This window comes from Haliotis cracherodii, unplaced genomic scaffold (genome assembly GCF_022045235.1).
Source record: "Haliotis cracherodii isolate W230 unplaced genomic scaffold, xgHalCrac1.p SCAF_4, whole genome shotgun sequence".
In the NCBI taxonomy this organism is placed as follows: domain Eukaryota; kingdom Metazoa; phylum Mollusca; class Gastropoda; order Lepetellida; family Haliotidae; genus Haliotis; species Haliotis cracherodii.
Genome location: NW_027266297.1, coordinates 32,951,675 through 33,023,763, shown reverse-complemented (window position 1 = coordinate 33,023,763; position 72,089 = coordinate 32,951,675). Strand labels below are relative to the sequence as shown.

Below are 72,089 nucleotides of genomic sequence, written 5' to 3'. Positions count from 1 at the left end.
TTAAATCATTAAACTTTCTATATCTAGTCCGTATGCACATGATTTAATTGAAGCGTACAGTCATGTGGTTAATTCAGAGAGCAACCTACCATATGTTTTGTAGAATCGATACCTCTCAATTTGAATACAAGCGCGGAATTCCATTAATAGTTTGTAAGTCACTCTCTGACACCAAGTACTTTAAGGCTATTACAATCTTCAAGTCACTTAGCTTTGCCAGTAGACTACTCTGAAGATGGCTGACTGCATTAAACACTTATCTTGTGCCTAGGCCGTCTTTTGAAAGTACAGTAAACTACAGATATAACGAACTCAAAGGGACCACTAATTTTAGTTCGTTATAACCGTAGTTCGTTATAAGCATATATACAACATAACTACAGCAATTAGTCGGGACAAAAACGTAAGTTCGCTATATCCGTCAGCTCGTTATAAGCGTGTTCGTTATAAACTTAGTTTACTGTACAGTGAAACATCATTAAAGTGGACAAATTCCTCCTTCACGAATCACAAGAAGTTGTAGAAGGCATATTGATCATCACGACACTTGTCAATTGTCTATGAGATATACCATGATGTAAAGTTTTCCAGCGTGTCAGATGCGAACTTCTATTTTCGCAATAATTATATAGTAAACAGAATACGTCCGCTCATCCCGTTAATAGACATTTTTCTTGTCAAAGGCAGAGCTTGTTTCACTAAGATTAATGTGATATTTCCATTATCAAAACCACCTATCATCCATAATCCATATATCATGCTAAACAAAACATGCTGAACATTTGGAGGTGAATATATATCTCTGCCGTTACTGTGTCTCCGATTACAGTCATAACGCGACAGGTTGGTGTCATATTGAACAAAACGATCAATTTATTTTACAAGTACAAACATTATATTGATTAGGAATTAATCACATATGGTCTAATGATTTATGCAGATGTATATTTTCATATGTGTATCATACATATCATTACTATTTTTCACATAAATATCCAAGAACATATTTTTTTTTATACTTCATAATGTACAAATATGCGTACATCTGTTGACGTAACATAATGTACATATGAGAATTCGCTCTTTTTAATCCCCAATCGTTGTGCGCCTGGTTCAACATGCATTTGGGACTTGTCGATAAATCCAATTTGAAAACGGCTGGCAGCGAAATCTGAGATGAGTACATATATGTGACAAACAGACATGCCTCAGAAGATGGATACAAGAATTTCATGCAGTCAGTGTACGTGGAATAGGTTTTTGCCTCTGTGTAACTTTCTTTTATTGTTCTGTGTGATGTTCTTATAATACACGATAATATTTATAGTAGCATGACATTTTTGAATATTACATTTTTTGTCTCAGAATATGGATGTTGCTGACCGAACATCCTCAACATAAGACTTACTTTGTTTTTTGTTGACAATTTTTTATATGGACATGCTCTAAAACATCGACGACATTAGACACTGTAAAAATGTTTGTCTTGTGTTTGGCACGAATATGTATTTGATAGACAGTTTTATAAATGACATTGCCCACGACAAACATGTAAATATGTTAATGACGTTCTTGGTGGTACCGATAGAGCAGGACACACTCGATGTCATCACTGAGATTCAGTGACAATTCTTATAATTTCATTATTTATTGCCTTATACGCCATTAGAATCTGTTTCGGCAGGTGGTTTAGACTGTTTGAATTCTGGCGTTGACGTTTTATATTTACAACTTCGTAGTTATTAGATAAAATTATTGTTATTATAAGCAAAAGGATGAAATTGTTCTGAAGTAACTCTTACATAGCAAAACATCATTAGGCTTTAAATGATGCTGATCACATCCTCCTATACTTCATTTCGTATTGTTTTTATGGGCTTGTTCGTGATTTTAATACGTCCTATTTAAATGTCTTTTTAATCAACAACAACAGAATAACACAGTTAGTGAACAACCTTCTTGGGACAGGATGACAGTTCTAAACATCATATCACTTTAAACTACGAACATTCAAACTCTGACACATGTAATATCCAATAAAGTGTACAAAAAGGGTACAAAAGAGAAAATGAAGCGTTGAGAACATGAGCCGAAAAATGTTTTTTTTGTGGTTTATTTGTTGTTTAACGCCGCACTTAGCAATATTCCAGCAATATGACAGTGGTCTGTAAATAATCGAGTAAGGACCAGACAATCCAGTGATTGACATCCTGAGCATTGATCCACGCAATTGGGATACGACGACATGCACCAACCAGGTCAGCGAGCCTGACCACCCGATCCCGTTTGTCGCCTCTTACGACAAGCATAGCCGCCATTTACGGCAAGCGTGGGTTGCTGAAGACCTATTTTACCCCGGATCTTCACGGGTGAGCTGAAAAATGGCTGAACATGACATTGATTTTCATCGAAACCTGTGGAATACGACGAAAACAACATTTGATCTGTTTAATGTCCACATATACATGCATATACTTTTTACTAACATTCAAGTCACACAAATTAAGTTAAAAGCTGGCGGGTCAAAGAAATAATACCAAATGTTGGAAAGTCGAAACTTTCAACTAAAAGCTGCAAACTATAATTTAATATGTTGCAACTAAACGCATGAAAAAAGTTAATTTGTTCGCTAAAATACGTACGGAATGACATTAGACGATAAAAAAATATATATTGAAAGTGCAGAACGATGCTCCAAACGGTATTAAAGCACTGTAACATCGATATATAGCATCGGAATTTACAAAAATCATAACAATGATGCAAAGATTATCACCTTAGTAAAGAGATGAGGGCCATCAGTATGATACATGAGGGGGCCACCAACAGCCATGTGGCAACAATGTTTGACTGCACACGTATCACAATCACCAGACTGATGACTCGTTGCCGCCAAACTGGCCAGGCCAGCTACTTTCGGGCTTTGCACCTCATACACATATTCTTGACAGTGACGCCATCAGCTGCAACGACCCTTTGTCGTACAGCCAGCAGGATAGTGTTTAGGAGATTGGGACTGCATGGTTATTCGGGCCAATGGCGCAGCCCAAAGACGCCAACATTGACGTAAGAGACTGAGATGTGCATGCGCCATACGTCGGTGGCAGAACATAATCTGGCAAATAGTTATCTTTTCTGATAAGAATCGTTTCCAACTCAGAACTGGTGGGATAATCAGAGTACATCGCCGATGGGGGGTACGAGGGATGCACGTTGTTGAGTTCAGGAGGTCGTGACGTATGATAGAGGTAGCGTTATGGGATGAATCAGTGGTGAAGTGATATGGTCGCTTTTGATGCCAACGCTGCATTGACGAAGTACCAAGTCCAAACATCCAGAATTCAAACACTTTGTTCCAAAAAGACTGAGCCCGACCGCACAGGATTACGACCAACTTTTTGCAAGCTAAACGAGGCAAAATTTCCCGTCATGTCCACTACAGAGCATATGTGGGCCATTAGGGATCGCCGGATCAGAGAACGACCAGTTCTTCCTGTTAGAAGACATGGCTTGCTCAGGCAATGGTTGAGGAACGGCGCTGGATTCATTCAGCCCCCAGACGTCTGACGTTCTCAGTTTGGCGTGGAGTTATAGCATGTTTCCGTGCCAATGGACATAGACGGCTTGACTGATCTGTGTGATTTCAAGATGACTTTATTGTGCATGGGAACACTGACTAGTTGCTCGAAAAGTGAACACTTGACCCTTCCGTCATAACTGTGCCCGTGGTGAAATTACAAATATGTGCAACATTGTGTGCATCAGAGAGTACAACAAAGAGAGAATATAGATTGTTTTAGATGTTGTAGCAGCTGAGAGACGAGAATATATTCAGGACAACGAACTTGGCTTTCACGAATCCTATCCGTGATAGATGACACATTTTACAAACCATTTCTTCAACATGGGTGACTTTTACTTTGTATATATTATCACCATTTGATAATGATTCATAAACACATGTCATGATATAGTCGGAATCGTACAATCGACTCTGCTTTTAGCGGAGATTTCTTGTGAATGTGGGAAGTGTCACTTTGTCGGTGAACCTTTAAACAAAGGTATGGACTAGAATCCTTTTCGATAGAAGGCTTAATATGAGGAATGACGTCTCTTTCTTTGTCTGCAGCACCACTTTCCTGGAACTAACTATTACCGACTGGCGGTTAGAGACAATGGCCAGCACAAACATGACCTACTCAGACATTTTGTCACCATTACTTAGCAACGTTTCGTGTTTTCTGCCGTTTCGTGATTGAATTACTTATACTTAAGTGCACACTTGTTGTAATACGTTGAACAAACATGACTGTAAATCCAATTAGTTATTGCACTTGTTTTCGAGAGTGTTTAGTTTTATGTAACTTTTTTTATTCATTTTTTCTAGCCAAAGTCACAATGTGTGAGGTTGGGGGGGGGGGGGGTGGGTTACACAATGTAACCATTTCAGACATAGGCCTCAGCATGAATAGTCTAAGAGTCAACACCACATGGCTACCCAAATGAGCATCGTTGAATAATTATAGTTGGTATACTTGACATTGCTCTTGTGTGAGATGAAGATGTTTGGGGGATACTGGACTTGTGATCAGCATTTATATTTTCTTTGTTTCATATTTTGTTTAACGCCGCACTCCAGTTGTAAGATGGAGGCCCGCAAGGTGTCGAGACTGGATCAGACAAATCATATAAAGAGCAACATCTCACACCGCCTAGGTAGGGTGTGACGTCATCAACCAGCCTGACCACCAGAAGCATTTACACGCCCCCTAAAAGCATATTTTAGGTTGTTTGGAACCCATAATTCTTACATGGCGTTCCCACAGCCTACAGGACACAGACACAAATATACCAGTGAAACAACTTTCCTTGTCTTGCTGAGTTCGATGGTGCTTATATTCAATAATTACCAAATATGGATTAACACAGCTGCAGCTTGAAAACCGTGTCTGCCAGTTCCACGGTAAAACAACAATGAATGCCAGGACATAGACCCTTGTGAGCACCGCACGACCCATACCCAAAAAGCCCTCCAGGCAACATGGACAGCAAATTGGCATCATAGAATAGCAATCTATATTTGCAATTAGAGGAAACGGGGAAAAAGGTTATCCTAAGATGACCCCAGGTCCCTGCTTAATAGGTTCTCCTCTGTCGAAAGTTGTCTAGGAAATCGACACGGGCACAACACATCTGGAATAGATAGGTCAAGCGGCCGTCGGTTGGGGTGTCCGTGGACTGTGTGGTCAGGCGAGTCAGTTGACATCTTTGTTGTCTCGTTTGTCATCGAGACCGTCTGGGCGTGCACTGTCAGGCCAACGAACGATAATGGCTTTGAAGGTTGGAGAGAGAAAATATAGGCTTTGTATCTGCTCACTGAAGACTAAGAGACTATGAAGAGATCCGGAGCATTCAGTCTGTGCTTAATTATGAAACCCTCGGCATCTGATAAAGAACCTAGTCATTTTAAAGGGGCCGTGCGTTGCCCTCTATCAGACCTTGAGAACTCTCAGTTATATCGAGCAGATATAATTACGCACTCCTCATAACAGATGGCACTTGGTTAACAGCACCGTATAATATCCTGACACACTGAAGATGTCGTAACCATACTATATCCATTAATAAGACATGCCATCCTATGGAATCCGAGAAGGGACATTGTCGCGTTGTCGCATTATCACCCTAACAAAGACGTGCAGAAAGTGTCAAAATTAACCAAAACGCGACAATATCCCTAGTAGGATTCCATACTCACCCGATTCGTGAACATACTCTTGACATCAGTGTTCATTCATGTTCATGAAATAAGTGAAACATCGTTAATCCGGAGAGTCCCAATCTTCCGGATAAAGCATGTTTACGGTTAAACGAGTCTTAGGCTAACATTAATGTCCTATAATAATAAAACGGTGAATCCAACAGTAAACGTAACGGTAAAAGAGAGATTGCTGGTTTGTAAATGAGTATTTGATGCCCGGAAATTTTATCAATTGAAACCTAACGTTAACGTTCATCTCCTAATTCAAGTATGGCATCCGAACAAGCACTGACTGTAAGCACTAAGTTGCCATTTTTCTCAATATGACACCAAGTTGTTAATGTGGGTAAAAGGAACCTTTATATCTTAAAGCCTTGTAAATCCGGAAATGATCAAGTCTTATCCTATTATTACACAGACTGTCTAGTGGTCTGAACGCGACAAATATATCTAATTATCGGTACAGACGTAAACTAACAACTCATGACTCACACCAACATCCTATATAAAGGTACTCCAAATTGAAACCATGGATAATACGGGTATTCCTTGAACCAAAGGACGAAACAAACTGACATTATGAACATCAATCCACGCAATTGGGATACAATGACATGCATCAACCAAGTCAGCGAGCCTGACCGCCCGATCCTGTTAGTCGCCTCTTACGACAAGCATAGTCCCTTTTTACGGCAAGCATGAACTGATGAATTAAGACCTAGTCTCATCCGGATCTTCACTGGGTCTTTTAGCTGCCCGAATTTAATAAGTACTCCCTTCTGTTATATGCAAAGATCAAAAAGGTTTTATAAAAGGTAGATCCATTGGCGAAGGTACGAGACTAGCATTCGACCTAATGGATTAAACAGAATAAATGAACATACCGGATTATTGATATTAATCGGTTTCGAAAAAGCATTTGACTCTTTAGAATGGAAGTTTACAGATAAGTGTCTTGACATCTTTATTTTTAGACCGTCTATCAACAAACGGCTTAAGACCTGGTATGGCGATATTACGTCAGATGTTCTTGTAAATTGATTTGCTCCAGAATTCTTCCACATGACACGAACATATAGACATCGCTCTTCATACATTTTTCTCGTATGTGCAGAACAGTTTTGCACATGTAACACGTAAAAGACCAGAAAAATTAGAACAATGCTTGATACTGAACCCAATTTGCAGATGATACAACGGTTGTGTTATGTAATGATCAGAAATTTCTTTCCAAACATCTATGAACATAATTGAATTTGTTTGCATCTTTTGGGGGACTCAAATTGAACATTGAAACAATCCAAAATATAATTGATAAGAAGTTGCACCAAAAACACAATACTCAAAAAGGGAATTGATTGATTATTCCAAATGATATTTTACATCCAACAAAGATAAAAGATATTTAAAAAATAGAATTTTACATCAAATATCCTACAGAAGATTTATGGATAACATCAAACTAAAATGGTTTCAATGCCGTGTGATCCATAGAACTCTCACAACTAATAAATATTTATACATCTATAAAATAAAACAAATACGATATTGTACTTTTTGCAATGTTCAGGTTGAATCTGTTATATTATTGTACATATATAAAACCATTGTGGCAGAGCTAGATGAAATTGGAGGAAAACGATACTGGCACAAAATTCGAAATAAATAAGCAAAATGGCATATATTGAAAAACGAAATAACGTACTCAAGTTGACGTATATTTCACCTGAGCTATACACATAAAAAAACCCACAAATGCACGAGTCGCGGTAACAATACTTATCTATCGCCAGTGGTTCAGTTTAATTTGTCAAAAATGAAAGAAAATGTCATCTGAAATTTACTGAGAAAACAATATGTGAAATGCATATAAATCGGAATTTCTGCTCGGATTGGCTAAGTCAAGACAAAGCAAGTTTATCTTGCGATATATCAAAGATCTGATATCGTTCAAAAACGGTAAACAGTAAATCCCTTTTCACCGGTGGAACCGTCTTGTTTGTTTCATATTAAGGCCTATGCATAAAGATTCAGAGTAACGAAACACTTTCTACAAGACTATGACAAGAGGGATGACTTCCACTTTCACCGTTCCCTTTATGTCAAGCAATAATCCAGCAGCTCCAACCTTTGGTGACCACATTTCACATCTTTTGAGGTACAATTGAGCATTGACTTTCACTTTGTGTGTGTTCATTGAAGTGAACCGTCTAGTGTGAGGGTGAGCTTGCGACGAGGTTCATGCAATGTTTGGCTCTCACACTATGAAGGTAATGAACTGACACATTGTGAAAGTCAATTCTTATATTTTTATATCACTATTGTTACTATTTTTTTAAGGATGTGCACAATTTTATTCAAAGCGGTACATGTTTACACTGATAGTCACACAAGAACCACTTGTATCGCGGAATAAAATAGTTCCTCAAAAAGAGGTGACATCTGCGTGTATATGCTAAACTTGCTTTACAAGAACATCTGTTAAAGTTTTTTCACGAGAAATGTCTTCATATAATATCAGCACTGGATGAGAAAGTTCTGTTTAGAACTACCTCTGTAAGTCAGTCACAACGACAGCGCGTCGTAATACATTAACATCAAGCACAAGACGTCAAAATGGCCAACACGATAAACGTGACGGGAGAGATTTCCGAAGGTTTTAATGAACCTGTAGCGGTTACATGTGTCAATCATCATTGATCAAAATTTGCCGATCATTGAAAGGTGGTCATAAAGATGTGTGAAATAGATACTTTTATAAAAGCACAGATTGTTGTAGACTGTGACTGTCAAGACACGGATCGAGTCGACACTACGATAGTTTGGATGTGCATGTCTTCGTTTCGTGCACTACGATTGGCGAGGATATTTGTAAACGATCATGCAGTCAGACTCTCTGACGTTTCTCAATGTATGCTAAAACGCTAAGTTACAAATTAAAGGGTCTAAACAGATAATGATCAGAAACAACGCTTCCGTGTGGATTCGTGCTTGGGAATTCCCACGTGTCTCCTCAGGAATGTTTACTTGTCCGTCAGTGTTTACGTCATTTCAAGAATAAAGTCTCATGAAAAACGCATGAACGTCAAATTCATACAATTTTGAACTTCAGTTTCGCGGTCATGTGACCGACCTCTCGTCCTTTAAAAAGCCGCATATTATGTGAAAACTCACATTAAAAAACTATTGGACCATGCTCTTTCTATCAAGATATCAAAAAGGGTTATACGAATCTTGCTCTGACATCTTCCGATCAATGTTGCAACATTCAAGGTCTCAGTAAAGCTTACAAAACGCTTTATGTAAGGCATGCGGATGACACTTCGAAATTGGACGCATCTGTGACAATAAATAATATCCGTTGCAATCAATTCCCGTGGGTTTTTTCAGGTGAACGATTGCATGTGTTTGTGACGGGTGCCACTTGCGAAGCAGGATAAGATCACCTTTTGGCGAACACCTGGTATCACTATTTGGTCGTGATTCATAAACACATGCTGATGACATTGCTGGTTTCAATTAAGTCTGCTTTTATCAGAGATTTCTTCACACAAAGGAAAGGCAGCATCACCATGTTAATCATGATATAACGACTTCGCTTTCGGAATGTTCTGAAATCAATTTGGCGAGACACATCACTCCAACAAAGTGACATATTCTAACTATTCATTTGTCTTTCCCCAGCCATATGTCTGAAACTGCGTCCCACATCGTATAGTTATGCGTGCAAAGCCGTTTACCACATGGAGTGCTCGAGACAGGGAATGACGCTGGGTTCATTGCTGTTAACACCAACATACTATAAAAATTGAGCTTCAGAAAATAATCAGTCTCGGTCATCTGCCGAAAAAGATTCCATTGAGCTCAAAAGGTGAGGTGAAATAGGATTTAACGTCGCGTCCAAGATTATTGCAACGTGCATGCACGTGTGTGTGTGGCTGCTTGTACTAGTCCGGACTGATGCCGATTTATAGTGCTAGGCACACTGAGATGCCGCAGTTTAACATGAATACCTCACTCAGACACAGTATACTGACACCGAGCCGACCAGTCCTTGTTTTAGCCCCTTAATGCCGTGCGCTAGACAGGATAACAACAAGTACCATCTTTTAACGTATTTTGGTATGACGCGGACGGGGATCGAACACCGGACCTTACGCTCTCCGGGCGGACGCTTTACCACTAGACCACGGAGGCTCAAAAGGCCAACCAGTTATGTAGCCGGGTGCCTGCAAAAAGGGCAAGCACCTCCCACCCTACCGGCAGCACCCACCACCCGCACAATCCCCACAAAAAAGCAAGTGTTCTTTAGGCCACACTTTTTTTACTTGCTTAACGGATTGTTTTACAGGAAACTATAAACCTATAGGCTGGTATAAAAAAATAGAAATGGTTTATTTAGGGAGGAGAGCCTACAACACAGTTGTTGCTTTAAGCATTGCAAACCTGACAAATCAAGCGGGATTACTGCTGTGCATATATGCATCCTTTCAATTTCAGAAGAGAACAAACATCAAATTGATTGCCATGTTTAATATATGTCAACTTCATTGAGTCTTGTTTAGAAAATATTATTTGGGTGCAATATTCTATCACTTTATCGGCGGGATAACAAAGCGCAAATTCTGATATATTTGTGTCCCCATTTAAAAGAATGTTTACAGTGGGCGGATCCACAAAGAAAGTTTAAAAACCAAGTCTGGTCTGCCTGACGCCGCACAGCAGTGTTCCTCCCACACGATCGCGGCCTGCAAGCAATCGAGTCTGGACCAAATTGATATTGATGGACCAGAAAATCCAGTGACACGATCGCTCAATTTCCTCTTTGTTTTAACTAGAAACGATGTGCTAGGTCTACTGTGTTCTACTGCTTATAAGTAAAGTAAAACATTAATCTCATTCATGGATAACTGAAAACGATTTTATTTGAGTGATATTCCATCACAATCACTACAAGCCGCATCAAGTGCCGTCTTCACTCAGTGTGTCAATATTGGGAATCGAACTGAATCACTTATACTTCATTCATAATGTTTACACCTCTGCTGCTCATACAAATTGTTATTATTTTCAGAGAATTGGGAACTTAGTTTCACAGGAGACCAAGGTATAGGCATAATCAAGCTTTTTTTTTTTTTGGGGGGGGGGGGGTAAACTATATTTGGTAAATCGATATACTGACCAATCAATTTCAACATCGATGCATCATTTAGTCCTTTACAAAGTATATTTCAGGTATAAATGTTCCTCGCCGTCTCTCCCCAAGGCGTCCATTTACACAAGTCATCCTCTCACACCTATACCCTTTGACACACACCACCCACTCAGACTTTGAACTCATACCAATACCCATATAAACAACAGGCCACTTCACCCACACCGACACCCCCACCTCTTTTGGTCCGAGTTTGAAGATGTTTTTCTCCCACCAACACCATCACCAATACCCCCGCACGCACAAACCAAGACCCGCTAACACAGTCACGTCTATATTTAAAAGGTTTTACGCCATTTCCTTAACTGATTACACAAGTGAACATATGGCGAAAGAGCCCATTCTCTCAATCTGCAATTCATATCTTTATAATATGTAATTTCCGTAACAGTTGCCATCGGCAAGAAAATGACCACAAAAAATGTAACATAAATTGTTTTCGTGAGTTTCATGTATGGACTTTCCCCAAAGGATACAACTGCTTATACTTTTCTGCTATAGTTATTGTGTCAAACCAAATGTGTAGTACATGTAACGTAGTGTGCAATATGTTGACGAGTATATTCATCCGACGCCTTCAAGAAAAACAATGTACTGTATTAACGACTTCATGTGTCTAACAACATGAAACGAGGACATGCGTTGCGTAGACGTATGATCGTGTCTGATGCCCACAAGTAATGCCATGCACCATGTTCGTGACTTCACACGTCTGACATCTTCAAGTAACGCCATGCACCATGATCACGACTTTTCACGTCTGACATCCCCAATTAAACAAAGCGACAAAACCCTTTCCATATCCAATAGAAATCGCTGTATAACAATTCCGCCTATATCATGAGCATATGTTTATGAATCACTATCAAATAGTACTGACACCAGCTGTTCGCGAATAGGTGATCATATCCTGCCCCATTGGTGACACCCGTCACAAACACATGCAAAGACTAGTCAATTGTTCACCTGAAAAAAAACCATGGGTACATATGGTACAAGTCAAAATAGGGAATTGCATCAGACATAATTTTTGTCACTGATCATGCGTCAAATTTGGAAATGTCCTTTCACATATCTGCCATAAAACCTTTTGAAAGTTTTAGTGAGGCCTTTCTTTAATGTTGTTACCTTGATCAAACAATATCTGAGCAAGAGTCGTATGAAATCTTGGTAGAAGGAGCATGCTCGATAGTATCTCAAAAGTTGCGAAATGTAAACACCAAAGGCTGGAGCTGCTGGAATATTGAAGAGAAAGTTGACAATTGGAAAGTTGATGTCATCCCCCTTGTTATTTAGTCTTGTGGAGAGTGTTTTGTCGCCATGCACTATGTTCACGACTTTACGCGTCTGATGCCCACAAGTAACGGTATGCACTATGTTCACGACTTTACACGTCTGATGCCTTCAAGTAACGCCATGCACTATGTTCACGACTTTACAAGTCTGATGCCTTCAAATAACGCCATGCACCATGCTGACGACTTTACACGTCTGATGCCTTCAAGTAAGGCCATGCACCATGTTCACGACTTTACACATCAAGCACCTTCACGTAAAGACATGAACTATGTTCACGACTTTACACACCTGGCGCCTTCAAGTAACACCACTTTACACGTCCGATGCCTTCAAGTAAGGCTATGCACTATGTTCACGACTTTACTCATCTAGCGCCTTCAAGTAAGGCCATGCACTATGTCACGACTTTACTCATCAAGCGCCTTCAAGTAACGCCATACACTATGTCACGACTTTACACATCTAGCGCCTTCAAGTAACTCCATGCACTATGTCACGACTTTACTCAAGCGCCTTCAAGTGACGCCATGCACTATGTCACGACTTTACACATCTAGCGCCTTCAAGTAACGCCATGCACTATGTCACGACTTTACACATCTAGCGCCTTCAAGTGACGCCATGCACTATGTCACGACTTTACACGTCTGATATCTTCAAGTAAGGCCATGCACTATGTCACGACTTTACACATCTAGAGCCTTCAAGTAACGCCATGCACTATGTCACGACTTTACTCATCAAGCGCCTTCAAGTAACGCCATGCACTATATCACGACTTTACTCATCTAGCGCCTTCAAGTAACGCCATGCACTATGTCACGACTTAAAATATCTAGTGCCTTCGAAACGCCATGCACTTTGTCACGACTTTACTCAAGCGCCTTCAAGTGACGCCATGCACTATGTCACGACTTTACACATCTAGTGCCTTCAAGTAACGCCATACACTATGTCACGACTTTACACATCTAGCGCCTTCAAGTGACGCCATGCACTATGTCACGACTTTACACGTCTGATATTTTCAAGTGACGCCATGCACTATGTCACGACTTTACTCATCTAGCGCCTTCAAGTAACGCCATGCACTATGTCACGACTTTACACATCTAGCGCCTTCAAGTGACGCCATGCACTATGTCACGACTTTACACGTCTGATATCTTCAAGTGACGCCATGCACTATGTCACGACTTTACTCATCTAGCGCCTTCAAGTAACGCCATGCACTATGTCACGACTTTACACATCTAGCGCCTTCAAGTGACGCCATGCACTATGTCACGACTTTACACGTCTGATATCTTCAAGTGACGCCATGCACTATGTCACGACTTTACACATCTAGCGCCTTCAAGTGACGCCATGCACTATGTCACGACTTTACACGTCTGATATCTTCAAGTAACGCCATGCACTATGTCACGACTTTACACATCTAGCGCCTTCAAGTGACGCCATGCACTATGTCACGACTTTACTCATCAAGCGCCTTCAAGTAACGCCATGCACTATGTCACAACTTTACACATCTAGCACCTTCAAGTGACGCCATGCACTATGTCACGACATTACACGTCTGATATCTTCAAGTGACGCCATGCACTATGTCACGACTTTACTCATCTAGCGCCTTCAAGTAACGCCATCCACAATGTCACGACTTTACACATCTAGTGCCTTCAAGTAACGCCATGCACTATGTCACGACTTTACACATCTAGCGCCTTCAAGTGACGCCATGCACTATGTCACGACTTTACACATCTAGCGCCTTCAAGTGACGCCATGCACTATGTCACGACTTTACACATCTAGCGCCTTCAAGTAACGCCATGCACTATGTCACGACTTTACACATCTAGCGCCTTCAAGTGACGCCATGCACTATGTCACGACTTTACACATCTAGCGCCTTCAAGTAAGGCCATGCACTATGTCACGACTTTACACATCTAGTGCCATCAAGTAACGCCATGCACTATGTCACGACTTTACACATCTAGCGCCTTCAAGTAAGGCCATGCACTATGTTCAAGACTTTACACGTCTGACGTCTTCAAGTAAATGCATGTACCATGTTCAAGACTTTACACGTCTGACATCTTCAAGTAACGGCATGCACCATGTTCAAGACTTTACACGTCTGACATCTTCAAGTAACGGCATGCACCATGATGACGACTTAACACGTCTGACATCTTCAAGTAACGGCATGCACCATGATGACGACTTAACACGTCTGACATCTTCAAGTAATGCCATACACGCTTTGACTACACATTTGGCGTCTTCTTACAACAAGCTGATCACCAATACTTACCCGTATCTTCATGGGATACAGTCGTATGAATAACTTAGACAAATGCAATTGTTCTTGTACTTCATGACTACACAGATGATTTAACCGATATAATTACATGAGAGGCAGAGCGGTAGTCCTGTGCTTTTAGTGATCGTTAGTCACGCTAAAGACTCCAGAGTATGTCAGTAGAAACAATTTCAATAAATAAGAAGTCACCTGCATGCAATATCATACTCTTTTGAGGTTTCACAAACATTTCTTGTGACATTTTGACCCAGTAGCAGGAGAAACCGAATCTAAGAGGCCCTTTGTCATACTTTCATTTTCTTTGAGTATGTTGTTTTTATTTGTTTGTGTGTTGACGGCGGTCTAAATGATCGAGTCTGGACCAGATAATCCTGTGCTTGACGGTATGAGAATCGATCTACGCAATTGGGATGGGATGACATGTATCAACAACACGTCCCATTTTCTATCCTGGAAACCCAGTCTCGGTCATAGGTATTTACAAAATTAAACATGCTGTTTTCATGGGAACATACCGAGGAAGAAAAGATGAAAAAAAAAATGTTCAAAAACTCAATATTTATGCTATGCCCATGGGCGAGATATTTCAATATCGCTATAAAATAGTTGAATTAAGTTAAAATGAGTTAAATTTTGTGTCATGACACTTGAATGAATACATTTAATGTATTTGCGAAACAAAAACATGAGTTTTAAGTAAAGGAACATATTCTCGCCCATGGGCCTGCCCATGGGCCTACCCATGGGCCAGTCTTCGCGACATAGTGTAAATATTGAGTTTTTGAACAATATTTTTTTCATTTTGTCTTCCTTGGTATGTTCCCATGAAAACAGCATGTTTAATGTTTGAAATACCTTTGACCGAGACTTGGCAAAGACCGTAGACTTTTGGGTTTCCAGAATTAAAATGGGACGTGTTCAACCAAGTCGGCGAACCTGACCACCCGATCCTGTTAGTCGCCTCTTACGACATGCATAGTCGCCTTTTACGGCATGCAGGATGTTCACGGATGAAAGGACGCATCATTCTGTGACAGCCAGGCCTGCACGTGACTCTTTGTTCGTGAAGTTGATTTGATTTGTTTGTTTAACACCGGACTTAGCAATATTCCAGCTATATGAAGCGGTCTGTAATTGACGGTCCAGTGATTGCCATCATGAGCATTGATCCACACAATTGGGATACAATGACATGCATCAACCAAGTCAGAAAGCCTGGCCACCCGACCCCGTTAGTCGCCTCTCACGACAGCATAGTCGTTTTTTTACGGCAAGCATGGGTTGCTGAAGACCTTTTCTACCCCGAACCTTCACCTCTGGGTGGTTGGAGGTAAGGAGAAATGAATCCCAGCTTTCCCTAGACCCATATGACCCATACAAGGAGGGAGAAGAGGAGGGGAACATCTTCTGAATCGTCATATTAAGGAACATGACAGATATGGTGGTATCGTCATGGCTGGTAAAACAGATCTGCACGTTCTAAGTCGGGCTAGATTAACAATAGTGCGGTACAGTTGGTTGGTTGGTTGGTGTGTTGTTTAACGCCGCACTCAGCAGTATTCCACCTATATGACGGCGGTCTGTAATTAATGGAGTCTGGACCAGACAATTCAGTGATTAATATCATGAGCATCGATCCACGCAATTGGGATCGATGACATGCATCAACCAAGTCAGCGAGCCTGACCACCCGATCCCGTTAGTCGCCTTTTACGACAAGCGTAGTCACCTTTAACGGCAAGCATGGGTTGCTGAACACCTATTTTACCCCGGAATCTTCACGGGTCAGTACGGTACAGAGATAAGCTAGCTGAATCTATTGTTAGACACTTTGCAATAGCTATTGGCGATGAACTCACTTCAATGAAGGATAATGCACGATCTCGTCGTGTCATGGACGTTACACAGTACAGTGAGGGCTATTTTACAGACCGATCCTGGATCCTGATCTACATCAAAATTGCTATGAATTAAATTCATTTCCTTTTATAAAACGTTAATAATGAGGCATTAGTACGTTAAAGTTGCTTTTTTAGTGTCACGGAAAACGAACAACATCAGTATTTGTCAATTAAAAGTGATATGCGACAGATCCAACAAAACCAACTGTAAAAAAACATCAATGCGTAGTGAACAGAAGCATACTCAATTACATATAGTGTACTCATTACAACGATCAAAGCCATCTGGAGAACACGTGTTACTTCTCTCTACTAAACATCAATGTAATTTCCCAAATGAAAAAGTGGCAGTCAAAAGAAAGACAATATAGTTTATGCCCTCGTCGCCTAATCCGATTCTCTTTCAGTTCATGGCAACCTGGTTCATCAATCACCCCAGCACCCAGTGAGCGTCCTTGGTGACCAAGGGGATCACAGCAACACGATAGGGACCAAAGACGGCAATTTGAGAGCCATTTCCTTGTCCTCTCACGTCTTTGGATGGAATTACACACGCCTTCTTCAAGCCATGTTATTCACCCCTTACCAATCACAAGCAAATAGGGAGGTAGTTAATAACATTCAAGTTCTATTTAGATCTAACTAGATGTGTGGGAGGCCGTGGAAGTAGGGATTGAGGGTATATGAAGGTTTAATGACATGAAGATACATTCCCAAATAGTTCACATCTTGACTGTTGTGTATCTCGACGGTGTGTATGGTTCAGTGTAAGTATGTTATATATAGTCCAAGTGGCATATTCATGAATATATACAATTGTTAATTGATAATGAAAGTATTTGAAACATGTGGAATTAATATCATGTGGATATCTCAGAAAAGAACCACATTCAAACTGTCGGAACATTTGATCATTGTGGAAACTTGAATCCTGGATTCATGGAGTGTCACTAAGTTCAGGACAATTTGTCATAAAGGAAAGCAAATGTCATTTTAGGAAACAGTAGGTGAAATGATGACTTCCTCACAGGTAACAACCATGTGGATTTTGGAGATAGGGTATTTAGAGCAATTATGCTCCCGACCCGTGAAGATCCGGGGTAGAATAGGTCTTCAGCAACCCATGCTTGCCTAAAAAGGCAAATATGCTTGTCGTAAGGGGCGACTAACGGGATCGGGAGGTAAGGCTCGCTGACTTGGTTGATGCATGTCATTGTATCCCAATAGCGTGGAGCGTCATTCACTAGATTGTCTGGTCCAGACTCGATTATATACAGACTGTCGTCATATTAGCTGTTGCTTAAGCTTCAGTTATGAGAATGATCCGTTCGATAATAGTAAAAAAAACAATTCCCCTTCCCGCCCCCCTCCCCCCCCCCCCCTTCCCGCCCCCGCCCCCGCCCCCGCCGGTTCTGTTTCGTGATAGTTGGATCTATGGATAAAGAGTGGAAGAAAAAACTACCCACAAGATTGTATTACAGGAGGGAAGAATTTCAACTGTCCTCTCATCAACTTTCTCTTTATGTCAAGCAATATTCCTGCAGCTCCAGCGTTTGATTTTTACATTTCACTACTTTTGAAGTACAATCGGGCATGCTCTTTCCACGAAGATTTGAACGTGTATCGAGTGACTCTTGCTCGAAAGTTGTTTGATCAGGGCTACGGCATTCAAAGGTACCAAAAAAAGCTTTCAAAAAGTTTGGCGGTAGACATTTAGTGGACATTTCCAGATTTGACTCTGAACTTGTCACGGCTAAGGGAAGTAACTTCTCCGACTGAATTTCTGCCGCATTAGACGACCGGGCCACCTCTTAAAGTTGGAAAAGATCCATTACCAAAAGTGATATCCGATGAATGTTTGCTCAGGTGTACATTTGACTAGCCGCTGGAAGTGTTTGTGACGGGTGCCACCGGAATGGGGATGGGGTAGGATACCCTCACCTTTTCCCGATCACTTACGCCAAGTGCACTGGGGTACATTCTGAAATATTTGGAATCTATTCTGCTCTGACATCCTTACCGAGTTAAGGACCCTATGATTCAATACCCCAAGAAGTCAGTCTATTGCTGTCAACATCAAACAACATCAAGTCTTTGTACAAAGGAAGTGAAAATACAACATAACCATCCTCATCATAACATCACTTTGGTTGTTTACATCACTTAGGCGAGGCACATTACCCTATCTATGTCTCCGGAAGTAGTGGCATATTCTTTCGTTTGATGTGTCCGTTATCTGAAGAAGCTCTCAAAAAAGTATATTTCTACGTGGAAAACAAATTACCCCCATACGCCTACATATGAAAGGCTTCTTGACATCATATCCGTATGTAGGAGCCATTTGCAAATCATTTCAACATACTGTTTTTTTATTACCATGTGTGATGCATAGATTTTACCATGTGTGATTCATAGATAAAATACTTACTTTACAAGCGTGACGTCACAACTTCTAACCATCTTCCAAGATGTGAAGGTTAGATGAGTTTTTCAATATTTTGAAAACGGGCTCACTAGGAATGATATACAGCTCCACTGTATTCATTCACAGTAGGGACTTCTTGTTAGAATTATGCTGCATGTAGCGTTAAACAACGAAGAAATCTTTCCACCTGTTGAACAGGTTTCCACAGTTTCTTCTGAAGCCAAAAGCAGGGAATGGGTAACTTTGATACAATTGCGATATTGTTACATTTATAATACGTTGAGTTCCGGGTTAGAATAGGTCTTCAGCAATCAAGCTCGCTGACTTGGTTGAAGCATGTCATCAATCCCAATTGCATGGATCGATGCTCATGATATCAATCACTGGATTGTCTGGTACAGACTCGATTACTTACAGATCGCCGTCATACAGCTGGATTATTGTTGAGTGCGGCGCTAAACAACAAACAAACAATAACAAGTGAGTAAATAATACAAAACGTACACCTTAATGGATAACAACTTCTGGTTTATTGCATGAAGCAACGTTTCGATGTAGATTCTTACTCCGTTCTCCTGCTTGATAACGGTCTACGAATCTACATCGAAATGTCGCTACATGCAATAAACTAGAAGTTGCTATCCATAAAGTTGTACGGTTTTATTATTTACTCACCAACTCCTAGACTGCCAATCAAACAGTTACGTTATTAGATACTGGTTTTGAGTCCTGTCAGTAACACTGACAGTCACCAAAATCCAGCATATCTGAACCAGCATTACAGATGGTTGTGACTTCAAATCACAGTTCCATCAACTTGTATTAGTTCTGTCTATCATCCATCTCTGGTAACTATCAGTATTCATAGGAAACACGAGCCTCGCAAATAATTTTGTTAAAATCAAAGTGACATACTGGGATCACTGTGTCGAGCATCATCTTCAGTTCAATGCAATTCTGTTTAATGGAAATAAAGATCAGAGAAACTATCTAATGCAGCGAACATTCACGTCTTTGCTGGAATGTATCGCAGATATAATAATGATAAATGGGAATGCCATTTGGGTGAAACCTTATCAAATTATTGCTCATGCTATGACGGATACAGGCGATTAAAGTAATTCGTTCCAGTGACATCCATCAATGTAAATGCTTAAGTGATCTTAGACAATGTAATAGTACTATTTGAATGACTCCTACTCAGCAAACGTCAGTGGGAGTCAGGTAAGATTTTGTGTTTTGTTTGTTTGTTGTTTAACACCGCACTCAGATGTTTCCAGCTATATGACGGCAGTCTGTAAATAATCAAGTCTGGACCAGACAATCCAGTGCATGAGCATGGAGATGTGAGTGCAGGGAAGCAGTATGGACAGAACTGATTGATTAGATTGGAATTTTGAGTGTATGGACAGGGCAGAGTGGATGTAGGGACGGAGGACAGATATTGGTTTGAGTGCAGGGACGGAGTGTTGATCTGTATTGTTGGTATGGAGGGAGAGTAAATGTGTAGTGTGGGTGCAAAGACGGAATGTGGAAGTGCATAGGTGTAGACGGAGTGTGATGTCCAGGGTGAGTGTAGGGACGGAGTGTGATGTCCAGGGTGAGTGTAGGGACGGAGTGTGTGGCTGTGTAGTGTGAGTGTAGGGACGGGTGTGTGGCTGTGTAGTGTGAGTGTAGGGACGGGTGTGTGGCTGTGTAGTGTGAGTGTAGGGACGGGTGTGTGGCTGTGTAGTGTGAGTGTAGGGACGGGTGTGTGGCTGTGTAGTGTGAGTGTAGGGACGGGGGTGTGGAAGTACAGTGTGAGTGTAGGGACTGGGGTGTGGATGTGTAGTGTGAGTGTAGGGACGGGTGTGTAGATGTGTAGTGTGAGTGTAGGGACTGGGGTGTGGATGTCCAGGGTGAGTGTAGGGACGGAGTGTGATGTCCAGGGTGAGTGTAGGGACGGGTGTGTGGCTGTGTAGTGTGAGTGTAGGGACGGGTGTGTGGCTGTGTAGTGTGAGTGTAGGGACGGGTGTGTGGCTGTGTAGTGTGAGTGTAGGGACGGGTGTGTGGCTGTGTAGTGTGAGTGTAAGGACGGGTGTGTGGCTGTGTAGTGTGAGTGTAGGGACGGGGGTGTGGAAGTACAGTGTGAGTGTAGGGACTGGGGTGTGGATGTGTAGTGTGAGTGTAGGGACGGGTGTGTGGATGTGTAGTGTGAGTGCAGGGACTGGGGTGTGGATGTCCAGGGTGAGTGTAGGGACGGAGTGTGATGTCCAGGGTGAGTGTAGGGACGGGTGTGTGGCTGTGTAGTGTGAGTGTAGGGACGGGTGTGTGGCTGTGTAGTGTGAGTGTAGGGACGGGTGTGTGGCTGTGTAGTGTGAGTGTAGGGACGGGGGTGTGGAAGTACAGTGTGAGTGTAGGGACTGGGGTGTGGATGTCCAGGGTGAGTGTAGGGACGGGGATGTGGCTGTGTAGTGTGAGTGTAGGGACGGGTGTGCGGATGTGCAGTGTAAGTGTAGGGACGGGTGTGTGGCTGTGTAGTGTGAGTGTAGGGACGGGTGTGTGGATGTGCAGTGTGAGTGTAGGGACGGGTGTGTGGATGTGTAGTGTGAGTGTAGGGACGGGTGTGTGGCTGTGTAGTGTGAGTGTAGGGACGGGTGTGTGGATGTGTAGTGTGAGTGTAGGGACGGGTGTGTGGATGTGTAGTGTGAGTGTAGGGACGGGTGTGTGGATGTGCAGTGTAAGTGTAGGGACGGGGGTGTGGATGTGCAGTGTAAGTGTAGGGACGGGGGTGTGGATGTGCAGTGTAAGTGTAGGGACGGGTGTGTGGATGTGCAGTGTAAGTGTAGGGACGGGTGTGTGGATGTGCAGTGTGAGTGTAGGGACGGGTGTGTGGTTGTGTAGTGTGAGTGTAGGGACGGATTGTGGATGTGCAGTGTAAGTGTAGGGACGGGTGTGTGGATGTGCAGTGTGAGTGTAGGGACGGGTGTGTGGATGTGCAGTGTGAGTGTAGGGACGGGGTCGTGGATGTGTAGTGTGAGTGTAGGGACGGGTGTGTGGATGTGCAGTGTAAGTGTAGGGACGGGTGTGTGGATGTGCAGTGTGAGTGTAGGGACTGGGGTGTGGATGTGCAGTGTGAGTGTAGGGACTGGTGTGTGGATGTGCAGTGTGAGTGTAGGGACGGGTGTGTGGATGTGCAGTGTAAGTGTAGGGACGGGGGTGTGGATGTGCAGTGTGAGTGTAGGGACGGGTGTGTGGATGTGCAGTGTGAGTTTAGGGACGGGTGTGTGGCTGTGTAGTGTGAGTGTAGGAACGGAGGTGTGGATGTGCAGTGTGAGTCTCGGGACTGGGGTGTGGATGTGCAGTGTGAGTGTAGGGACGGGTGTGTGGATGTGCAGTGTGAGTGTAGGGACTGGTGTGTGGATGTGTAGTGTAAGTGTAGGGACGGGGGTGTGGATGTGTAGTGTGAGTGTAGGGACTGGTGTGTGGATGTGCAGTGTAAGTGTAGGGACGGGGGTGTGGATGTGTAGTGTGAGTGTAGGGACGGGGGTGTTGATGTGTAGTGTGAGTGTAGGGACGGGTGTGTGGGTGTGCAGTGTGAGTGTAGGGACGGGTGTGTGGCTGTGTAGTGTGAGTGTAGGGACTGGGGTGTGGATGTGCAGTGTGAGTGTAGGGACGGGTGTGTGGAAGCGCAGTGTAAGTGTAGGGACGGGTGTGTGGATGTGCAGTGTAAGTGTAGGGACGGGGGTGTGGATGTGCAGTGTGAGTGTAGGGACGGGTGTGTGGATGTGCAGTGTGAGTGTAGGGACGGGGGTGTGGATGTGCAGTGTAAGTGTAGGGACGGGGGTGTGGATGTGCAGTGTAAGTGTAGGGACGGGGGTGTGGATGTGCAGTGTGAGTGTAGGGACGGGTGTGTGGACGTGCATTGTAAGTGTAGGGACGGGTGTGTGGATGTGCAGTGTGAGTGTAGGGACGGGTGTGTGGATGTGCAGTGTGAGTGTAGGGACTGGTGTGTGGATGTGCAGTGTGAGTGTAGGGACTGGTGTGTGGATGTGTAGTGTAAGTGTAGGGACGGGGGTGTGGATGTGTAGTGTGAGTGTAGGGACTGGTGTGTGGATGTGCAGTGTAAGTGTAGGGACGGGGGTGTGGATGTGTAGTGTGAGTGTAGGGACGGGGGTGTTGATGTGTAGTGTGAGTGTAGGGACGGGTGTGTGGGTGTGCAGTGTGAGTGTAGGGACGGGTGTGTGGCTGTGTAGTGTGAGTGTAGGGACTGGGGTGTGGATGTGCAGTGTGAGTGTAGGGACGGGTGTGTGGAAGCGCAGTGTAAGTGTAGGGACGGGTGTGTGGATGTGCAGTGTAAGTGTAGGGACGGGGGTGTGGATGTGCAGTGTGAGTGTAGGGACGGGTGTGTGGATGTGCAGTGTGAGTGTAGGGACGGGGGTGTGGATGTGCAGTGTAAGTGTAGGGACGGGGGTGTGGATGTGTAGTGTAAGTGTAGGGACGGGGGTGTGGATGTGCAGTGTGAGTGTAGGGACGGGTGTGTGGAAGTCCAGTGTGAGTGTAGGGACGGGTGTGTGGATGTGCAGTGTGAGTGTAGGGACGGGTGTGTGGATGTGCAGTGTGAGTTTTGGGACGGAGGTGTGGATGTGCAGTGTGAGTGTAGGGACGGGTGTGTGGATGTGCAGTGTGAGTGTACGGACGGGGGTGTGGATGTGCAGTGTGAGTGTACGGATGGGGGTGTGGATGTGCAGGGGCGGGGTGTGAATGTACAAGATGAGCGTAGGTAAGGTGTGTGAAAGCGCAGTTGTGATTCTGTTACCTCGCTCTTTAATTACATCATATGATTGAAATACATTTATTTGAATGTTTTCGAATAATAACTCAATTACACTAGCAGTTGTTGCACTCAAATAATAGTAATTGACTTCTCGTTTTCCTAAAAAACCTCATAATTCCATAAGGTTTTTAGGAAGACCGATTGATTTTCCTGACATTAAGCAGAAGGGTGAGGTCGTGTTTCATCATCAACTTAAAATTTCATAAATACCTGTTATTGTGGTGCATTGAGCAGCAAATACAATACAAAAAAACTGCAATAAATCAATGACCATTAATCACGTTCACGTAACCACGTTTTAGGTTGCGGAGAAAGACTCGTTGTGCACATATACCTTCACGATGACTTGGGACGCGTTCCCAACGCAGAGTTAAATCGATGTTCTTCCTTGCAGATCTCAGGTAATTGCCCCGATTAACCCATAAGTGAATTTCTTGTAATCTTCCTTGACCGTCAGCATGAACAGTATCCAATAGAGCTTTATTTACGGTTTGTAACTGTGATTTACTACCAGAAAATGAACGGGCTAGGCATCTATATTACCTACTCCGGTTCCAAGAGAACAGTTTTGAAAATTTATTGTTTCATTATTCTGTTTCCTTTTCAATTAAAGCACTGTGTTTCATTGCCAGTAACACTACACTGTGTTTTTTGTCGAACATGGACTCTGAGATCAAGACGAAGAGGCATTAATAGGGAATTACATTGCTTTCCTGTAAATGGCTGCTGTTTACCTAATGACCTAGATCAAAGTCTTGAAGGACACGGAGTAAGTGATAAGTACTTTCACCTTTGCTTCCAGTAGAGTTGTTTTTCGTAATCAATTTACCACACTCGCAAGATGTGTCGATAAGGTACAAGGCATGAAATATTTGTAGGAAAGAAGAGCCACGCTGTCTGTTTTAAGCGATAATCAATCTGTAGCTAAGGAAGCAAAAGAATGACCTTAACATAGTGTGATGTTATCTACGTTATGAATCCAGTGATGAATCTTGGCCAGAATTGGGTTTTTACTGACCACAATGGTGATCTATAGTCCAGTTGTGTCGAGTATTTTGCAGTGTTTTGGACTACAGCAAAGTCCCGTCGACAAGGACGCTGTTTAACGCTGCTCTCTCCTGCATTTTAGCTATATGACCGCGGTCTGGAAATAATCTGGACCAGACAATGATTGATAATATGAGCAACACTCCACCGCGTTGGAGTGCGTTGACAGGCTACCAAGCAGGTAACCGAGCCTGACGACCCGATCCATTAAGTCGCCTAGACAAGGATAGATTGTTTAGGAGCTATTTTAAACAGGAATCCCAACGGAGTCAATCTGGACTACCATTCTCAGTAGAATCAACCTGTTTTACATATATCCGAATAAGGACTGATGCTAAATTATATCATATGGAAGTTTCTATCAGCATCCGTCTGGAAGTCGATTTTCGGACTAAACTATTGATGCTCTCAACTGAGTGTACATATATGTTACTTTGATAAATAAAAGCAAATGACTGCTGAGAGTGATATGTAATGATCGCAATGCAAAGAAAACGTAAAGAAAACCATCAGGGCATATTTTAACTGAATGGACACTACGCCTAATACCTTGCTTAAACTCAACACGTTGCTGTTGCACAAATGGCAACTTCATTTTGAATCAAAACATTTGACCAGTGAAGACCCGGGGTAGAATAAGTCTTCAGCAACCCATGCTTGCCATAAAAGGCGACTATGCTTGTCTAACGAGGCGACTAAGGGTGGATAGATGCTCATGATGTCGATCACTGGATTGTCTGGTCCAGACTCGATTATTTACAGACTGCCGTCATAGCTGGAATATTGCTGAGTGCGGCGTGAAACAATAAACAAACAAACAAACAAACAAAGATGTAAAAGGGGAAGGAATCAGATGTGAAAGGGGGAGGGGGCATCGATTGTTAACCTGAAATCACTGCAGTTTTGTTGTTGCTCGAGGCCGCACTCCAGCTATATGACGGCAGTCTGTAAATAATCGAGTCTGTACTCGAGTGATAAACATCATGAGCATCGACCCACGCAACTAGGATACGACGACATGCAATCACCCTAGTCACCGAACCTGACCACGCGATCCATGTAATCGCCTCTTACGACAAAAATAGGTTGACATATTTTTACCCGGAATCCTTGCGGGTCCATTTCTTATGTAATTATATACGTTGCAGGAGTTATGAAACTGGGGCATTGTATCTGAGTAATTGAAGATAACTGGAAGATTTCTACATACAGCACACAATTTGAGTTGGGGGACAAAAACGACGTTCAAACAAATTCAATCAAACTTGCTACGATGGCATATTGGCCCGAAGCATTCTCTCTTGAAATGAGTTCTGGTACGGGCATCTGGAATCGGTGTTCCACCCCCACATTAAAAACGCAACATTTTTATAAGGATAGCCACCATTACGCTTAGAATACATTTGTACAGAAGCATATTGGTCCAGAAAAGTTGCATGCCACCGATGACTAGAAGTGTCAGATGCACCAGCGGCGTGTGAGTGACATGTCTGTAATTGGTCATCTCGCTGACCACAATAAAAATCGTGATATGCATCGACCAGTAGCACCCTACAGATGCATTTCTAATAGCCATGGAAGGCAATAAAAAGTCACGTCACCATCAATCAATGTGAAATGGTAATAACACTCCAGATGTAGTATTTGTATATAAAATAGTCGGTTATCTATGATAAAACATATTTGAGATGAACTGAACAAAAAGACGTTGGAGAGCATGGATGTTTTAGGATTGTTTATGAAATTGTGTGCTCAGTCTTCACTACAAAAACGTATCTCCAAAAATATTCATGAGCCTTCACTTTCTTTGTTCTGTACAGTTAACATTTGTGTATGAAGTATCAACGCGCTACGACCCTGTGTGTACCTACCGTGTCATATGGCTTATTTATCTCGCCTCATCAAAGGTGACCTTTAATTTGTTTTATAAATAAAGTCGTTAGGTTGCGCAAACAAAGATCCAATACATATTATATCACATATGGTTCAAGTTCTTTTGAAACCCTTTCGGAAATATTGTGTCTAGGATTCAGAATTCATACAAGGTATATAGATTTGCATCACACTGAGGCTACATGATTGTCTCATTTCAGAGCCGGTCCAGATATAGATTCCAAAGTATTTACCTTTGTTTTCAGAAGAACCACTTATGAAGACTAAAAGGAAAGGTAAACTCAGACTGTTATAAATAGCTAAAGTGCATTCAAATATATACAGGTATATTATAGGTTTTCCTCCACTTAAAGAAGAAAAACCTATGGTATTTCGTGTCTCACGTGTATGCGTTAGTTTGATCAAGATCAAGGGTAACTGTCATCGTGCCAATGAATAGTTTATGATGCATATACGAGTACGAGAGGGACATTATCTTCTACCAACGCCTTCAAAGCGATCAATCTCCATTGTAGAAGATCATACTCCCTTCACTTTCTGTTCTAATCGGCATTATATTGCTGTGGTCAAAAGCACAAATGATCTTCCCCATGCGAGTTCAACGGATACCAGTTGTAATGAATGTCTATAATCGATGCATCCAGGATAATTGCTCACTTGAGTACTCAGAGGTTGATACGTGCGTCATTGTAATAGTTTAGAAGTTCTCAAATGGGAACCACTCAAACATCGGATTTACGCTTCATCCGAGGGTTTAAAACACTTATATGTATCGTCCTGGAGCCTGCCATGTCGTCATGGGTGTACGATTGTCTGCGATTGTGGTAAAAGCGATTTAACGGAAAAGGATCTTATCAAATATATCTTGAAGTGGCATTACGAAGCTGTAGTTTCTCTGATGACAATGGATATTTGATTTTAGAAAGCACAAAGAAGTTGAAATCTATAATAAAGCCAACCCTATCATCCTATCAGATATGCTGAAGTGTTGCAAATGCTTTTAATAACGTGTGTGGGAGCAGGGTTTGGAGAGAAAATATCGGTTTTTACTTGAATATATTCTTCAGAACTGTTTGGGGTTCAAGAATGGAGACCCAGTTATTCTATAGAAAACAGATGTACGCTCGGTACATACATAATGATCCAACCGTAATGGTTTCCTATGAACGCACGCTTCTGCTGTTTCATATACAGATCAGGAGTTCTATAAATCAAAAAAAATGTAGCGTATCGTCATAACAGGCATTACCATATCGATTTCAGTTGATGTCTCGCAAACTGCTGCGGAAACATTTTGACGGGTTTGTTTGTTTATTTGTTGTTTAACGCTGCACTCAGCAATATTCCAGCTATATGACGACGGTCTGTAAATAATCGAGTCTGGACCAGACAATCCAGTGATGGACATCATGAGCATCGATCCACACTTAGTCGCCCCGTTAGATAAGCTTAGTCGCCTTTTATGGCAAGCATGGGTTGCTGAAGACCTATTCCACCCCGGATCTTAACGGGTCAAATGTTTTGAATCAAAATGAAGTTGCTATTAGTGCAACAACAACAACGTGTTGAGTTTAAGCAAGGTATTTATTAGGCGCAGTGTCCATTCAGTTACAATTTGCCCTGATGGTTTTCTTTACGTTTTTCTGCATTGCTATCATTACATATCACTCTCAGCAGTCATTTGCTTTTATTTATCAAAGTAACATATACTAGTATGTACACTCAGTTGAGAAAATCAATAGTTTCCCCGTATTTCTGTGTTCGAATGTGTCCCCTAGTCACAATCTATGCTTATCGTGAGAGGCGACTTAGTGGAACGGGTGTTCAGTCCATTCAGTTAAAATTTGCCCTGATGGTTTTCTTTACGTTTTTCTGCATTGCTATCATTACATATCACTCTCAGCAGTCATTTGCTCTTATTTATCAAAGTAACATATACTAGTATGTACACTCAGTTGAGAACATCAATAGTTTCCCCGTGATTCTGTGTTCGGATGTTTCTCCCAGTCACCATCTATGCTTATCGTGAGAGGCGACTTAGTGGAACGGGTGTTCAGTCCATTCAGTTAAAATTTGCCCTGATGGTTTTCTTTACGTTTTCTCTGCATTTCTATCATTACATACTCACGACTTAGTGGATCGGATGGTCAGGGTGGGTGACTTTGCTGCTTGTACTTGTTCGGAGTGATACCACACTGAGATACCATGCAGCAGTTTAACATGAATACCCCACTCAGACACAGTATACTGACCCCGAGCCGACCAGTCCTTGTTTGAGCCCATCAATGCTGAGCGCCAGACAGGGTAACAACAAGTACCATCTTTTAACGTCTTTTGGTATGACGCGGCCGGGGATCGAACCCCGGACATTCCGCTCACCGGGCGGATGCTCTACCCCTAGACCACGGAGGCGGTGATTCATGAAAGTGTCATCAATAGTCAGTCATGTATTATAATTCTTCTTGAGACATACCTCATCTGTATGAAATCTAACGAGTGCGTGGGTTCTGGACGAAGATCGTAAAGTTTTACTACTGAGGTGAAATCGACTAAAAGAGGCGTGATGCTGGCAATCCATGATTGTTTACTCGAGGCTCATCTTGTATTGAAACCCATGAACATGGGATCCTGTCATGGCTAAGGGAGGCAACCCTACATGACGAATTCCTGCATTGTCAAACATATTACTTACCCTTTTCTGCAGTTTGGAAACATGATTTTCCTCATTTAGGCATTAATACGTAATATTTTTGCTATTGCGCCATGCAACGAAAAGTATATGTAGATTCAAGTCGCAATACTGTTCAAATCCCTCAGTGTCATTTTGTATGTCGATTGAGTTTGTATGGTCTGTCGCCGAATACTTTTCAGTTGTTGTTTAATAGGACACATCGTTTCTCGGCCAAATCGCACAATATCAGCGATGTATTGACGTCAGACAAGTCACAAAATGATATCGATACCCGACAGTGTGATTTGTAAAGTGGACACATAAAAAACGATCCATCAGAACACCTGCACATATCTCATGTTAACAGTGTACGGAAAGACAGTTGAGTGTCAAACCTGCGACATATTTCGTCAAAACTTTCTACAGCAATGACTTTCAAATCAATTGCAAAGATAACAAAAAAATATCAATGAAAGGGAAAATGGAAATATTTTTTTTAAAATCACGTACAGGTCTAAATTCTGAATTTAAAGAAAGCTAAAAAACAACTAAAACCTTTTTCGAAATGCTTCACACTTTGAAAACAAGTCAACTATTCAACACCGTGCCATCAGCGCTTGCAAATTGATTTATTCTGACAATAATGTATTTTGCTTCGGGGGCGTTTTGTCAGAAATGTCATCAGAAACCTCGTATACAATCAAATCAATCCGTGTAGGGATACGATTCTAGCTGTGCGACGGAAGGGGTCCGAAGTTAGACTCTTACAGAACTATCATCCCAGAAAATAATCTTTAAACATCTTTCGGCTGCTGGGTCTCCAATTGTAAATACAGATGAAGACCGAGTCAGATGTTTCGCATTTTCAGTCAAACTGATTGTCCAATTCCGGTGAATTCATACAATTATTATCATTATGTCACCGACAGATAAGTCGAATCCAACGTCGCATTTGAATTCTGTATTATCAAATGACAAAACATGTGAAGGTGAGGTGAGGTGAAATGGGGTTTAACGTCGCGTCCAAGATTATTGCGATTGTATAGCGACGTGCACGTACGTGTGTGTGTGTGTTTGTGTGGCTGCTTGTACTAGTCCGGACTGATGCCGATTTATAGTGCTAGCTCACTGTGATACCACGCCGTAGTTTAACATGAAAACCCCACTCAGACACAGTATACTGACTCCGAGCCGACCAGTCCTTGTTTTAGCCCCTTAATGCCGAGCGTCAGACAGGGTAACAACAAGTACCATCTTTTAACGTATTTTGGTATGACGCGGCCGGAGATCGAACCCCGGCACTTCCGCTCCAACGGGCGGACGCTCTACCACTAGACCACGGAGGCGGTCCCAAAACATGTGTAAGATTGCCCTGAAAAGTCGAACGGAATGAAAATATATCAACCTGCTGTGCATTTCCAACTATAATGTCAAAATCGGCAACTCATTGTACGAATCGTTGTTACAAAGTAATGGAATTATCTAGAGGTGTGGGCACGCCAGAAACCAATGGTTGTGGGTTCGAATCCCGGTTCTCCCCGATTATGTTTCTAGGTTTGTCAGCACCATATCCGTGCCCGTGGGTTTCACCGAAGTGGTAAACGTCTGAGACCTGCATTACTTCGGGCTTTCCTCCCACATTAAGCTGACACGCCGTGATATAACTGGAATACTGTTAAAAGCGGAGATAAGCCCAACTCACTCACTTACTCTAGCGGTGTTTCTGAACGGAATCACTTGTATCTGGATAGTTATCTGCGGGGACACTGTGAAAAAAGCAACACAACAAAACACAACACCATGTATGACGATATTTCGTTTTGAGTGAGGATCTGCGCAACCTTGTTTTTACCAAGCTCGAATGATTATTCTCTGGCGTTGATGTTATATATGCAAAGTAGGCGCCCCTTACACACGAAGGCAAACAACATATGCTCGTATACATGCAAATTTATTGACGATAAAGGACATTGTGATGATTTGGATCATAACACAACATTGGGTTCTGGTGTAAACGCAGCAGACCATTTTTATGAATTTGTAGAATAAATGTTGTTTATTGGTCAAAAGGAAAGTTAGACTTCAAATTTTCTTTCACGTTTGAACTGGTTCGCATCTATAATCTTTTATGAAAATAACCGAACATGTCACCATTACGTGTGTTAGGTACAAATACAAGTTTGGCAGTAATTAATTTGAAATTGGGAATTTATATAAATTTAAATTTCAACTACTTAAAAAAACGTCTTTGAAGCTATTGGGTCCAACTTTAGTTCAATTAAATAAACAAACTCAGAATAAGCAGTAGATAAACGGAGTTTTGAGGTATGTGATTTAAAGAAATAGTAATAAGGTAAATAAGAATATTATCAAACTTTTGCCATTGATTATCCTTTCTTGTAGACTCGACGAGGTCCTCGAAATAACAATATGTGAAAAAGACAAGGTGTGGTGTTCCTCATTTATACACTGTAATAGTGATTGGACAGGCGTCTATTCTCGATGACATGTTTTAGACTTCAGCTTGTGACTAAATGTCTTTTCGGAACATATTTAGTTTCCATTTAATTTGCAGCACTTTTAGACCGACTCGAATTACAAATAAAAGTCAAGACCTAGTAAGTCATTTTACTGTTTCCAGGTTTCACAAATAAAACTGTCAGCATTCATTGTATTCATAGTTCATGTCAGCCAAAGATGATGCAGATTAAACAACCTCCGAGGTTAAAAACACATGTATTTATATTTTTAAGCAATGTTATGGCTGTTGCCATGGATATGTCGAGAGTGAAATCCACCTTAAGGTTACAAGGTATTTCTACAACGTCATAGTGTGAGTATAAATATTCTGGAAATACTGATTCTATCTTAACACAAAAGCGTCATGTGTGTTTGTCTGTCATGCTTTTTCAGAAAATCAGATGGGATATTTGGACAAAACAGGTTTCTCGTCACAATTGCAGAATACCATTAATTACATGTACCTTAGTCTTCATATATTGCTCAACATAAAACATATTTACAACTTAAAGCAATTCCTGCCTTAACTATGTGTGCTGAATACACAGTCCATGAAAAGGCATTAGATGAAAATGTTTCTCTTTGGCCTCCAGTTCAGTCGCATGACATTTCATCTTGCCAAGACAAGAGTCAGTAGCAAGGCAATGTTAATGGGGCGTTGGATATTAGTGCTGAAGAGGAACATTGAAACAACAGATATGCCCTTACACATTCGGAGTGATTTAACACAAATATGTATGCATTAATTTGAACAACTGTAGTCAATATTTCTATATAGTCAGAAAGAGAATATTTTTAGATTTAAATATTAAATATATGTTTAATTAATCAAGGTTATATTTCATGTATCCAAATCACGCTGCCAGGTCTCCTGCCAGTGGACCGCCTTCCTGGTCTAGTGGTAGAGCGACCGCCCGGAGAGAAGAAGGCCTCGAGTTCGATCCACGGCCGCGTCATGCCAAAAGACGTTAAAAGATGGAACTTGTTGTTACCCTGTCTGCGGTTGGCATTAATGGGCTAAAACAAGGACCGGTCGGCTCAGAGTCAGAATACTGTGTCTGAGTGGGGTATCCATGTTAAACTGTGGATTGGTACAAACAGCCACACACACACACAGACACACACGCACGCACGCATACACGCACGCACGCATACGTCGCTATATAAGTGCCATAATCTTGGACGCGACGATAAACCCCATTTCACCTCACCTCCCGCCAGTGGGATCTCGTTTGGATTTCCTGATACAGTATGACTACACAGAAGGAAACATGTGGTGTCAAGTACAAAATAGATATTCATGGTATACAGAGACAATGACAATTGATCCTGTTTACGTTACTATAGATGTTCAGCAAAACACATTTAATGGAGGAGTTTACATATGGAAACAGACTGAATGCAAATTGTCCTACAGGAGTAGCGTCCCTTGGCACAGACGCGCCTTGCGAAAGTGACATCGCGTGAGGCGGCTTGACAATGTTAAGAAGTTTATCATGCGAACATACTGTCTACATATTATGAGCGACACTGCATGAAGTGCAAAATGAAATAACTTTGTCGAAACTTATTGAATTGAACATAGAGTACTCGTAGATACAGTTATTTCGATCCTAAATATACTCATTAAATTGAATGTTACATATAGAATGATATAGTTGAACAGAGGGTGAGAGCAAAGAAGGACGAGTTGTTGGTGTTTAGCTTTCATATGTGTCCCGTCAGTCACAGAGAAGCGTGTGAGCCACTCAATAGGTGCACAACCGTTCCTCAAAACATGATTTGAATATAACTTCATGTCATTATATGATTTATAACTCGTTTTCAGTATAGTGAGGTGATGTGAAATGGGGTGCGTGCGTGCGTGCGTGCGTGCGTGCGTGCGTGCTAGTCCGGACTGATGCCGATTTATATAGTGAAAGCACACTGAGATACCATGAATACCCAACTCCGACACAGTAAACTGACTCCGAGCCGACCAGCCCTTTTTTATCCCCTTGATGCCGAGCGCTAGGCAGGGTAAAAACAAGTACCATCTTCAGACGTCTATTGGTATGACGCGGCCGGGGATCGACCCCGGACCTTCAGGGCGGACGCTCTACCATCAGAATACGGAGGCGGCCCAGTAAGACTTGTGCAGTTATACCACCAATAAAAACAATTGAAGTATAGTATTGATGCTGTATTAGTTTTAAACCCATAATAAAACAAAGGTACATGTGCGCTATATTAGGTACACTTTTTAATCCATTGACTATAAAAGTCATACCAAAATACTACGCAAAATAATAAACCGTGATATTGCTTGAATATTGCTAAAAGTGGCGTAAAACCATACTCGCTCACGCATACCAAAATACCGATGCTTGAACACACTTAATCACTTCGTATTCAGCAATCACGGTAATCATTATATACAGGTTCGAATCCCATATACGCTGCGATTATGAACCTTGGTCTGCAAGCACCATCAAGTGCTAATGAGTTTCAGTAAGAGGTAATCGGTTCTTCCCATATCTATCTGACACGCCCTAATTTTACCGAAATACTAATGTTACCGAAATACTAGTGTTACCGAAATACTAATGTTGCCGAAAATCTAATGTTACCGAAATACTGTTAAAAATGGCGCTGAACCAACATCATTGACTCATAATACTACCTCTGGAACACTCTGATCTCATACGTCCATCAAGACATGACTAACGAGATTCTGACATCAATCATGATTATGTAGAGAACGCCACGACACTTTGTGGTTAGCATCATATATCCCAATTACCTTGTTATTTCACACGACCGAGATTGATAATTCAATACTCCTTCATATGAAGCCTGCCCACTAACCCACCTTATTGACAGTTGTATGTCGCGTATTAACAACCACACGGTGAATGCAAGGGGTTTCTCCATTGTCGTGTCTATTTCATGGCACGGTGTCGTATAACGGCTATTATACCAGGTAAATATTTCTCCGGTGGTTGCACATTTCAACACAGCCATGTCGAAATGTTGTAAATAAACCTTTCATATACATCTATAGAACTCGACACGATCTTACATTGGGAATTAAATAGTCGAACTAGTAATGAGTTTGCCTCAGCAGAAAGAGACCGGCTTTGGGTACACAATGCCATTGATACTGTGAAAAGGGACGACTAAACGTCTCACAAAGGGATCCCATGGGCTTGACTTTACAAATAAATCGCCGAGTGATTTCGGCTAAGTGGTGGCTATGGGCTTGTCATTTTCAGGGGGGTTCGCTTGACAACCAGTCAATACACAATGAAAGTGACAACCAGTTGCGTGGAAATCCACCGCTAGTGCCCGGATTATCAGCTAAAAGTGGGATTATAGGAGAAAACCAACGTGTAATGGATGTATCTTTAACTCAGGTATGTTCGGAATGAAACCAGGCCATAACTGCATATGTTTTAGTTCAAGATATTGCTGAAGTTTGAAGAACACAGGTAGTTTATAGCGTATCTAAGACGCTCTATGTAACGTCTAATATAAGTAGGGCTGCCACAACTGCAAAGACTGAAATTGTCCGCATTCAATCGATAGAAAGCTATTATTACAAATATTACTTACATAAACATTTTATAATAGACTAATATATTTTGAATATATGGGTATTCATATTGAATCAATTAATGTCACAATTTGATATGTGTGATATGTTTCATATGTGTAGTGTAATGTCTATAGATATTTAGAATTGCAAATCAATTGTACATTGTAACTATTAAATAAGTATACTTAAGTTAAGTATATGAAGAACATATCAAGCATAGACATGTAACATATGGTTGATACAATGGTGGGTGTTAAAGTTGATTACAAATCGAGCATTATAATTACAGAACAAAATATTCATACCATCACGCCTTTAAAGATCAGTATACATGATATAACTGATAACAGTTACCGACGTATACAAACAATGTATTGGTCGTTGTGCGAACCCCATTGATCCGGAAATCTCGCTATCTCGGATAACTTGTTTTTAGTTTAACCGTACTTATTCACATCGAAATAATTGGCCACAAATGATCACGATTTAGATCGACCTCTCCCATTTATTTACAAGTATGCGTATATACAATTCATACATTAATAACAGAACTGTCAGAAGAGAAAAAGAGAAACGAATTTACACGTAAGTGTTTGATTGACATTTAACATACTTACATTAAGCTGAATCGAACCTTTTGGTTTTCTTTATGTACCGATGCACACTTTTAGAAATGTTTTTTAGTTAATATGATGAGGGACTACCGAATTGTCAACACGACTGTTACTTTTGTGAACGCGTATATGTAATGAAACGGGCATTATAAGGTGCTCGTGATTCATTTATCCAGAAACTCGGAGGGTTTGTCTGTATCTACCTACCCACATTGTGCTTAATCTTACAGTAATGCCATTTGCACTCAGTAGCAATGTACATATCTATCTCAACGCTTTTTACAGTCGGATAAGGACACACTTCGCATATACATGCTGACGGTACACGTATCGTACTATTATTTGGAAATGTACAACAATCTTACATCTACAAAAAGCAAGTGGACATTTGTGTGAGGAACACAAGTGGTTATTTATCTGACTGGCAGAAAACTGCGATCAAAATAAGTGTATAAAATGACTGTACATCACACCTTAAATAACGACTCACAAAGGTAAAAAATGTATGACCGCTTTTGGGGCTGAAAAGCGAAAAGACGTAAAATATACAATTTTATTAAACTTTCCTCAAACAGTAAAGTCCATTATTAATGACTACCATAAAGAAAGGAATGATCTATTATCAGTTGGCCCTCTCGAGCGTATATACTTATTGTACGTGTAAATAACTATAAAGTTACATAATTATGCCTTCCAAAATAAGTATTTACCAATCATTAATTTTATCATATTTACTTGTTAAGTGTCCACAGGTAATGTAACTAATAATCTATAAAATATATGATCCATCATATACAAATAAAAGCGACAACCATAATCATAATAAATTTTAAAGTACCAAATGATGACACCAGGTGTTCGCGAAGAGGTGAGCATACCCTGGCCCACCGGTGGCACCGGTCACAAGCACATGCTAAGGCATGTCAATTATTCATCTTAAAAGAAACCCACGCGAACATATGGTACAAGTCAAAATAGGGAACTGTATCGGACAAATTATTTGTCATTGATGCCTCAAATTTGGAAATGCCTATACATGTCTACCATAAATCTTTTGAAAGCTCTAATGAGGCCTTGAATGTTGTAACCCTGATGAAACACCTTTTGAGCTGGAGTTGTATGATGTTCTGTGACATATTGTTAGAAAGAGCATGTTCGTTGTACCTCAAAAGTAGTGACATGTAGACGTCAAAGGCAAGAGCAGCTGGAATACTGCTCAACATAAAGGGAAAGTAGACTATGGTAAAGTTCCGCTGTGCACAGTGGCGTTAGATAGCCGTGCCAGGATTTCCTGATCTCAGATTCCATATGATTATCATCTTGGCTTGTCTTACCCGGTATTCATTGTTGTCACAGAACTGGAAGACGCCCATAGCTACGGGCTTTCCTTTTGCTTTAAATCTACTGGCCGTGATATTACTGAAATAGTGTTCAAAGCGGCGTTAAGTGCTACTCTCACTCAATTGATCATCAACTCACACACTCACTCAACAGCTCACTAACTCTTTCACCGATATAGGTATTTACCCGTTAGCAACCTATCCAAAGTAGGATATCAAAGAAACGTAACCCCAAACTGGCCTTTTTCTCAATGTGTCCACACAATATAGTTTTTGGCTGAGGTCTCCGTGAAACACGAATTCAAGAACTAAAATGTAAATATCTTTAAACACACAACTACCTACCTCTTATTACCGATAATGTAGAATTTTACACTCAACTATACAGTATGGCGTTTGGATTTTTAAAAACCCTTCTACGTATCTACTATATCTTCGGATGGCGGGGAAGCCTGTTGGTCAAAAGCGGAGCTCGACACGCCGAAGAACAGACTTAGATTCCCCACGATCTGTGGATCACATTCCTGTTGATCCCACTCTACCCCAGCGCCTAACACTTTATGTGTGTGTGTGTGTGTGTGTGTGTGTGTGTGTGTGTGTGTGTGTGTGTGTGTGTGTGTGTCTCTGTGTGTGTGTATATATATATATATATATATATATATATATATATATATATATATATATATATATATATATATATATATATATTATAGTTGTGAGTGGATGAGTTGGGTTTAACGCCGTTTTGAACAGTATTCAAGTTATATCACAGCGTGTCAGCTTCATGTGGGAGGAAAGCCCTAAATGACGTTTACCACTTTGGTGAAACCCACGAGCACGAGTATGGTGCTGTCAAACCTAACTCGGAGCGAACCGGGATTCGAACCCATAATCATAGGTTTCTGGCGTGCCCAAGGGAAGCAACTGGACAGCGAATCGCGGCGTCTTATACGACTGGGCTACCAATCCCCTAACAATATATATATCATACCTCAAGAACTAGGATTCTGTATGTCCTGGTGCTTTTGTACATCTGCCTACAGTGCACAATATGTCGAGGTCGATATGCTAACCCACCCGTATTGTACTTAGTGTTATAGTATGTGCTGACCCACCTATCGTGAACATAAAGCTTGGCGCCCAACATGAACAAACATAAGTAACGTGTGAATAGAGGACTTGGGTGGATTGAAGAAGGTGTTCAGTGATAGTTGGTCAGTGAATCACGCGGTGTACCTAGTAACGCTGGACTGTGGTTGTTTGGCTGACATATAAATGGTCGGATGCGCTGTAGTAGAGGTAGAACAAGCAATAAATAGAAACTTGAAAGGGATCAGGTGTACTAAACAAGCCAGGAGCCTCTGTGGTCATAGCAAGCGGGGTATGACGGATACGTTTCTTTTGGCTATGCGTGTAGATGTGGAGATAACAGCGCATTTTCGATTTCATGTTACGTATTGGATGTGTATGAGTTGATAGGCGCGGACATAATCTATAGTCGAGTGAATGTACTAGCTGACTGTGCGTGGATGTCTAGCTTAAAAACAATAATAATAAAAACAATATCATCATCATCCTCGTTGTCATCATCATCATCATCATCATCATCATCATCCAGTCAGTTTATAATGCACCTGATATCCTATCATCATCCATCGTCATCCATCATCATCCTCGTCATCATCATAATCCATCATCATCATCCAGTCAATTTATAATGAACCTGATATCCAAATGGTTGCTCATGCCACTACAATTCATACACACAAGTGATAAAGAAACGAGATAATGGCACTTAATCAAGATCGCTTTAATATTCAAAGGTGTTTTCGTCTGGAATATTATATCATTATATCTACTCTAAACTACATGGTGTCGGCTTCAATTGAATTAATTTTGCTCGTAAACTTGGTTTCTCTGTTTTCATGTCTCTTTAGGCTTCGGAACCATATTGTAAATGTGGGCGATAGGGAGATTGATTGGTAGTCACACAAAAGTCTCTATGTGATTCTAGCTAAATGCGGAATTCCCATCTGTGGTTTTTGAATCCATCGACATGACGTTGCTTCAGTGTTCCCAAAACAATGATTGGAGATTTATGACTGTAACATATCTACTTTTGTGATTTTTTGTGTGTTACATAAAACCATTTATCTGATAGCCACACAACAACACTTGTGACATGCATATATGTTGACGATTAATTTACACAAAAGTATCGATATGCTTTAAAATGGCTCATAAGGCGATGTTCCTTTCAGACTCCGTCACATATACACTCTCAACAAATAGCCTGTGGCACTTTAAATCAAACTGCTTAGCCGCGAATGGCATTTGTATATTTACATAGGCATTTACAACCCTTTCAAAATGACAGACTTAATTGAAAAGCTTTTCCCCCCAACACCACTACAGCATTTTTTGTCGATCGTTGAATGAAATTATAGTGAACAAAATCGAACCAGACGACCCATTGAAACTAAGTGTTAGTACACGCAACTTTAATATTCAACAATGATTTCAAGGCCTGGACATTGAGATAAAGCTTTTGTGTTTGAAAGTTTTCGATCTATTCCCTGCGGTGGCTGATAATAGCTGTACCGTATTAGAATGACACGTTGGGAAGGCGATCAATTGTGTCTCCATTCGTAAGGTAGTTTTCAATAATACTCGCGTATTGTACTTCTTTGTACCTTCGTGTGTACGTTGGGTAGCACTGGAGAGGGACATGAGATCGCATATTTCCTCAGCGTGTAGTCTTGCCGGGACAACTGTATCATAGGGCGAGATTTACAGCCTGGCCGCCATAGAACAGCATAGCCGTTTTGTAGTACTGTCAACACGTTACAAAATGCAAGATGTACTTTACGTCTACACTCATTTTCTGAAAGAAAATGAAGCATTTACTTCAATATTTACTTATATGTACGTATTTCAGAATGAATGGACGTACACCCTATCATGTGTTTGGTAAACACAGAGAAATAGAAACTGTTGGCTAAAGAAAGTGTACAGAACAGGACAGAAGATGAATGAAACGACAACCACGCATTACTCCAACTACAAGCCAGGCGGGTACTACCTCACGTCGCTTGATGTCGGAGGTAAAGTATATTTATGTCTGACATTTACTGTACTGTGTTTGATTTTAAATAATTAGTGAGTTTAATAGATCTCACCGACTGACATTACATGTTAAATTATTAAAAGTTACTACGTTATCGTGAATGTTTTTTTATCGCTTCAATGCTGGAGTTAACGTTTTGATTTAAATTACACATTATTGCAATTAACAATAGTTTGTTTGTTTGTTGTATTTGTTGTATTAGCAATATTTTCCAGCCATATGTGGCGACCTGCAAATAATCGAATCTGGAGCAGACAAGCCAGTGATTGAAAGCATGTGGCTTATGGTGGTATGGTAGTATGGACAATGCATATCTATTGCATTTTGTTTATGTACTGGTGTCCCTTAACTACCAGGGCCCCGTTCCTCAAGGCAATTTTAGCGCTAAGGTGATCGTAAGTCCCATACTTTAACATAGGCTTAAGATCATTGTAGCGCTAAGATCGCTTTGAGGAACGAGGCCCAGGTTCTCTGGAGGTGAGTTGTCCATATCCGCTCCAGTTAAGATCACTGGTCTGTCAGTACTATATAACCCTGCTTGCGGAATTCACTTAGAGATATTAGATTTAACTACTGAGTGATTCGGGTTTCCTTTCACACAACAGCCTGACCGTCGTCATGTGACTAAGATAAGTTCAAAGCAGCGTTTGTATACGATCTTAAATGTTAGATTTCAATATCAGAGAATTGCCGGTCTCGGTTCTCCACCGAAACAGATTCTTTTGGACGTAAACGGCAAAATAGCGGCGAAACTTATATCAATGGATCACTGAAAATCATTGATGACACCAGGTGTTCGCGAAAGGGGTAAGAATGTCCTTCATACGTACATCTAAAATGTTGAAAAAGTGTTGAAAACGTCAATTATAAAGGCTCCGAAACGACTTGTCGAATGGAAAGCGCGATTATCTCTATTTACGGATGTCGTCATTTCTATTGTTACAGAATATGGCGAGAGAGCCAGTGCCAAGAAGAGGAGGCAGAACCATTACAAAGCCGACCTCCAGCTGCAGATGGCCGAGAGACATGCAGCCAAACAAAGGCGGGTACCATTCATTCGCGAGGGAGAGAGTTAGGCGTGTCTGCTTGATGTAGGGTAATGCCAAAGTGATAGTGCGACAGGGCGAATCAAGGATTCGAACCCACGAAGATAGGATCATGACCTGCACAGCGCTCTAGTACCATTTCTAACATCGCCTAGTTGTTCTTAGTAGGTAACTGTATCTGCAGCCTGTATGCATCTCGGAGTACTTTCGTTGGAAAACGTATTTAAATGAGTCAAAATCGCTGCGGTTGAATGAAACAAGACGTTTCTTTACAGAGTGCATTAATGGAGCATGGTTGACCCTGTCGTCTAAGGCGCTGCAATTCGCTGTGCAGAGTTGCGTCCCGTAGGCATGCCACAAAAATTGGATTGTGGATTTGAATCCCGGTTTGCCCCGATTATGTTTCTAGGTTTGTCAGCACCATACGTGCTCGTTGGTTTCACCAAAGTGGTAAACGTCTGAGACCTGCATCACTTCGGGCTTTCCATCCACATTAAGCCGACACACCGCGATATAACTGGAATACTGTTAAAAGTGGCGTTAAACCCAACTCACTCACTCATTAATGCGATACTGTTCCCCGACAGTTTCTTTTCTTTTTTCTTTCTGCACATTTTATATATAACTTTTTACTTACACAAAGAACGTGATACTTTTATTTAACTTCTGGAGTAGAACATACAATGGCCTATAACACCTTTATCAGGATCAAAAGTTTACTGATATTTTAATTGCTATATTGCAATATTGATTCTATTCAATTATCTAAGCTCTTGTTCACTCCCTGGCTTAATAATGTTGCCGCGTCTATGTAGACCAATAAGGACATTGCTTGGAAATCCGATGTTTCCATTTCGTAACATAGATTGAGTGAATAGGGATTTACGCCGCTTATAAAACATTCCAGTCATTTTGGGACGAAAGACACCCTAAAGGGACTTTACAGCATGTAACTATTTGGCGGATCGAAACCCGGTACTTGACCTGACGAGTGAACGCGTTGCCCAATTCACTACTTTATAAGAGAATACAGTTCACGCTGTTTTATTAATCCCATCTCCAGGTCACGTATTTGTGTCCTGTTACAAGATGTTTTATGGCCATATTATTGCCCATTACAGAGAAAGGATCCAAGACATGAGCGTCAATGCATCCGGATACCTAGATCCGGAGAAAGGACCGGACAGGTTAAAGCCCCTCGGAGGCATTGACTGGACACAGTATCGATCAAGGGGGGACTCTAAGGTTCGACCCTATCACACACTGTTCCTGTACGATGAAAACAAGTAAGTATACTTAGAGTTAATTTATCTCATAGTACAGTTTTTCAATTAACGATGCTAGAAGCGCACTGTCCGGTAGTTTTGTTGTGGCACTGTTGTGATATTAAATGAAGAATGCTTGAAATATAGGTATGATCTAGTTATCATGTACTTACTATTCACAGCTATATTATTCATATACATTTACGACTTTATAGATGAGCGGTACTTTTTTAATTGTATTTTACCAGAGTTCAGAATATACCGTGTACGTCCGCAAGAAGCAAGGTTTTTAAACTGACCAGTTCTAGTTTGTTTTGTCTTTTTTAAATATCTTTTTGCCTAATTTGTTTTTGATCCACGTGCACGTTTCCAAAATACGTCATCAAAATAGTGAATCTCATTTTATACTAGTATGTAACTCAAGTTGATGTCGTCAGTCTCTAAACATACACACACTAAGAGTATTTCATGACAATGTAAAGTATGCAGTTTCAGTACTCACTGCTTAGCTAGTTATGGCAATGGTATAAATGATGTCATATTTTTCATAAATAATCAAACGAACAGTTTCGCTTTGATGCTAAAAAGAATACACAAGTTAAAACACATGCTTATAAACTGCTAGTACAAGAAAGTATACACCCATATGTGATGGAGGCTAAAAATGAAACAAGAAATAGCTACTCGATGGCGATGTATTGTGATGCAATTTCATTGCAGCGATATCTACAATGTAGATGTCGCTTGACCTCACCCAAGCGATATCTCCTATGGGAGCCAGTTTTGGATGATGTTTTTGACCTTAAGTCCGTGTTTCCGCGACTGTTGGTCAAATCCAATTTTCAAATCCATACTTTCTTTTACCCCGCAGTTTATATGCCTTTGTTTGTTTCTGTGATATAAGAAAGTAAATAACGTTACCACATTACGTTCAATAAATTATAATTGTGAGTAAAGAATACGTAAACCTATTACTGTCCATAACGTGCTAGTGATAGGAAGGTGTAGTACTTATACATGTCTGTCCATTCTTGCTAAGGCGGCCCCGTGCACCACCACCTGTAGTAGTACATCGTTCCCTCTCACCACCACCACCCACCGTAGCAGTTCCGGTACAAGTAGTACCCCAAGCATCTCCTCGTAGAGTCATATGGTAGGCTATTCCTAATGTAATCTCACTGTAGTAACACCTATCCTGTGTAGACTGTATATATGATAGAAGTTATTAAAATTACGAAATCGAAACGAAATCGTCAATTAAACATTTATTTTAAATAACCAGACAAAAGTATTAACATGAGTGTTCAAAGACACTGATTAGAAATGTTAACATTGTAGGTAATTTCCTTTATGAAGAAATAATAAATGAAAACAATAGTAATATATCCGTTAGACTGTTTCATTTGAGTTTAATGTCCTCGTCTTTATTGCACTAGGTAATATAATATATTTCATTATTATATCTACTATATTCTATGGATCCCTTAAGCAGAAACACGTACAAATTTTCAATTCCTTCCAGTGTGAAATACAAAATTATTTTAAATCATGTCATACATAATGGCAATATGTATTTACTTGATGCAATAGTTAATTCCAAAACAATAAGATTTACAACATTATTATTTGATATTGATCCCATTCGATGAAGAAATACAGAAAGTATATAATTGTTTATGAAATCGATACCATTTCTACATGTTTTATAATGATAATTTAATAGTTTATCATGTTCTTGGTGAGCATATACACCACAATGTGAACATACGGGTACTCGGAAATAAGTTGTATGCCCGCTGAGCATATACAAACAGGCATGTACAAAAGAAATCGTAAAAAATGCTGCCTACATTTTTAACAGGCAAGGGTCTCCCCGTACAGCTAGAGCAGATTATGTTCATCGACCCGTAAGCTGGCCATCGTTTAGCGAACCAAGAGCAAGGCCAAGGGAACCGTTAGGCCCTAGTGAGAAGCCTAATTTGGGTACTATTGATCCACCCCATCAGTTAAACTTCACAGCTCCGTGAGTTTTCTTCCTCGAAGATGCCTCCTAGTGTCCAAGCAGTGCTTTAGTCAATTAACCCTCATCTTTCTTTTATTTCTAGACGTGTCACCCATGTCACTGTAGTCGACGTGTAGATTCTTTTAGGGATTCTGTTTAATCTTTCACATTGTATTTTTGTCCTAGAGATGTCAAGCCAGAGAAACAAGAACAGTAAGAAATGTGTTTGTGAAGTGTGACGTTTGAATCCCTCGTTGCACTTATATGTGTGTGTGTGCACTAAGACATGACCTTTGGAGTCACTGCATTATATCAGCATATACTGTAGATATAAAGGTGATATACTGAAGGGGGATACACTGTCGGCACGTTCAGACCAACCTGACATTATAGCCAAAGAGGATTAGTTTCAATATCCGTGTCTGTTTGAAGAATGGGCACTTTTGTGTTCACTGATCTACAAGATTAAACACTGCAGGAAAAGTAAAATTGACACAGCAACACATGTCTTAGTTATTCGTCCATGCATTGTAAAGGCATCATATTGAACTGTTAGCTCTTGTGGTTGCAATCCCCGTTCCTAAAACTGTTACATTATCCGTTTGATTTTTAAAAGGAAGAATAGCTGAACCTACCAAGAAAATATATACGTTATTTCAAATGTTAGTTTGTGTTGTTATTAATGTGTACTGATCGGGATATGTTACATATGTAATCGAAACAGCAAACATTAGCACCGTGAAGCACCAGTCAGGGGGCGTATCAACTCCAACTTATCAGGGGGCTAACTCATCCATGTCTGTAATATACTTTAATGCTGATGTGTGCAGGCCTCGAAGGTCTGTCTCGTGTTATTATCACTGTATTCTTAATGCATGAACACTTTCCACAGTCTGATCTGATGTGCATTATACCAAAATCTATCAAACTGAGAGCATGTATGCATGCACATGCTATTGTCACATCAAATGATACGCATGTCTCCCAAATCTGCTATAATTGTATGTTATGGTTGATTGAAAGAAGGCGTATTGTTAAAAAATTCTTATTTCATCACATTCTCTCTTTCCTGCACGGTTTTAGCATTTACCCCTCTGAACTGATAACTGAAAGGTATCACCGATATTTAATGCCATTCAAAACTATAAAAAAAAGTTTGCTTACCTTGTACTTGACATTATCTATGTCTGAACAGATCCTTTATTCACATGATCTTTTTGTTTGCCGCACCATGGCTGACGCTTTCCTAATGTCAGTAGGTCCTTGTATCTTTCAGTTATCAGTATTCATGATTTATGCACCACTATCAACGACAACTTCCCAATTAGGAGATGCATGTGCTAACTGGTGATATCTCAAAGAGACGATATTCTAACAGTTATTATCTCCCAAGAACCCAAATATTAAATTAAAATCACTCAAACCCCATCAGAAAATCTAATTTAGAAAATATAAAATGTACACCTGATGTACAGGAACTGTTGATTATGAATCCTGAAAGATATTTAAATTATGCTTTTTACTAATGCTTTTAGTTGCTTTAGAATTGAGTACCACGTACCATCAATGTCACCAAATTAAATGACTAATGAATAATTGAATGTTGTGTTGCGTACATTTATGTTCAAATGCACAACCCTTCATACAAAACTGTACACGCCATATGAAATGTATGTTAAAGGACATGCTTGACTTCACATTATATCAGACTGTATGCATAAATTGGAGCTTAATCCATACACACCGTTGCTACGTTCTTTTACCATGAGTGAATATATTGGCTTGAAAAGATCATAATGCTTTGTAGAATTCTTTACAAATGAACTGAATGTCTTCAAAGGCACATAAAAGATATGCCATAAAGCCCCAATGCTCCTTAAGAGAAACCTGTGAAAGGCTTAACTTAATCAATCACCTCTCAACACAAACAGATTTTCAGGACTTGTGTACACGTAGATTCAAATGAAAGATCGACTATTCATTTACTTGCCAGTGACAGATATACTAGATAGAGCAATATATATTTTATGCTTGACCTGCTGCTAGTATGAAGGTAAGACTGTTGGTATAAAACAAACACTAGAAGATTTCATTATTGCTTCTTATTGGCAAGTAAAGCAGAGGAGGTGTTTCGACTTGTCCTGTATACTTGTATCCACGATTTACTGACATTCTACATTTTCTACGAATATATATACATGCGTGGTATTTCCCCAATCAAGCAGAGTTCAACCAGCCGCTCCTCTCAGCTACAGAGCACCAATGGACAGTGGCTATGGCATAATGGCGGCCAGGGACATAAGTCTAGGTAGGTTTGATTTATGCATGTCGATACGTATTCCAGTGTTGATAATATATACTAGTCAAGAAGAAGAATGCATATGTGCATACCGAATATTATCATTTATCATATCAAGCTATACCATAATTGAACATTACTTTGAGCGATATGTAATTCAGTAACTAGTATGTTTTAGATTTTATTTTGATAATTATCATATTTAATGCCATAGATCTTGGTCAAAAAGTAAAAATAGTAAACACTGTCCATAGATAACTGATTATACAGTCACAACTCTTTGGCAATTGACATTGATTCCATTTGTAAAGGGAATGTTTTTTGGTTCACATAACAAAGCACAGAACACATTAAAACATGTAGGCTGATTTAAATTTCTTTTGCTGACACAGAAGAAGCAAACTGGAAATGTGGTTTTATATACGTGTATGTGTCAGGGGAATTGTTGCTTCGGTTGGCTCTGATATATGTCTTGTTTTACAGTCCCACAGGTACCACTAGTACAACCCCTACAGCCCATACACTACCCAGACAACAGACCAATAATTATTCAACAACCTGCACCGGCCTATCAATGGTGAGTCGATCGGTCTTAGGGTGAACAACCCGTTTCACAAAGGCTACCCTACTCTTGAATTAATGTACACATTTGCATTATTCTGTCCACAGGCGATATCTCTTTCTGTTGAGGCTAAATGCAAGTCAGAAGAATAGATTATAGCCCTCGGTTCATGCTGATGAATATAAGAATAAACTTTACCTAGTATCGTCTCTACCTAGTGCTGTTACCTGGCCTAACCATCCTATCCAATTTGCGCATATATTGCTTGGGACCACGGCTTTTCATTGGTAGATCATTTTTGACATCATGCAGTTTTGCATTAAACATACCTGTCTGTTTTGCAGGCAAGGCCCAAAGTACAACCCTATCCAAATGGGTAAGTATTTATGGTTGTATTCCAAATCGAAGTGTCAATGCAAGCGACAAACAGTTTCTATTTTCATAAGAATTCTCTGTCAAAACCATTCGATTGTACGATTCCCACTATATCATGAGCATGTGTATATGAATTACTATTAAATAGTGATGATACCAGGTGTTCGCGTATCCTGCCCACAGGTGGCGCCCGTCACAAACACATGCAATGTCAAGTCAATTGTTCACCTAAAGAAACATGGGAACATGTGGTACAAGTCAAAATAGGGAATTGCATCGGACTTAATTTTTGTCACTGATGCGTTGTATGAAACAAGAGTTTAATGTAACTTTAAAAACTTAGAAAATAATGGGTTAAATACGTTAATGAAAGTGGAAATAATGTTCATAAACATTTACAGAAACTTATCCAATACATGGCTTCCCAGCAAAATATTACTATTCTATATTGGATAAGTTTCTGAACATGTTTATGTTATATATATATATATATATATATATATATATATATATATATATATATATATATATATATATATATATATATATATATATATATATATATATACATATATATGTGTGTGTGTGTGCGTGCGTGTATGTGCGTGTGTGTGCGTGCGTGTGCGTGTACATACAAAGGTTTGGATCTACTTTCAGAGGTTCCAGTTAGGAGCTCTGCGTTGCTGGTAAGAATGGTTGTTTTACTAGATTGTACGAATTACTTACTGTTTATTAAATACAATGTAGTTAGTAGAAGTTAACAGCTTCAAAAAGAATTCGATTTGAATGTAGTTACATAGACAACTAAATTTGTCAGTGATAACTGATTTAGCTTTTAGCTTCAGATGGTATAGATACTTCACTCATATCTTTGTAGAAACTTAACTGGAATTTGTAGTTTCAATATATTCATTGTTTAAATGAATATATATTTGGTCTTTCTGTATGGCTTATAGAAGTGTTTTCATTCAATTTTCATTCCACGACTAATACCTTTCACTTTACACTAGGCTAAGTACTATAGAATCTTAATTACTGATTGGCATCTTTGTCATTTTAATTGCATTACGTCTTCTTCATAACCCTGCTTTGACTTCATCAGCCTGAGCCTAGGTACCGAGCAGCCATAGACAAACCACTGGACGATTTAAACGACAAGGTAACACGGTTAACTCATAAAATGAGTGAGCATGGTTTTACGCCGCTTTTAGCAATATTCCAGCTATATCAGGGCGGGGAACACCAGAAACGGGCTTTACACAATGGGGGATTGAACCGGGTCTTCGGCATGATCAAAGCTATTAAACATATTCTGTCGGAAGCCATTGTATTATAAAAGGGGTGGATAACTTTTATGGTGATTTCTACTACAAATGACATGTGACATATTTCTGCTCAAGCACTGTTTCAACGTAAACGCAATTTGTAATTTTCTTGATATCGTAGATTGTGACCGCCGAGACATACACAGTGCTTCGTAGGTCGTGTCTGTACACCTCATTTACACAGATATGTGGGCATTTATTAAATCTTTTAACGACAAACACAAAATGTGTCTGTTCCTTATTTGTCACTTGATTTCACATCATGTCAGCTAAATAAAAAATGTCAACGCCAGAGAATAATCAGTCACAGATTCTGCCGAAACAGTTTCCCCATTTGGCGTACAAGGCAAAACAAGGAAAAAATATATGAATGGATAATTTAAAATCAGTGATGACACCAGTAGTGCGCGAAAAGGATGAACATGTCCTGCTATATCAGTAGCACTCGGTAATCAAATTGAGTGAGTGAGTTTGGTTTTACGCCGCCTTTTGCAATATTCCAGCATTATCACGGCGGGGGACACCAGAAATGGGCTTCACACATAGTACCCATGTCGGGATTCGAACCCGGGTCTTCGGCGTGACGAGCGAACGCTTTAACCACTAGGCTACCCGACCGTCCCCGGTAATCAAAAAGCATATACACAATCGCATTTGTGATACCGACGAGCTTGTTTCTTTATGTTTTTTTTTATTAGTTTGTAGACTTGATTCAGTTCTTATTAGTTTAACAATTTGATTATACACCACAGAAACCCCCACATTCGCGTAATTTTATCAATCTAACATATATACATTTAAACTGACAAGTCTAACCCAATGGATTTCTAGCTAACAATTTCCTTGTTTCTGTTATGTAGTTATTTTGATTAAAAACGTTGACAACATTGTTTAACAGCGTCACCATAAACCAAAGGAAGAATCACATATGTGCAATATATGTACAAGCAATATGGCCACAGTAGTCTGCTGAAGCATGCCTGAATATGCATGTCAAGCGCAAAAGCCATCAACAACGTTCATTGTAAACAATCACGAAACAAAAGGTCAATGCTATAAACTGCCTAAATGTTTCACATTAACAGTTAGAAGAAGCCAGGCTGAAGATCAAACTGGAGAGGGACAACGAAGAACACAAAAGGAGACTCCAGCGAGAACTTGACGAGAATCAACGTCGTCTCCGAGAGTCCGAATCAGAGGTGCGTAACCGAACACATTGACGATGCTTGTCATAATGGTTTTGTAAATTTGAAAATTATATGAATGGATCACTGAAAACCAGTGACGACACCAGGTGTTCGCGATACACCTTCATGTTTCTGAAGGATGTGCATTCATCATAAGTCACTAAAACATGCTTATTTATTTAAATTATGTTGGTAGGTAGCTCATGAAACATTGTCAGTTTACAATATCTGATTATAACTTCAGTATGACCCGCCATAAAGCGCTGCACAAAGTGTACTCTGAGTGAATTCCCCTGTTGGCGTTTTGTTCCAGGCACGACGGCGTCTCGAGGAACTACGCCTGGAGTCAGAAAACAGAAGGAGAGAGGCCGAGAGACAACGCAGGGAATGGGAAAGACTAATGAGATTAAAGGAATTAGAGAGGGTTTGTGTTTTGAGATGTTTAAGTTTCTGTCAATTATTTTAATAATTAAATCCATATGTCAGTCGATTTTCAAAGGAACATAACACAAATTTCAACTGACGTTTTTATTTTCTTTCAGCCGAGAACTATTTCAACAGTTGTGGTTAAACCAGGAAGTAAGTTGCACTAAAAAATATTCCACTTGTTTATTTCTTAAAAATTACCATCAGTTTTGGTTACATTAGAGTGAGTGAGTGAGTGAGTTGGGTTTAACGCCGCTTTTAACAGTATTCCAGTTATATCACAGCGTGTCAGCTTAATGTGGGAGGAAAGCCCGAAATGGTGCAGGTCTCAGACGTTTACCACTTCGGTGAAACCCACGAGCACGGGTATGGTGCTGACAAACCTAGAAACATAATCGGGGCGAACCGGGATTCGAACCCACAATCATAGGTTTCTGGCGTGCCCAAGGGACGCAACTCTGCACAGCGAATCGCGGCGCCTTAGACGACTGGGCCACCCGTGCCCCCTGGTTACATTAGAGCTGAGGATGCCTCAAAAATAATGAATAGAAGACAATACGTCATGTTATCGGTCGCCACCTTACTTGATCTGATATAAAACACTACCTGTCAATTATATTCTAGGCGGCAGGAACCGTCTCCTTGACGACATGGATCTGTATCGTCAGAAACTCAGAGAGGAGCGGCGTATGATCGAAGAGTTGTTGATGAACAGAAGACCAGTACGTTATTTGTGTGTTATTACCGTTATTTGAAACAGCTGCTGTTTATACGCGTACATTGAACACAACTTAAAGTATAATACTGTGCTAAGCATAAAGCAAAGTATGCATTATTCACGTATCATTAACGTCAACCAAAATATTTACTATAATGATCCATAACTATGTTTCTTCATTTAGATAGAGCCTGCAAAACTTGATATCAAAGTTGTACGAAAGAACAAAGAGCGGTAAGTTACTCTTTTATAGCTGTTTCCTCAACCCGCGTTATTTTATATTTGTGTCCAGCGTGAGTGAGTGAGTTGAAAGAGTATTTCAGTTACATCAGAGTAAAGCAAGTTTACCACGTTGGTGAAGCCCACGATCACTGTTGTGATCAGAAAGGTTATAATCAGAGTGAATCTAGGTCTCGGCTTGGCTCATATTCATCCAAGGGGCGTAACTCTCGCAGCGCCTTAGACCACTAGGCATCCTTGGGCTTTGTGTCTACACGTAACAAAGTGTATGAAACATTATATTGTCATGACCGTAGTTTGTATGTGTGGATATTTCGCTCTTTCTAACTGTACTGGTACCCTATTTCAGACAAATTGATGTACCGCCAACACCCAAGACGGATGACAACGCTAATCCAGAAAACGTCCACGTCTTCACAGATCTCAAACACAGAGGTACAATAAGGATGTCATTGAGGATATTGTTCAATTTGTACATGGGATACGAAAACAGTCGTATACATTCCCAGTCCTTGCATGGCTCAGATATTCATAAACAGTCCATCTGTACAATACATATGCAAGCCAAAAATGATTAACTGTTTCTTTCTCCCTATTTCTTGTTTTCAGACTATCGGTCCCGGAGGGAGTTCAGAAGCATCTTCCCGGAAGTACCATACACCAACATGAAGCTGGAGTGGCAGCAGGGGGCGCTGCTCAAACAACAGGATGAAGCCTTGCGCGCACTCAGAGGGGCTAAGACCGGTAATTGTCACGGCAAACTAGTTTCCTGAAAACCCCGAGACCAGACCTTGCTTCACGTGTATTATATCTCATGCGGAATAGGCCGTACATGACTTTATCTTTTAAGACCAACATGAGAAAGGAAATGTGGTTGTGTTTGGAACCAAATATACAATTAAAGGGAAATAACACTCCAATTTTGAAAGTTTAAAAATATGGATGGCTTTTCTTCGTGGAATCAAATTTTTATTATTATGGACTATAATCCCGACTGGTTTGTGTTCAGCGCAAATTGGCGTCTGCTTATTATATCGGCGCCGATGAGACTACTGGTAGTTGGAATAGTGTTGCCCTTAAATACATATTAATCATGTTGGTTTACCAAAACGCCTTGTTGCTTGTCAGAATCCTTTTACTCTCAAACGACGAAACGACCACATATCTCCGATTTGACCACTTACATAATCATTATATAGGTGACAGATAATTCATATCATGTTCTACGTTGTATTCGGTTGACGCATTGTATTAGTCATTGCCGTGTACAGACCTAAAGCATATGTAACTTGGTGAAGTGTACATTTATACAATGCTTGACCTTTTCTCTTTGTGCAGATTCTGAGAAGCAAGTTATCATGAAGAAATATTTCTTTACCCGCCCTGTCTGGATGGATCGGGAAATCACACCTTTCTCAAGATTACGGGTTTGTGTGGAATACGTTTTTTTTCATTTAGTGTCGATTTATCACATTCATGAAACTCAACAAACTTGGCATAAATAATAACAATCATGTAAAGTATTGCTTTCATAGCATGAAACACCTTGACAAATTTTCAGTTTGTCCGAAATACATCACAAGTTTACATGATGAAAAGTAATGATGATTTGTTTTACAATTGGCCTGGCATGATGTTCCATCTAATGAACGTGTTTACTTCACACAGAAATATCACAACTACTCGGAGAGTCGACTGGGACGCATTGATGAAGGTAAGCATGAAACTTAGAAAATAGTGAGTGATTATAATTCAACGCCGTTTGAACAGTATTTCAGTTACATCATCGCGTGCCAGCTTTATGTGGAAGGAAGGGCCAACTGATGCAGCTTAAACGATGAACTTTGGTGAAACCACGAACAATTGTATGCTGGGGAAATCCATAGAAACATCCCCCACGGTTTAAGTTTCAAGCACGACTAGGGTCTGACATCCCTGTGCCGACCGTGTGTTGCAGCCACCATATCCACCCGTTTAAAATATAATGCAGAGAAAATATTTTTGTCTCAAGTGTGACAGACCCGTGCAAATCCGGGGTAGAATAAGTCTTCAGCAACCCATGCTTGCCGTAAAAGGTGACTATCCTTGTCTTAAGAGGCGACTAACGGGATCGGGTGGTCAGGCCTGCTGACTTGGTTGATGCATGTCATTGATCCAAATGGCTTGGATCGATGCTCATGATTTTAATCACTGGATTGTCTTGTCTAGACTCGATTATTTACAGACCGCCGTCATATAGCTGGAATATTGCTGAGTGCGGCGTTAAACAACAAACAACCAAATCTCAAGTATGACAACAGTAGCAGTCTCTTTCGAAGCTACACGTTCTGACTGTAAAGCTTATTGTCGACTAACAGATATATTCAACTATTACAATGGTACATTGCCCTTTAAGTTTCAGATGGATTCGGATTCCGGAGCCATAGGTGAGAAACCATATGGATATATAGCGAGTAATGTGACCATGTTAAGTTCGGAGTTCAATACAACTTCTTTATCATGAAGACTTTGATAATGCAAGACTGGTGTATCGGTGTATTGTTCTTAACAATCGTTTTTAACAATGAAATAATGTTATTAAACACAAATCTTGAATTCGGGAGTCCTAAGGATTTTTTGTCATTTGGATGTCAAAGATTTCTTGTCATATGGTTGTCAAACCATTTAATTGATAACCATCCTTCAAATAGTTACTATCCGTATGACTTCATGTGTTATGGATTGTTATGTTTTTGTGATTTTGTCACATCCGCTGAGTAAGATTTATAATTGTCAAAAGGTGATTAATAACCTCAAAATATATTTGCAGGCCTTCATCAGCTGACACTTTGAATGACGACACGTGGTTACGACCGAGTTCTGCGGATGTGTAACAGACATGCGATGAGCAAGTCCCGGTCACGTTGGCCCACGTGGATTGAGGACTTAGATGGGAGCTATATGCTTGCATGAATTACCTCAAAAGCATCAACAGAACTGTACATTTCTCACCTCAGGATTTCGATATTGATGGTGAATTGGACATGGGCTTCAATGTAGCTGTGATATGGCATTTCAACCAAATGTGATCTGCATAACCTGTGATATAACATAACGATGTATACATTAAAAGAGGTAAATACCTGCCGATGTATATCTACATACACGAAAGTTGTACAGAGTAAGCATGAGCATTGGAATGTTAATGTCTTCGTGTCAATACCAAATGAACTTTATGAAATATAGATTCAATGCTAGTGCTGATTAACGGAAAACACAAATACAAAAGTAGAAACACTGCTTGGAAAGTAGAGAAACGGACACAGGATAAAACTACCTAAATGTTCTTCCTACATTTAATTCCATTTATACTAATCTGAGGGTGTATGGTTCAAGTTCCAACGCTTATCACAGAAATAGAAAATTGACATATTGCAATCGATAGATATTGATTCGAAAGATAAATTGCTTCACCCACGTTGCAGACCCTACGTTTTATATCGATCAGTTTGTTTAACCCCCTGGATGCCAGAGGGACATATATGTCCTTCCTCTACAACCTTCACTTTTCCGATCTTAGGAAAATGTGCGTCAGAAAAAAAACTCGGCATCCAGAGGGTTAAGGCGTCTTTCTGGGGTAATCGAGCGCTACTACTTCAGGAAAGAAAAAATACATCTCTAACAGAAAGAGACCGTTCACTAATGTATTGAAATATATGTCGTTACAAGAATATGTCAGCGTCGAACTGAATACCTCCTGACTATAAATTCAACTTGTAAAGTAAACCATGCATTTTTAATGAATGGACGAATGTTTCATTTACCGTTCGACCGAATGATCTGACGTATGAATCAGGTTGCTTCTGATATTTATGATATCGTATGGGTTCATAGTGAAACACGTCAGTTTCAGTTTTTCATTTTGTAGGTATTGATCTTTGATTATTCGTTATACAACACAACAATAATGACCAAAGAAATGTACGACAATACTTCATGCATCCATAGATAGTGATAGTTGTTACTATGATCTTGACGGCATCAGTCGTTTCTCAAACTATCAAATGCTGGACCGTCTTGTCCTCTCTCGATTACATTCTGGCCTGCGTCATATGGTTAGGTTAAATATGACATATTAAATATATAAAAATATATAATAACTTGAATAGAGCTGTGTGTGATCACACAACATTCACTTACTCTTCTGAGGTGACTATCGAGCAGCGTTATTCATACTCCGCGGTATGTAATTCCTTAAAAAGAAATATTACTGCACGAGATCTGCTGATGTGAATCAATCAGCATAATTATGTAATGATTGATGACATAAAGAGAACTAACTTACTGTAGTGTGCGCAATATCAATCATGTGGGACGATTATTCAAATGTATAATAGAAATTCTTGTATATAGTGTAAGTATTAAGTTATTTTTTATGCATGGAATTTAATGAGAGCATGACCTATTGCTGTAATAGTGCATTGAAAGATGAATAAATTCTTGTCAGACTATTGAATGGCCTTATTTAAATGAGTAAGTGAGTGAGTTGGGTTTTAACATTATTCCAGTTATAACACGGCGTGTCAGCTTAATGTGGGAGGAAAGCCTGAAGTGATGCAGGTCTCAGACGTTTACCACTTCGGTGAAACCCATGAGCACGGGTATGGTGCTGACAAACCTAGAAACATAATCGGGGTGAACCGGGATTCGAACCCACAATCATAGGTTTCTGGCGTGCACAAGGAGCGCAACTCTGCACAGCGAATCGCAGCGCCTTAGACGACTGGGCCACCCGTGGCCCCTCATTACAAAGGACCGTGAACTGGACATAAACATGCACTTTGTGCAACCATAAAAGTCAACACCAGAGAAGAATAAGTCATCGCCTGTGAACAGTTTCTCACGGAGGCTTTAGTATGGTGAAGCCTTTAATCCTGAAGAAACTTTGCAATCCCTTATTTGAACCATCGGGAGTTATAACAGATGCTTACCTTGAGACAATAGGAGCCTTTTTTAACGTGTTATAATGAAGTTCAATGTATAGGACAATTGTACGAAATACACATTGACTTGAGTTTAGATAGACGATTCATACGTACAAGCTACTACTTACCAAAACAATTTTTGGCTTGCGTCTGCAGGGTTCGAAACACCCCAGCAGCTAACTTCATAAGAAGGACCTGCTTTTCTGATATGTAAGGACACATGACACAGCATGTCTTCGGTGTATAACAATTACGACCAATACAAACCTTTCCCAACAGGAAAATGACAGTTCAAGTTAGAATAAACGGATCCCTTTTAGACAACAGTTCTCTTGACACACGTTAAAAGAATTAAGAAAATCTAAGCTAGACAATAATCATTGCATTATCCTCCTGGTTTTTCTTTGGTAGTCGGAAAGGTCAGCACACATAAAATATAATTGCTATATCTATTTTGTCAGGAGATATAACAAACTGTAAAGTGACATACCAGTGTTACATATATTAAATTAGAGACTAAATTAGCTGTATACAGTGCTTTCTGAGAATGAGTTTCGTGTCTAAGCCAGCAGTCATTATGAACCATGCCATTAAAAGACAATCGCTGACAGTGAGAGCAAGCATCCCACATTCTAATGAATGAGTTGGCTCCTTTAAAGTGAGTATGGTTAACGCCGCTATTAGCAATATTCCAGCAATACCGTGGCATGGGGACACTACAAATGGGCTCCACACATTGTACCCATGTGGGGAATCGAACCCGGGTTTTCCGCGTGACGTGGCTGCTTTTAAAAGTATTTCAGTTACATCATGGTCTGTCGGCGTATTTGTTGGAAGAAATCCCAAAGTGATACAGGTCTTAGACCTTTACCACTCTGGTGAAACCCTGAGTACGATAGGGACCTTACAAACCGAAATAATTGGGACCAACCGAACCCACGATCACAGGTTTAGGTTTTTCAAGTGCCCAAGTGATAAAACTCTGCACACCAAATATCCGATATTCTAACAATGACACGTCATCAGTGAAAATGAGATATTCATCCCAAATTCTAACGACACATTACTGAAAATGAGAAATTATCTATACCACATTCTATACATCATTAATATTCATTACTGAAAATGAGAATGACCCAAATTCTAGCAATTAAGCATAATACCATAGTGGGAGCAGCCATCACTAACACATCAATGGCTGAAGTTAGCTGTCATTATGTTGGTGCAATGCTCAAAACAACCAAGAGCTACATGTGTACTAGAAAAAACACCACCAAATCCATAGTAATGTTGGTATTACATTTTATTACAAAAAGGAAATAGTTAAATATGATAATTTAACCAGTAATGTAGATAACTTACATATTATGTAATAACAGCTGGACACAAACAAACCAATTGGGTTACAGGTCAATAAATGCTTGAAGGAATAAATGAAAACAATCAAAATATAGCCATGCTCTTTTACATGTCATTAACGTTTATATTGTAATCTATGTACGCTAAGCACACTGGGACATACCAGCACACTCTGAAGTTGAGATGACTTCTTGGTTCTCTATTGTATCCTACAAAACTCTCTCATCAATTCACCTAATTGGAGTCATACATCTTGAAAGTATACACAATGAGTAAGTTGTGGAAAGAGTTCACAACTGAAACAATACAATCTATCATAGCTTAGCAGTAAAGAATTTGTTTTGGTGGTAAAACCAGATGAACGAACTTCAGACATGTTAATACCCTGCAGCTTAAATCAAACACATTGCATCCTCTAAAATTCCACATAACTAAATATATATTGACATGACTGGCACATATGGAGAGCAAAAGCAATAGCAGGACCAGAAATCAAAATATGTACTCAAACTAAAAAAAAAACCATTTAAATTTCACACTGATTCATGATTACGTTACAATTGGAAAAATTAGTATTAACATGTTGGCATTGGTGGCCTCTTAGAAAATCCAATCAAAACATTGTGAATACATGATCATCAAACGAAGCTTTCGCATCATGGATCCTAATGGTTCAGAGCAGATATCAAAGTTTACAAAAAAAACCCACCAAAACATGGCATAGCTCATTTGAACTTATATCTCTGGTATGTTAAAAATAAAATATTTGAGTAAGATAAAAAGTCATAAAGAAGCTGCTGAAGGACATTTCATGCTAGCATTAAACCACTAACTGACACTTCATGATCTGTTAACATTCTGTTTAATAGCATCACTAAAGTAAAATGAATACTGTTAATAAGTATTAATGCAAGAAATTTGATGTAACAAAACAAAATATTCCGAAACCACACCTTTGTCCAACAATAATCAGATATTAACCATTACATTAACCCATATACATGTACAAAACAGAACAGAAATGGATAACTGTATGTTTGATTATATATTCTTCAGAAGCATTCAAACAATGAAATTGTTGTCATTCTCCCTTGCATTTTGACACAGTGACACATGCAAAACAACGTAAAATAGCATTTTGTCTAACACATACATGCTGTGATAATCAATCCTGAAATGATGAGCAATATACATCATCATCATCATCATCATCATCATCATCACTCATACTTTTGTCATTCTCGAATAATAAACATGGTTTTCTGTATTCATAAATACAAAGGTCAAAGCTCACACTTGGTCTTTCTCTCCGGCAGTTTCAAGACAACATAATGCTCATCTCAACATTCACACAAATACAAGCGAATCTTTTTTTCACAAACACTTTATCACATACAAAAGGCATACTGTTCCATTCACACCTTCTCAAAAACAAATAGCTAATGTACCATCCTTTAAGATATAATGAGCATGCTGTTATTTGTTAGTATATCATGAAAGATCTTTTTCAATCCATTTCACATTAACTCATACTCACAGGTAACATACACACACCTAAAATACCATCAACGTTGCCACATCATCTCTGGCATTCTCCCACGAAACTCAATACACTTCAACCTCAAAATATACAAACTATGTACTAATTCTTACATTAAATGGAAGCTGTAGTTTAGTATTAAATACATAATATACCAAAAACCACTTTCAGGAAGCAATTGGAGTCTTGATCAACTATCAATACAAAACGTATTCTCAAATAACACATCCAGTGTGCAGTTCAAATTGATATATTGCACAATTTTTATACATACTTATTTCACATTAACTATAATAATAACTAACACAAGAACTCAATAGCTGTATTTCATCTGCTAACTCCATTGACTTGAGCAACACCTCTATACATGAAGCACATTTTATCACAATAATTAGCTTATACATATCTAACCAATGTATTTATTACCTTTCCTCGAAAATGTTAATCAGTTCAAGTCTATTATCAAGGAAGTATAAAATGTTACATTTAAAAAAAATAGTTTATGAATATCTTTTGCATTGGGTAAGTGGACTTAGCTACCACAATTTGGTTATGTTCACCTTAGATTAAACTGCATTAATGTATATTGATAATTAATGAAAAAAAACCAACTAATACATATGTTTAAAACATTCCTTTTCTTTCCTTTAACTACTGACAAGAGGACATTTTTTATCCTTGACTCACATCATGAAATCATAAAAGTATAATACCAATTCTTAAGTTTGATAGTGATATGACAGAATAGCATCAACAAAACTGCTACGGGTCATTTCACAGCCTCCTTTATGTCCATTTCGTCATCAGAGCATAGCTCTTACTTAGATGCATATACACATCTACCTAATTCTAAATCAGAGATCAATTCATTTAATCAATTATGTTTTCAAGATCAGAAAATAGTGTCCTCATACAAACGCTCTCGAATACACCGATATTATGACGCTTTCATAGTAAGAAATGTTGTGATCAAGGCACTTCCTTGTGTCTATTCACATGTGATAGTTTCAGGCTTTCTCAAAGCTACTTGACTACAAATTTGTTAATTCTTTATAAAAAATGCAACCTCTTTTCGAAAAAAGAGAAAGATGATAGATACGCTACAATTTACCACATCTAGTTACAAAATTTCCCGACTAGCCAAACAAGGTTCCAAAAAGGCATTAAACTTCTACAAACACTCAAAATCGAATTGAAATGTCTAACAGCCAACTTTTGCAATGATCTGTTAAATTTAGAAGACATTAATGAAACTGTTGATGAGATCATGTATTATTCGGTGATATTAATATCATACATAATATCCAAAGGTAGTTCCTGAACATGAGCTGGATTCTGCTGACATTAATAAACTCACAATAATTACCACAAAAAAATCAAGGGATATCATGTTGTTTTCTTGTGAGTGAGTGAGTGAGTGAGTGAGTGACTGAGGGTGTAGGGCTCAATGCTGCTTTGAACAGTATATCCGTTACATCAGGTGGAAAGCCAAAAGTGTTGCAAGTCCTTGACAATCACCACACTGGAGAAACTCAGGGACAATGAACGCTACTGACAAAGAATTAAGCAAATGTTCTTGGTACAGAGATATGAACACGATTCCTCAAGCCATTAAACATGCTAACAGTTTCTAGATTGTCCAAATGATAACAAATAAAATATCAACAGCAATCTTCACTAAATACACTACAGCTACAACAACACATAATGGAGAAAATAACAGTCTAAGAAAGAAACATCAGTTTGTACGTGGAGAAATAATACACGCTAATGAAACAAGAAAGCACGAGTAAAACATACCAGTACTTCTAACACTAACATGAGATGAGTTCAATACTTGCTTTATGGATTTACTCTGTCAATAAACCAAGAGTCAAGAAACAAACAAAAACATGTTATGTTATCAGGGTTGACTTTTAATTCATAAAACTAAGGTTAAAATACAACAAAATCAATTATGGTAAATAATGCCATAATATATTCATCATTAAATTTTCATCACTACCCACCCACTTTACAAACAAGCATCCCGCCTTAAATCATTAAAATATCCCCAAGAACATATTACGAGTGAGTGGGTTGGGTTTAACGCCACTTCTAAAAGTATTCCAGTTATATCACGGCATGTCAGCATAATGTGGAGGAAAGCCAGAAGAGATGCAGGTTGCCAACATTTACAACTTTGGTGAAACCCATGAGCATGGGTATGGTTCTGACAAATCTAGAAACATCATAATGGCTAGCTGGATTAGAACCTAAAATCATACATTTCTGGCATGCCTGAGGGACACAACTCTGCACCGTGAATTGCGGCACCTTAGTTAACTGGGCTATCCATGCCCCCCAAGAACAGATGAAACAAATCACTTTCTTTAGACTTTTAAAAAAAAAAGAATTGGTTCTCAGGCAATGACTTTTGATAATATAGTGCGGGCAGGTGGTGGTTTTTGTTTTGTTTTTTTGCTTGTTCAAACTAGTATGTAACCAAACATTGTGCACCAACCTGGGAAAGGGCCACCCTACATAAACAAGCATACAAACTCCTGCTGCCGCCATTACCATAACACGAGATGCACTGTAAAGCAGTGCAACTGCGCGCTATATTGGATCGCATTGTTTTTGAGTATTAAAATTTTCTTTTAAATTTTAAATGGAGATAAAAACAAAACATGCGGCAGACTTTCTGAAGATGCAGGAAGTGCCTGAAAACCAAGACTATTTTTTTTTTTTAACCTTACTTGATGAAATGCACTAAATATGTAGTCCAATTATTCATGCCTGATCACAACACATCCATCAACAGTTAATGTGCACAGAATGATTCACTTACATGTTTTGATTGAAAAATTCTGATTTTGAAATTTATATTTCACAAAACTTTTGGTTGGCAGTAAGTAAGAACATTAATTGCTTTAGCCAAATAGATATCAAATGAGAAGCTCTGCATCATGTTTAAACATCCTACATTCGGTATATTAACTGCTCACTTAGCACTTTGTATTAGTCACAGGGTAAGAACTTAACACTAGCCTGCTAGCGTGGGGCTAGTACAAATTCCAGCGGGAGAGTACAAATTTATCCATTGCCACATTGTTTTAACATGACACCCGGGCTAGAAAAGCTCTTAAGTTTAGTTCTAAGCCTGAGTCAACATGCATAGAGATGTATCATTCCATCACTTGAGTGTATCAATATTGTTCCTCATTGATATCCTTACACAGGAGCTTAGATAATGATGTCATTTAAGTAACTACTTAAATAAATGACCATTCTTTGGTATGACTACTGCCACTGGTATCAAGGTTACCGTAAATGGAATATATTTGCAGTGTTGTGTTCAGAAGAAAGTGTCAGTGTCAGCATGGTTAGCACTGACACTTTTTTCTAGAAAACATAACAATTACCCTTAGGCATTTAAAAAAAAAATTACCTGAAAGCTTACGTTTTATATTTAACCTTATTATATTTGACCCTCAATCAAGTCTTGACCAATATAATATTTTCATAAAAAGAGGTTTGGCGTCAACACAGAATAATGTTAACAAAAATTCATCAGAGACCATGTTTATTTTTTTATTTATTTTTATTGTTTAACGACGCACTCAGCAATATTCCAGCTATATGACGGCGGTCTGTAAATAAGAGTCTGGACCAGACAATCCAGTGTTGGAAAACATGAGCATCAATCCACACAATTGGGATACGATGACATGCATCAACCAAGTCAGCTGACCTGACCACCCACTTCCATTAGTCGCCTCTAAGAACAAGCATAGTTGCCTCTTACAGAAAGCATTGGTTGCTGATGACCTATACTGACCTGGATCTTTATGCGTCTCAGAAACCATAATTGAATCAGATCAGGAGATAGTTTGTTTACTTAGCAATTTTTCAGCTATGTTGGCTGGTAAATGATCACATCTGGACCAGAGAAACCAGGGACTGATATTATGAGCTATGCACCAAGTCATCAGGATACAATGACACACAAGCAACAAAGTCACTGGATGTGACCATCTGATTCATTTGTTGCCTTTAGTATATGTGGTAACTGTTTTAATTTCCCTTCCATGATACACATCAGTCATAAAAATAGATTGTGAGAAAAGACCATTAACTGAGGTATATTGCCAATTCTTTCTGTGGGTGGCCATGAAGGTCGATAGTCTGTTGGATATTTCGCCATTTACACGTTTCACAGCCAGAATGAAGTCAAACAAGCCATCCTTCACTGGGAATGGAGCAGATCAAATACCCAAAGAGGACATGAGCCAGAAGATGACATAGATGATGGCAAGAGTCCCAGCAATGAGCCAGGCTGCACTGTAGGAGCCTGAAACAGATACAATACATTCAGGGCATAAAGGATTTCTCATGACATGATGACCTGTGAGTGAGTGAGTTTGAATTAATGCCGCTTTTAACAGTATTCCAGTTATATCCGACGTGTCAGCTTTATGTGGGAGGAAAGCCCGAAGAGATGCAGGTCTCAGACGTTTACTACTTCCATGAAACCCACAAGCACGGGTATGGTGCTGACAAACCTAGAAACATAATCAGGGTGAACCAGGATTCGAACCCACAATCATAGGTTTCTGGCGTGGCCAAGGGACACAATTCAGCTCTGCACAGCGAATCGCTGCGCCTTAGACAACTGGGCCACCCGCACCCCCCCATGCTCCAGTGCAATATGAGCTAAACCTGCAATACAGTCTCTTACAATCCCATGATTTATATGCAAAAGTACAATATCTCTTACAAATTACTTTGAAGTATGTAAAATATTTTTCAGCAAAGATTGAAGATGAATTTGAAATCTGACAAGCAAAGACTCAAATTTATTTCACATCTTTTGACAGTGTATTTAAATAACTGGGAAGTAGTACCTCTTGGTGCAACTTGGTGTATCTTGATAGTGTTATCTGCGGAAATGCTGAGCAGTGTGAAATCCTGGCCCCCTGTCACAGCCCGGGCCCCTTCAGAACTGGGCATGAACTCCACCCCTGTTACAAATATGCTGTGAGCCTCCTTCACATGGTACAACCTCTGAAACAGCAACCAGTCATGCATGTATTTACACTGACACTATATTTTCTACAGCTCACTGACAATGTTGTCAGATCATAGGCTGCCAGTGCTACACTGACAGAGTTATCTCCCTTTGTATGTATACAAAATGGTCAATCACTTCTTTGATCTATAAATAACTACACACAAAACATATTAATCACATACATTCAACCAATCAAGTATGTTCATTTACATGATTTACGGAAAAAGATTCCTAAAATTTAAATAAAAGTCTTCCAAATAGTGTTTCCGAAAATATACAGAGAAAAACAGACAATCTATTGCAAGTGGTGTGATCAATGACTTATCAGCTGGAATAAATTGGTCACAGATTGATGATATAATTTAAACCAAGTTCCAATGCAAGCAGAAACTGATTACTCACCTGTAAACTGAAGGATACATAAACAGACACACTTCCAGATATTGTTCCAACACCAAGGTAGATTCCATCATCACTGAAAGAGAGGCAGGAACTCTTAATCAATATGTAACTGGTAGATAGGAGTGACATGTGTCTTCAAAGAGTAATGTGTATAAAAAAAACTGGATTCTTTATTCACAATTCCTCTCTCATATACTCTTAATGGTCATAATGTGGGTTAGGTGAATAAAAGCTCCACATTCTCCAAAGCATAGAACTTTCAGGAGCAAGATAACAAAACAGATTGCTTCTGTATGGATTCTGGGAACAGGAAAACAAAATTCATAAGCAAAATCGTTGCTGTTTTTTCGTCATAAACTTGAATGTTTGCATATTTGCATCATCAAAGATATTGCATCTGTCTGTGTGTAAAGGACGTCAATTGACCTTCCCTCCTGGAACTTGGGTAAGGTTTTGGGTCTCTCTCAAGATACACAATCTAGGTTACATTGAAGTGATGGGCATGTTGAGATGTTGAGTATCATGGTAACATAATACATTATTTTGAAGAGTTTACATGTCATATTGATGCTAATAACAGCTTATTTTGGGTTTGGTTTATTTTCTATGTTCATAATAACTGAGAACTCAACACTTGAAACTGGGATCCAAGCATGACCACATGTATTTCGACAAGGAGTAGTGAGCGAGTTTTACACTGCTGTGAACATTATTTCAGTAACAGCACTGTGTTACTTGATGTAGGAGGAAAGCCTGAAGTGATGCAGGTCTTAGACATTTTCCACTTTAGTGAAACCCACAAAAACATGGGTATTGTGCTGGAAATCACAGAGAATGTGGGTTTGGAATCTATGATCATATGGTGTGGGTATGTATAAGGGACGTAACTCTGCACAGACATCTATGTCACTATGTATGCAGCAGTTTGTGACTTTAGCCACTAGTTCAAAGCTTGAGTCCTGTACAATTGTGTCTAGTAAGCTCAGCCAATAGACCATAAAAGAACACAAATGTCTCCACTGAAAATGATGCAAGGAGCAATTTTTGGGGTTAGTAGTCTAAAATGGTTTGGCGTAAGACTTAATTTTATGCTTAAGGCGCATAGACTTAATTGCAGTAAAACAGCTCAGAAAACAATATTTTTCATCTGACAATCTTTATCATTGAAAGCAATTTCCATTTCCCTTCAAATTTCATGCATCCAACCATTACCTGACTGCTAATGAAGATAAAACCTCGGTTCCTGTGCTGGCATGTTTCTTGGGTTTAAAGGTGCTGGGGTCCCATAATGTCATGTAGCATGGTGAGGGTTTGGAAGATCTTTTGCTTGGTATGCTCAGAGTGTACAAGTTGAATTTGCCTTTTTTGCCTTCAATATGCCCATATCTAAAAAGGAGAATTTGCAAAATCTCATTGAGTTGCAAACAAGTTGCACATGCACACTTCATTGCTGAACTGCTGTGACATAACATAAACATTTCTCAATGTTCAGTTTGTCTAAGCTAAAAAAGTGGAGAAAAATCAAAGAAATAATGGGTCTGAAAAATCGTTTGGACGGCAGTCAGTGAAAACTGTGAAAACAATTAATATACCCTCAAAGACATTTTCTTCATCCTAAACATATTAAAGCAGAAAAAAGAAACCTTGTAAATTTCTTGTTTTATATACATGTATGTTCAACATTTTCAATATGGTTCCAATTATCAACGATCATTGTGACATGCGTTCATTCAAAACTTTCATTTCAAGATCAGTGCAGGGAAAAATTGTACGGCATCTCTAAATGACATTTGATGCCAAACACTACATTCTCTGATTAACATACACAGAAGACTGTCGTATGAAAAACCTCACCTACAACATCTAAACCTATACTGTTCTGACGGTCTTTTCTTAAACACCAAATCAGACACTTTCTTTCCTTCTTTGGCTTTCCATACAGAACCTGTGTTGTCCCTGGATACGGTCACTATCTGCAAACAGATAAAAATGTACATATAGAAAGGATCTATCATCCCTCGTATACACGGGATCTATTGTAACCTGCATGTCCGGGAATACACATTGAGTCAAACAAATAATGGCGTTCATTTATCAAGAAAAAGCAAATTTGAAATTAGACTTGAAGTGGGCAACAGGTAAAATGCATCTAAAAAATGGTGAGGTGAGGTGAAATAGGGGTTTAATGTTACGTCTAAGATTATTGCACTTATATAGCAACGTGTGTGTGTGACTGTGTGTGTGTGACTGTGTGTGTGTGACTGTGTGTGTGTGACTGTGTGTGTGTGTGTGTGTGTGTGTGTGTGTGTGTGTTAACGCTGCGCTCAGCAATATTCCAGCGACGGCCTGTAAGCCAAAGAGTCTGAACAAGACAATCCAGTGACTGATATTGTGAACAACGTTCAGGGTACGAAGACACACAATCTGGTCTGGACTGATGCCGATTTATAGTGCTAGACCACTGAGATACCATGCTGCAGTTTAACATGAATACCCCACTCAGACACAGTTTCCTGACTCTGAGCCAACCAGTATTTGTTTTAGCCACTTAATGCCGAGCGCCATCATGTATCATGATACATAGGTAATGATATGATACATATCGCAACATACATATTTACCTCAAATTTGACTATAATTATTTTGGAACATGTTCTAAAGAAAAAGCTGGCTATAAACACATGTTCGTAGCTGCTATTTTTTAGTAGTGAACTTGGAAAGCTAATTACAACACATTTTGTGATATTTGACTCACAAAATTGCTGAGGGTCATTAAACGGGTAGTCGTAATATATTTTAGCAAGTGTATCGTGTTATATCAATACAGAAGCAAACGTATCATGTATCGCATTGATGCATGAAAACTTACGATGCACTGGTGAACCGATGTATCATCTCAACATTACTAAATACAGGGTATTTGACATACCAAACAGTACATTTTGGTTGAAACAGTGACAGGATTTGGCAGCCAATATATACTGATATACAGTCTGCCACCATTACATAAGATATGTGAGATAATATTGTTATGTCACACAGGCAATATTTCAGCTATATGATAATGCATTGATAAAGAAAGATGACTGCAAGTTGGATCTTTTCATAACTATAGATGTTAGGCCTGATTCTGACGTGACTACACGATGCAGAGATATACTTACATTTTGTCCACATGGACTGACATCAAGGTCATCGATGTCACTGTTATGAGCTTTCACTTCATAGATCTTTTTCAAGTCTGGATACTACAACATGATGACAATGATAATTTTTAGGTGAAACTGCAGTGCAATAAAGACGTATAGGTACAATATAACTGAATTGATGTATCTGGGAAAAAGGTTCTAATATAAATAAAGATTGAATGGACCCACAAGATTTTGTTCATCTAAAATATGCATAGGATTGACTGAGACTGATACATTGACATAAACATAGATTGCACACAATTACTATTACGTCTAAAACAACAACAAAAATGTTTGTTTGTTTGTTGTTTAACACCACACTCAGCAATATTCTAGCTATATGACAGCGGTCTGTAAATAATCCAGTCTGGACCAGATAATCCAGTGATTGAAAACATGAGCATTGATCCACAAATTGGGATACGATGACATGCATCAACCAAGTCAGCGAGCCAGACCACCGATCCCGTTTGTTAGAATGTAAATGTAAGTTACTGTGTATTGATATTTTATGGACGTTTTATTTGCACTATTATATGCATTACCTCATTTACACATGCATGTTAACCGGAAATGATGATCAGAATTAACTGCCCCTGTTGTTTGAATATATTTATCTGTTGACATTCATGCATCGTTAATCATCTGTTAATGTCAGCATGGTCAGACATGTGTACGCCTCTGTCAATAAATCTTGTATCCAACAAGAGTAGTTAGGCCTCTATCAAACAAAAGGTCAGGAGTCTGGTGAATTCAACACCATGCTTGCGGCAAGCATAGTTGCCTTATGGCAAGCATGAAGACCTATCCTCTGCATGGATCTTAATGGGTCCAAACTAGTTCTCTGGTAATAGCTTGTAGAAAATTCCTACAGATCGGAAACCTAGTGCTTGAAATTAAAGGTAGGGGAGGGGGGTGGAATTTTAGCCGAGTATTTGCATCTACGTACACCCTAAATCTAAAACTATTAACATTAGGTTTATGACAAGGGCTAAACTTTCTTGCTGCAAATTGAACACTGGTGGCCTACTGATGTTTTAGTGCGAAGTATAGTGTCCTGACACATGCTGAAGAAATCAATGATAATCTGTTCCAAACCTACCTGCCATACTCTGACAAAACCATCAGCTCCTCCTGTTGCCAGAATAGAATTGTCGGCACCAAAACGGACCACCTTTTGAAAACTGCCATCTTTAGCAAAGTCTGTTGTAACATGTTTGATTGGTTCAATGTCAAAAGTGATATGTTTGGTATTGTTGCTTTTCTCCTTTGAGGAATTTTCACTTTCTCCTTTTCTTTTTCGGACCTTGGCGTCCTTGGACTCTGTGGATAAATTGTAAGAATACATGCACAAACTTGAATTAATTCTTAACTATTAACTGTAATATTGACTCACACAACATCTCTGTCATAGTGATAGTGGAAGGGATAAAAACAGACGTACTAGTACATGATATACTTGGTGTAATCAGCAATATAACAGCTTTAATATGGAAGTCTGCAAATAATTCAAGCGTAGAGAAATCATGTATTTTGTAATTATGTTGAAAGATATGACAAAACGATCGCTTAATCATGCTAATGTACATTCTTGTTCCTTTTGAGTACACATTGTATTCAACATTCAACACGACATTGTAGTTTCCTCTTACAACAAGCACGTTGTACTGGCAGTACTGAGTACATAATGTATTGGGAGCACAAACATTAACAGTGGAGACCTTTTGACTCAAGTTCCGCATATTTCTACCACTTTCATGGGTGATATACATAACATACAGAACAATGATAATCAGAGATAACAGATATATATTCAAAAGAATAATAATACACTTCAATGACTTGTCTAGCATTGCTTAACATCTCAATGATGGTACTCAAAAGTACTTCTTTATGGCTAGTGAGCATGGTGAGTGACAATGTTCATGGATATTTTTTCACAATAACTATGCATGATCAAGGCTAAGCAAATCAGATAATAAATCTGCAACTTTACCTGAAGTCTGAATCTGGAAAAGACTTTTTGATGTCTACTACCATTTTAAAAACAAAATCAAAGAGACTAAGAACCAAATTTGATAATGAAAACACTAAAGATTTTGGCACATACTCTGAAGTGGTAAACGTGGTAATGTTTCGTTTTACAACAATGTTTTTTAAAGTTAACTTCTAAATATACATATTGATATATAAAGTATCAAACCACAGGGTATCAGTCTACCTGATTGCTTTTCTGGAGAAACAACTTTGTATTTGAGTGAGTATGTGTGGCATTCATCATCCTGTCCAGTTGCAAGGTAATGGTTTCGTCCATCATAAAAGGTATCACAGTTCATCACCGCCTGGATCCCAGTATCATGACGACACAGACTTGCTGACAAAACCTTGTTATCAGACAACTTCAGCTCATAAATTTCCTGAAAACAAAATGCAAGATCAAGATTCTGAACATGTTCTAAGTTTAAATATTGATAGAGCACAAGAATACTGACATGTTAGAAAAAGAGTAAGCACTGTTTCCCATTAAAATAAAAACAACAAACCTTTTATCATAAATATCATGTTAAATCATAGTCATAAATATATTATAGTATTTGTAACCAATCACTGAATCAGTGATGTAAAATTAGAATACTTCTGAAGAATACTTTATATCCCACAAGTCTTTTTGATTATGATTATCTTCTTAACTAACAACTTTGAACAAGCACACATCTTAAGCTATTGTTATTTAGTCAGTTGCAAAATATCCATACCCTTGTTGTAGTTCATTGTATAAACGAGGGAAGTAGGTCTAATATTTTATTTCGATTTGCACACTAATCCTCATCTGCCAATTAAACATGAAGTTTAATTGGCAAGTTAGCATTTATCGTCAATTAGTTTTTCGTTTTGAGAGATGTTCCATCGCCGCAGATACGCTGCATTAACAACACAGCACTACCATTTCAGCAGCCGGCCCAAACCAGAGCTTGGAATTAGGACTGTCGTCGGCAGTCAGTCAAGCAGTCGCGAGTGTCGTCTGTCAACGTGGAACATGACGCGTCAGTATTTTCTGTAGAACACTCATACAGAATAAATCATGAACTCACAACAGCATTGGGAACGCCTGTTTTAGCCTGACCGCCCCCGCCTGCTACAAGAAAATGTCGATCTCCAAGTGACCGTACCGCATACAGCGGAAAATCTGTTGTTGACAGCAGAGTGCCCTTCTGCGGCGCCATATTGGATTTGTGCTAACATTAACTGCGTTACAACAATACATTTTCTTATGAGACATTAACCATTTCCAATAATTTTTATTCTTAACATGTTTTATGTAACATATATAAAATTAAGTTGGTACTGTTTCTAAGTCTTGTATTTCATCCACTAACAGCACGAAACATTTCGAGTGCGAGTCTAATATTTATATTGTATTAGCCGACAACTATTCTCATTTAGTTCATTTGCAAGTGGACGTACAAGTAGCGAAGTTAAAAGGTTATAGAGAAAATGGTCCAAATTGCGGTGAAAATTGACCCTAATTTTTGAGAAAAACAAAACTAACACAAATCTGTAGTAACTTAGTATATGTATGTGGACATTTCGCTA

General features: G+C 39.6%; 2 protein-coding genes across 6 annotated transcripts; one reads left to right on the top strand and one right to left on the bottom strand.

The window, feature by feature from the left end:
* The first annotated feature begins 35,150 nt into the window (after window positions 1-35,150).
* On the top strand, window positions 35,151-56,467 carry LOC139479707 (centrosome and spindle pole associated protein 1-like). 5 transcript variants are annotated; one of them, XM_071262552.1, is made up of 21 exons: window positions 35,151-35,278; window positions 40,353-40,518; window positions 41,487-41,583; window positions 42,709-42,873; window positions 43,892-44,005; window positions 44,714-44,875; window positions 47,080-47,162; window positions 47,637-47,730; window positions 48,060-48,091; window positions 48,748-48,776; window positions 50,501-50,614; window positions 50,916-51,026; window positions 51,145-51,181; window positions 51,653-51,750; window positions 51,931-51,980; window positions 52,336-52,421; window positions 52,596-52,730; window positions 53,325-53,413; window positions 53,655-53,700; window positions 54,382-54,412; window positions 54,796-56,467. In XM_071262552.1, the coding sequence occupies exons 2-21, from the start codon at window positions 40,443-40,445 to the stop codon at window positions 54,857-54,859; spliced, it is 1,713 nt and encodes a 570-aa protein (XP_071118653.1). In that variant the 5' UTR covers window positions 35,151-35,278; window positions 40,353-40,442; the 3' UTR covers window positions 54,860-56,467. The 5 variants fall into 5 exon arrangements, with proteins under 5 accessions (XP_071118653.1, XP_071118656.1, XP_071118655.1 ...); XM_071262555.1 differs by lacking the exons at window positions 43,892-44,005; window positions 44,714-44,875 and adding an exon at window positions 45,041-45,067 and having other exon boundaries at window positions 47,077-47,162; XM_071262554.1 differs by lacking the exon at window positions 43,892-44,005.
* Window positions 56,468-58,332: 1,865 nt separating this feature from the next.
* Window positions 58,333-71,719, bottom strand: LOC139478900 (guanine nucleotide-exchange factor SEC12-like). The gene is made up of 9 exons (XM_071261575.1): window positions 71,588-71,719; window positions 70,717-70,912; window positions 69,598-69,818; window positions 68,469-68,552; window positions 67,159-67,277; window positions 66,517-66,690; window positions 65,305-65,377; window positions 64,736-64,895; window positions 58,333-64,182 (listed from the first exon to the last, which is right to left on the bottom strand). Exons 1-9 carry the CDS (start codon window positions 71,717-71,719, stop codon window positions 64,097-64,099), a joined length of 1,245 nt encoding a protein of 414 aa, XP_071117676.1. The 3' UTR covers window positions 58,333-64,096.
* Between the last annotated feature and the right edge of the window lie 370 nt (window positions 71,720-72,089).

What these genes read in the sequence shown, in the direction of transcription:
- LOC139478900 (XM_071261575.1), bottom strand. Translation starts at nt 71,719, where the DNA reads ATGGCGCCGCAGAAGGGCACTCTGCTGTCAACAACAGATTTTCCGCTG. An exon ending in TTCTCCAGAAAAGCAATCAG is followed by an intron (nt 69,819 to 70,716) that starts GTAGACTGATAC and finishes ATTTATCCACAG; the next exon opens with AGTCCAAGGACGCCAAGGTC. An exon ending in ACACCAAGTTGCACCAAGAG is followed by an intron (nt 64,183 to 64,735) that starts GTACTACTTCCC and finishes TATCTGTTTCAG; the next exon opens with GCTCCTACAGTGCAGCCTGG.
- LOC139479707 (XM_071262552.1), top strand. Translation starts at nt 40,443, where the DNA reads ATGAATGAAACGACAACCACGCATTACTCCAACTACAAGCCAGGCGGG. An exon ending in GTACAACCCTATCCAAATGG is followed by an intron (nt 48,092 to 48,747) that starts GTAAGTATTTAT and finishes ATCTACTTTCAG; the next exon opens with AGGTTCCAGTTAGGAGCTCT. An exon ending in AGTTGTGGTTAAACCAGGAA is followed by an intron (nt 51,182 to 51,652) that starts GTAAGTTGCACT and finishes ATTATATTCTAG; the next exon opens with GCGGCAGGAACCGTCTCCTT.